At 45.6% G+C, this 62,917-nt stretch overlaps 1 protein-coding gene across 1 annotated transcript; it reads right to left on the reverse strand.

Annotated features, from left to right (window-relative positions):
* Positions 1-13,058: 13,058 nt before the first annotated feature.
* Positions 13,059-60,020, reverse strand: dapp1 (dual adaptor of phosphotyrosine and 3-phosphoinositides). The gene is made up of 9 exons (XM_079262007.1): positions 59,955-60,020; positions 50,399-50,521; positions 45,900-46,033; positions 28,302-28,432; positions 19,075-19,122; positions 18,911-18,973; positions 15,745-15,830; positions 13,980-14,067; positions 13,059-13,187 (listed from the first exon to the last, which is right to left on the reverse strand). The coding sequence occupies exons 1-9, from the start codon at positions 60,011-60,013 to the stop codon at positions 13,164-13,166; spliced, it is 756 nt and encodes a 251-aa protein (XP_079118133.1). The 5' UTR covers positions 60,014-60,020; the 3' UTR covers positions 13,059-13,163.
* Between the last annotated feature and the right edge of the window lie 2,897 nt (positions 60,021-62,917).

Raw genomic sequence — 62,917 nt, forward strand, 5'->3', positions numbered from 1 at the left:
CAGTGTATCTGATGGACTCGGCTGGTTGTTAATCAGTGTATCTGATGGTCTCGGCTGGTTGTTAATCAGTGTATCTGATGGACTCGGCTGGTTGTTAATCAGTGTATCTGATGGTCTCGGCTGGTTGTTAATCAGTGTATCTGATGGTCTAAGCTGGTTGTTAATCAGTGTATCTGATGGTCTAAGCTGGTTGTTAATCAGTTTATCTGATGGACTCGGCTGGTTGTTAATCAGTGTATCTGATGGTCTCGGCTGGTTGTTAATCAGTGTATCTGATGGTCTCGGTTGGTTGTTAATCAGTGTATCTGATGGTCTAAGCTGGTTGTTAATCAGTGTATCTGATGGTCTAAGCTGGTTGTTAATCAGTGTATCTGATGGTCTCGGCTGGTTGTTAATCAGTTTATCTGATGGACTCGGCTGGTTGTTAATCAGTTTATCTGATGGACTCGGCTGGTTGTTAATCAGTTTATCTTATGGACTCGGCTGGTTGTTAATCAGTTTATCTGATGGACTCGGCTGGTTGTTAATCAGTTTATCTGATGGACTCGGCTGGTTGTTAATCAGTGTATCTGATGGTCTCGGCTGGTTGTTAATCAGTGTATCTGATGGTCTAAGCTGGTTGTTAATCAGTGTATCTGATGGTCTAAGCTGGTTGTTAATCAGTGTATCTGATGGTCTAAGCTGGTTGTTAATCAGTGTATCTGATGGTCTAAGCTGGTTGTTAATCAGTGTATCTGATGGTCTCGGCTGGTTGTTAATCAGTTTATCTGATGGACTCGGCTGGTTGTTAATCAGTTTATCTGATGGACTCGGCTGGTTGTTAATCAGTGTATCTGATGGTCTCGGCTGGTTTTTAATCAGTGTATCTGATGGTCTCGGCTGGTTGTTAACCAGTGTATCTGATGCTCTCGGTTGGTTGTTAATCAGTGTATCTGATGGTCTCGGTTGGTTGTTAATCAGTGTATTTGATTGTCTAAGCTGGTTGTTAATCAGTGTATCTGATGGTCTAAGCTGGTTGTTAATCAGTGTATCTGATGGACTTGGCTGGTTATTAATCAGTGTATCTTATGGTTTCGGCTGGTTGTTAATCAGTGTATCTGATGGTCTCGGCTGGTTGTTAATCAGTGTATCTGATGGTCTCGGTTGGTTGTTAATCAGTGTATCTGATGGTCTAAGCTGGTTGTTAATCAGTGTATCTGATGGTCTAAGCTGGTTGTTAATCAGTGTATCTGATGGACTCGGCTGGTTGTTAATCAGTGTATCTGATGGTCTCGGTTGGTTGTTAATCAGTGTATCTGATGGTCTAAGCTGGTTGTTAATCAGTGTATCTGATGGTCTAAGCTGGTTATTAATCAGTGTATCTGATGGTCTAAGCTGGTTGTTAATCAGTGTATCTGATGGTCTCGGCTGGTTGTTAATCAGTGTATCTGATGGTCTAAGCTGGTTGTTAATCAGTGTATCTGATGGTCTCGGCTGGTTGTTAATCAGTGTATCTGATGGTCTAAGCTGGTTGTTAATCAGTGTATCTGATGGTCTAAGCTGGTTGTTAATCAGTGTATCTGATGGTCTCGGCTGGTTGTTAATCAGTGTATCTGATGGTCTCGGCTGGTTGTTAATCAGTTTATCTGATGGACTCGGCTGGTTGTTAATCAGTGTATCTGATGGTCTAAGCTGGTTGTTAATCAGTGTATCTGATGGTCTCGGTTGGTTGTTAATCAGTTTATCTAATGGACTTGGCTGGTTGTTAATCAGTGTATCTGATGGACTCGGTTGGTTTTCAATCAGTTTATCTGATGTTCTCAGTTGGTTATTAATCAGTGTATCTGATGGTCTTGGTTGGTTGTTAATCAGTGTATCTGATGGTCTCGGCTGGTTGTTAATCAGTGTATCTGATGGTCTAAGCTGGTTGTTAATCAGTGTATCTGATGGTCTAAGCTGGTTGTTAATCAGTGTATCTGATGGTCTAAGCTGGTTATTAATCAGTGTATCTGATGGTCTAAGCTGGTTGTTAATCAGTGTATCTGATGGTCTCGGCTGGTTGTTAATCAGTGTATCTGATGGTCTAAGCTGGTTGTTAATCAGTGTATCTGATGGTCTCGGCTGGTTGTTAATCAGTGTATCTGATGGTCTAAGCTGGTTGTTAATCAGTGTATCTGATGGTCTAAGCTGGTTGTTAATCAGTGTATCTGATGGTCTCGGCTGGTTGTTAATCAGTGTATCTGATGGTCTCGGCTGGTTGTTAATCAGTTTATCTGATGGACTCGGCTGGTTGTTAATCAGTGTATCTGATGGTCTAAGCTGGTTGTTAATCAGTGTATCTGATGGTCTCGGTTGGTTGTTAATCAGTTTATCTAATGGACTTGGCTGGTTGTTAATCAGTGTATCTGATGGACTCGGTGGGTTGTTAATCAGTGTATCTGATGGTCTAAGCTGGTTGTTAATCAGTGTATCTGATGGTCTCGGCTGGTTGTTAATCAGTGTATCTGATGGTCTCGGTTGGTTGTTAATCAGTGTTTCTGATGGTCTAAGCTGGTTGTTAATCAGTGTATCTGATGGTCTCGGCTGGTTGTTAACCAGTGTATCTGATGGTCTCGGCTGGTTGTTAACCAGTGTATCTGATGGACTCGGTGGGTTGTTAATCAGTGTATCTGATGGTCTAAGCTGGTTGTTAATCAGTGTATCTGATGGTCTCGGCTGGTTGTTAACCAGTGTATCTGATGGTCTCGATTGGTTGTTAACCAGTGTATCTGATGGACTCGGCTGGTTGTTAATCAGTGTATCTGATGGACTCGGCTGGTTGTTAATCAGTGTATCTGATGGTCTCGGCTGGTTGTTAATCAGTGTATCTGATGGTCTAAGCTGGTTGTTAATCAGTGTATCTGATGGTCTCAGCTGGTTGTTAATCAGTGTATCTGATGGTCTAGGCTGGTTGTTAATCAATGTATTTGATTGTCTAAGCTGGTAGTTAATCAGTTTATCTGATGGACTCGGCTGGTTGTTAATCAGTGTATCTGATGGTCTAAGCTGGTTGTTAATCAGTGTATCTGATGGTCTCGGTTGGTTGTTAATCAGTTTATCTGATGGTCTTAGCTGGTTGTTAATCAGTTTATCTAATGGACTTGGCTGGTTGTTAATCAGTGTATCTGATGGACTCGGTGGGTTGTTAATCAGTGTATCTGATGGTCTAAGCTGGTTGTTAATCAGTGTATCTGATGGACTCGGTGGGTTGTTAATCAGTGTATCTGATGGTCTTAGCTGGTTGTTAATCAGTTTATCTAATGGACTTGGCTGGTTGTTAATCAGTGTATCTGATGGACTCGGTGGGTTGTTAATCAGTGTATCTGATGGTCTCGGCTGGTTGTTAACCAGTGTATCTGATGGACTCGGTGGGTTGTTAATCAGTGTATCTGATGGTCTAAGCTGGTTGTTAATCAGTGTATCTGATGGACTCGTTTGGTTGTTAATCAGTGTATCTGATGGTCTAAGCTGGTTGTTAATCAGTTTATCTAATGGACTTGGCTGGTTGTTAATCAGTGTATCTGATGGACTCGGTGGGTTGTTAATCAGTGTATCTGATGGTCTAAGCTGGTTGTTAATCAGTGTATCTGATGGACTCGGTGGGTTGTTAATCAGTTTATCTGATGGTCTTAGCTGGTTGTTAATCAGTGTATCTGATGGACTCGGTGGGTTGTTAATCAGTGTATCTGATGGTCTCGGCTGGTTGTTAACCAGTGTATCTGATGGACTCGGTGGGTTGTTAATCAGTGTATCTGATGGTCTAAGCTGGTTGTTAATCAGTGTATCTGATGGTCTAAGCTGGTTGTTAATCAGTGTATCTGATGGACTCGTTTGGTTGTTAATCAGTGTATCTGATGGACTCGGTGGGTTGTTAATCAGTGTATCTGATGGTCTAAGCTGGTTGTTAATCAGTGTATCTGATGGACTCGTTTGGTTGTTAACCAGTGTATCTGATGGACTCGGTGGGTTGTTAATCAGTGTATCTGATGGTCTAAGCTGGTTGTTAATCAGTGTATCTGATGGACTCGTTTGGTTGTTAACCAGTGTATCTGATGGACTCGGTGGGTTGTTAATCAGTGTATCTGATGGTCTAAGCTGGTTGTTAATCAGTGTATCTGATGGTCTAAGCTGGTTGTTAATCAGTGTATCTGATGGTCTAAGCTGGTTGTTAATCAGTGTATCTGATGGTCTCGATTGGTTGTTAATCAGTGTATCTGACGGTCTAAGCTGGTTGTTAATCACTGTATCTGACGGTCTAAGCTGGTTGTTAATCAGTGTATCTGACGGTCTAAGCTGGTTGTTAATCAGTTTATCTGATGGTTTCGGCTGGTTGTTAATCAGTGTATCTGATGGTCTAAGCTGGTTGTTAATCAGTGTATCTGATGGTCTAAGCTGGTTGTTAATCAGTTTATCTGATGGTCTCGGCTGGTTGTTAATCAGTGTATCTGATGGTCTAAGCTGGTTGTTAATCAGTGTATCTGATGGTCTAAGCTGGTTGTTAATCAGTGTATCTGATGGTCTCGGCTGGTTGTTAACCAGTGTATCTGATGGTCTAAGCTGGTTGTTAATCAGTGTATCTGATGGTCTCAACTGGTTGTTAATCAGTTTATCTGATGGTCTCGGCTGGTTGTTAATCAGTGTATCTGATGGTCTAAGCTGGTTGTTAATCAGTGTATCTGATGGTCTAAGCTGGTTGTTAATCAGTGTATCTGATGGTCTCGATTGGTTGTTAATCAGTGTATCTGATGGTCTAAGCTGGTTGTTAATCAGTGTATCTGATGGTCTCAACTGGTAATCAGTTTATCTGATGGTCTCGGCTGGTTGTTAATCAGTGTATCTGATGGTCTAAGCTGGTTGTTAATCAGTGTATCTGATGGTCTCAACTGGTTGTTAATCAGTGTATCTTATGGTCTCAACTGGTTGTTAATCAGTGTATCTTATGGTCTCAACTGGTTGTTAATCAGTGTATCTGATGGACTCGGCTGGTTGTTAATCAGTGTATCTGATGGTCTCGGCTGGTTGTTAATCAGTTTATCTGATGGTCTTAGCTGGTTGTTAATCAGTGTATCTGATGGACTCGTTTGGTTGTTAATCAGTGTATCTGATGGTCTCGGCTGGTTGTTAATCAGTTTATCTGATGGACTCGGCTGGTTGTTAATCAGTGTATCTGATGGTCTCGGCTGGTTGTTAACCAGTGTATCTGATGGTCTAAGCTGGTTGTTAATCAGTGTATCTGATGGTCTCGGCTGGTTGTTAATCAATGTATTTGATTGTCTAAGCTGGTTGTTAATCAGTTTATCTGATGGACTCGGCTGGTTGTTAATCAATGTATTTGATTGTGTAAGCTGGTTGTTAATCAGTTTATCTGATGGACTCGGCTGGTTGTTAATCAGTTTATCTGATGGTCTAAGCTGGTTGTTAATCAGTGTATCTGATGGTCTCGGTTGGTCGTTAATCAGTTTATCTGCTGGACTTGGCTGGTTGTTAATCAGTGTATCTAATGGACTCGGCTGGTTGTTAATCAGTGTATCTGATGGTCTCGGCTGGTTGTTAATCAGTGTATCTGATGGTCTAAGCTGGTTGTTAATCAGTGTATCTGATGGACTCGGCTGGTTGTTAATCAGTGTATCTGATGGTCTCGGCTGGTTGTTAATCAGTGTATCTGATGGACTCGGCTGGTTGTTAATCAGTGTATCTGATGGTCTCGGCTGGTTGTTAATCAGTGTATCTGATGGTCTCGGTTGGTTGTTAATCAGTGTATCTGATGGTCTAAGCTGGTTGTTAATCAGTGTATGTGATGGTCTCGGCTGGTTGTTAATCAGTGTATCTGATGGACTCAGCTGGTTTTTCACCAGTGTATCTGATGGTCTAAGCTGGTTGTTAATCAGTGTATCTGATGGTCTAAGCTGGTTGTTAACCAGTTTATCTGATGGTCTCGGCTGGTTGTTAACCAGTGTATCTGATGGTCTAAGCTGGTTGTCAACCAGTGTATCTGATGGTCTAAGCTGGTTGTTAATCAGTGTATCTGATGGTCTCGGCTGGTTGTTAACCAGTGTATCTGATGGTCTAAGCTGGTTGTTAATCAGCCTATCTGATGGTCTCAGCTGGTTGTTAATCAGCCTATCTGATGGTCTCAGCTGGTTGTTAATCAGTGTATCTGATGGTCTAAGCTGGTTGTTAATCAGTTTATCTGATGGTCTAAGCTGGTTGTTAACCAGTGTATCTGATGGTCTCAGCTGGTTGTTAATCAGCCTATCTGATGGTCTCAGCTGGTTGTTGTTTGGGTTTCATTTATCTGTGAGAGTCAGAAAGTCCTCGGCTGCTTGGTTTCCGTCAGTGTGCTGCAGGACAGTTGTGGCTACACATGTTGCTTACGGTCACCAAGTATGAATGAGTGATGGATTAAAAGTGAAGCACTCTAATGTAAGGCGCCATATAAATCTAATGATTTATCATGATTATAATGCGATTTTTGCGTTAGCATTCAATTAGCATGCTAGCTTGCTAGCCACTATGTCAACAGATGCTCTTCCAGTATCTTCGGGTTATTTGATTGAAATCGGAACAAAATAAGAACAAATTAATCGAATTACACAAAACAGTCACGCTTACCGTAATGAAATTGTCGGGAGCAGACTTTCATAGATGTGGGGGTGTTAGTAAAACTTAAGTCGGTGTGTCTAATAGCAGATATCCATCCGTCTCCTCCGGGTTACATCAGATAATAGACTCCCTTGGTTCTTCTTCCATGTAGGAAACGAGTGAAAAGACAAGCCGGTATCTATTTTTTCCCGATCAATCGTGCTCTCGGACATTGCAGCCGACTACACAGCAAGTTCTTCCCATATTTACTGCAATCCTTCTCTATGGCCTCAAACAATGGCAGCTTTTCCCATCAGCCACTGCGGGGCCAGCATCGTGACGTCACGTTGCCAAGCCCTATAGGGAAGACAGTTCTTGAAATTATAAACAGTAGTTTGTAGGGCTGTGACAATATGCTTTTGTCCCGATTCGATTCAATTCTGATTTTTTTTGGGTGCCGATTCGATTTAAATTGCGATTCTCAAAATTCTTTGATTTTGCTGATTTTTGTGGCTTAAAAACAAACAAAAAACATGATAAAACTATTTTTTGTTAGTAATTTTTCTAAATTTCAGTTAGAAAAACACAACACAGTAGCCAGATCATCATTCTGCAGCCATAATACCCAAGAAGACAAGTAAAAATATCAATAAAACCAATAAAAATGACACAACTACTATAGTGAATTATGTTTATGTAATTGAATAAAAAAAAAATCGATTTTAAAATTGTGAAACAAAAAATCCCGATTTTCGATTTTTCAATTCGATTTTCCCACCCCTAGTAGTTTGTCATCCGGAGTTATTCCATTAAGTTTTAAAGATGCTGTGGTCCAACCACTACATAAAAAGTCTGGCCTGGACAGCAGCGTGCTGGCCAACTTCCGACCCATCTCAAGGCTTCCTTTATTTCTAAAATGTTTAAAAAAAAAAAAAAAGTTGTCTATACTCAACTCAAGCTGTTCTAAGAGGAACATGATATTCTGGAAGTGTTTCAGTCCGGTTTTAAAACACGACAGAGCACTTAGGCTGCCTTGATAAAAGTATTTAATGACATTCTCTTAGCAAAGCGCCTCTTGTGATTGTACAATTCTTATTTTATTGGACTTGAAAGCTGCATCGGCCCCCAGCTTGGTGCCTGCACGTTGGGGTTTACCCCGGTGGATGAAAGGGTAGTTTCCCTCCGCCTCCGGGTGGGGGGACGGGTCCTGACTGTTGTCTGTGCTTATGCACCGAACAGCAGTTCAGAGTACCCACCCTTTCTGGAGTCCTTGGAGGGAGTGCTGGAGGGTGCTCCTTCTGGGGACTCCATTGTTCTGCTGGGGGACTTCAATGCTCACGTGGGCAATGACAGTGAGACCTGGAGGGGAGTGATTGGGAGGCATGGTCCCCCCCCCCCCCTCTGAACCCAAATGGTGTTTTGTTATTGGACTTCTGTGCTCGTCATGGATTGTCCATAACGAACACCATGTTCCAGCATAAGAGTGTCCATATGTACACCTGGCATCAGGATTCCCTGGGCCGCAGTTCCATGATGGATTTTGTAGTCGTATCGTCGGACCTGCGGCCACATGCCTTGGACACTCGGGTGAAGAGGGGAGCGGAGCTTCAACTGATCACCACCTGGTGGTGAGTTGGCTCAGATGGTGGGGGAGGAAGCCGGTCAGAGCTGGCAGACCCAAACGTGTTGTGAGGGTCTGCTGGGAACGCCTGGCTGAGTCCCCCGTCAGAGCGAGCTTCAACTCCCACCTTCAGCAGAGCTTCGACCATGTCCCGAGTGAGGCGGGGGACATTGAGTCCGAATGGGCTGTGTTCCGTGCCTCTATTGCTGAGGCGGCCAGCCGGAGCTGTGGCTGCAAGGTCGTTGGTGCCTGTCGTGGCGGTAATCCCAGGACTCGTTGGTGGACACCAGCAGTGAGGGATGCTGTCAAGCTGAAGAAGGAGTCCTATCGGACCTTCTTGGCCTGTGGGACTCTGGAGGCAGCTGATGGGTACCGACGGGCTAAGCGGCATGCGGCTTCGACTGTTGCCGAAGCAAAAACTCGGGCATGGGAGGAGTTCGGCGAGGCCATGGAGAAAGACTTCCGGACGGCTTCGAGGAGATTCTGGTCCACCATCTGGCGGCTCAGGAGGGGGAAGCAGTGCTCCATCAATACTGTGTACAGTGGAGATGGGGAGCTGCTGACCTCAACTCGGGACGTTGTGGGTCGGTGGAAGGAATACTTCGAAGACCTCCTCAATCCTACCAACACGTCTTCCGATGAGGAAGCAGAGCTGGTGGACTCAGGGGTGGACTCTCCTATCTCTGGGGCTGAAGTCGCTGAGGTGGTCAAAAAGCTCCTTGGCGGCAAGGCCCCGGGGGTGGATGAGATCCGCCCGGAGTTCCTTAAGGCTCTGGATGCTGTGGGGCTGTCCTGGCTGACACGCCTCTGCAGCAACGCGTGGACATCGGGGGCAGTACCGCTGGATTGGCAGACTGGGGTGGTGGTCCTCCTTTTTAAGAAGGGGGACCGGAGGGTGTGTTCCAATTACAGGGGAATCACACTCCTCAGCCTCCCTGGTAAGGTCTATTCAGGGGTCCTGGAGAGGAGGGTCCGCCGGATAGTCGAATCCCGGATTGAGGAGGAGCAGTGTGGTTTTCGTCCTGGTCGCGGAACAGTGGACCAGTTCTATACCCTCTTTGGGGTCCTGGGGGGGGGCATGGGAGTTTGCCCAACCAGTCTACATGTGCTTTGTGGACCTGGAGAAGGCATTCGACCGTGTCCCCCGGGGGCTCCTGTGGGGGGTACTCCGGGAGTATGGGGTTCCGGACCCCCTTGTACGAGCTGTCTGGTCCCTGTACGACAGGTGTCAGAGCTTGGTCCACATTGCCGGTAGTAAGTCGGATTCGTTTCCGGTGAGGGTTGGACTCCGCCAAGGCTGCCCTTTATCACCGATTCTGTTCATAACTTATATGGACAGAATTTCTAGGTGCAGCCGAGGTGTTGAGGGGATCCGACTTGGTGGCCTCAGGATTGGGTCCCTGCTTTTTGCAGATGACGTGGTCCTGTTGGCTTCATCTGGTCGTGATCTCCAGCTCTCGCTTGAGCGATTCGCGGCTGAGTGTGAAGCGGCTGGGATGAGAATCAGCACCTCCAAATCTGAGACCATGGTCCTCAGCCGGAATAGGGTGGATTGTCCTCTCCGGGTCGGGAGTCAGGTCCTGCCTCAAGTGGAGGAGTTTAAATATCTCGGGGTCTTGTTCACGAGTGAGGGAAGGATGGAGCGTGAGATCGGGTTTAAAATCACTGTCCAATATGAAACCTACGTCAGTGATGGCAGGTTTTAAAAAGCTGGACAAGGGACCCAGATCAACTGGGGAGGGGCCACTAGAGCCATTTGGCCCAAACACCACAACTTCTGTCTTATTCTCATTCAGACTTTAGAAGCTAAATTCCATCCAGTCCTTGATGTCATGGAGGCATGAAAGTAGCGGTGTGAGAGAGAAGACATCCTTCTTCTTAAGAGGTAAATATATCTGGCTGTCATCAGCATATGGGTGGTAAGAGATGTCATGTCGTCGCAGGATGGACCCTAATGGTAACAAATACAGCGAAAACAGGAGAGGCCCTATAACTGATCCTTGTGGAACCTCGTAGGACACCAGAGCAGTTACAGATTCAAAGCCACCGATGCTCACATACATGGTTCTACCTGTCAAGTAAGACCTGAACCAGTCTAATGCCGTACCCTGAATCCCTACCAGGTTCTGGAGCTGATGCAAGAGGATCCCGTGGTCTACTGTGTCAAAAGCAGCCATTAAGTCAAACAGAACCAGGACCACATAATCTCCAGCATCAGTAGCCAGAAGAATATCATTAACAGCCCTCAATAAGGCTGATTCTGTGCTGTGCAGGGGTCTAAAGTCAGGCTGGAAGACCTCAGCAATGTTGTACTGGTCCAGGAATGATCTTAACTGCAAGTGAACTACTTTCTCCAAGATTTTTTAAACAAAAGACAACTTAGTGATGGGTCTGAAATTAGCCAGTACGGTGCAGTCCAGACCAGGTTTATTGAGCAGGGGTTTCAAAAATGTATGTTTAAAAGATGAGATGATTCCAGCCACTAGACTGCTGTTAGTAATGGCACAGAACATCTGACCTATGGTGGGAAAAATCTTCTTGAAAAGATGGGTATGAACAACATCAAGAGGGGAACCAGATGGCTTAATCTGCTGGACAACCTCCTCTAGGGATGACGGAGCCACAGGCCCAAACTTCCCAAAGACGGCTGAGTGGTACGACAGTTGTGGGATCAGAAGAGGGAGGAACTATAGCTGCTCTTATGTTTGTTACCTTCTTAATGAAAAAGTTCAGAAATGCATTGCACACCTCTGAGGAGGCTTCCAAAGATGTAGCCTGTTGAGCATTTAAATACAATACTATATTTTTGACACATAAAATTCTAAGATGTTTTAGACATACAAGACTTACATTTTTCGACTTATGCAGTACGATGTGATGACACGTAACATAATGACACCTTGTTGACACATACAATATTATTTTGTAACACAAGACTATGACATTTTTGATGTACAATACTCAGTTATGACACATACAGTACTATAACATTTTTTTTGACCCATACAATTCTGTTGTGACATACAATACTATGATATTTTCTTTCTTTTTTCGTGTGTGTCTTGTCCAGCATTTAAGCAGCAGAATGATGGTCTAGATGTTGTGTTCTGCTGAGCAAATTTACTTTGCCAAGGGGAGCATATCTGGTATGATGATCCCTTTCATTTTCTGGATTGTTATTTTATTTCTTTCTTTATTTTGCACAATTGTAATACATCAGGTTAAATATACATGAGAGGCAAAGAAAACTAGCTGCTGTTAGTAAATAAACCTGCAGGCGACTCAGTGACTGTGTCACATGCAGAACATACAGAGTGGAACGTGTTCAGAGAAGAGTAATCATGCCAATGTGACCCCGCCCACACAAAGGCAAGAGGCCAGGAGAACCCCGAGACCCATGTAGCCGGCAGCCATCCCCAAGCACAGGATTCAACCACGCCACTCCGGAGCCAGCCATGGACCCACCCAGGTGGTGGCTGAGGGAAGCCCCAACCGGAGTCCCCAACAGTCAGGTTCTGGGCCCCAGCAGGCCCAGACTGACAAGAACCAGCCCCGCCGGGCACCGGCCGCCCAGGGCAGACAGAGCACGGGCCTCAGGGCCCCAAGAGCCCACAGGCAACACCCCACCCGTGCAGGCAGAGGGCCCAGTCCACGCCGATGGAGAACTAGGATCCCCAGACCACTACAGAGTGGCAGTCAGGCCGCCCCCCAGTGCACCAGCCATGCTCCCCAGGCTCAAGAACCCCCACCCCTCCCATGTATCCCCCCACCCACCACCACCCTGATAGAAAGCTGCAAGTTTATGAGATTCAGGTTATACTTTTTGCCTATTATAGATCTAAGTTGTTGATATTCTAGAAATTTGTTGCTACTGATTACAATTATATCCTCCAAGTGCTTTATTCCTTGGTTGCTCCATTGAGAGAAGTTCAGCATTTTTTTACCCTATTCACTTAGGGGATGGTTTAAAGGGTATCATAGAGAAGAGGTAGTTGATTTTTGGTAAAACCATCATTTTAATCGTGGCAACTCTGCCCATGAGAGAAACGGGTAGAGGGCTCCAGCGTGTGAGATCATCCTCTATGGTTTTTAAAAGCTGAACATTATTCAGTTTTGTTAACTCTGAAAGCCTGGAAGAAATGTTTATACCCAAGTATTTTAAATTTCCTGGCTGTAATGTAATAGTGGGTATATTCTGGAAATAACAGTTAATAGAATAATCTGAGATTAAAGAGAAATCATTAATTAGTGAGATGGTCTTTGACAGAGAGGTTTGTGAATTCTGAAGAAAAAGTAATATATCATCAGCATAAAGACTTATTTTGGGTTCTATGTTTTTTCCCTGGATGCCTTTGATATCCTTATTCTGCCTGATAGCGGCTGCTAAGGGTTCAATAAAGATTGCAAATAGTGAGGGTGGAAGTGGACAGCCTTGTCTGGTGCCTCTCTGCACATAGGACTAAAGGGTGCTGGACCTGTTCAGACCAGGACTACCGGGTTTTTGACCTGGTTCAGACTAGGACTCCATCGTTCCAGGCTTGCATCAGACCAGAACTATTTAGTTCAGAACCTGCTTCAGACCAGGAATCCTTGGTTCTGGAGCTGCTTCAGACCAAGACTACCGGGTTCTTGACCTGGTTCAGACCAGAACTCTTTAATTCCGGACATGCATCGGACCAGGACTCTTTGGTTCTGAACCTGGTTCTGTGGAGCTTCTGCTTGTGATGTTCTGGATGTTGCGGTCTATGTTGTTGTTTCAGGAGTGACGATTCAGTAAAATCATTTCTCAGAGTTTTATTTACAGTTTTAAATCATGAACTTCTTGTTTTTTTGTTTTGTTTTTGTTTCAGTCTTCAACTTTGCGGGACCTCCACCTTCATCATCACACGTCCAGGTCCAGAGGTCCCAGCATGTCGGCTGCTGGGGAGGCATCTGCACCACGTCATCGGCCTTTCCTGATCTGAGACTGCAAACACAGAAACATCAAAGCTTTAATATGAAGGGAACAGTCATCATACGAGCTTCTGATTGGTCAGAAACCTTATCACCGAGTCGGGCGACACAAACGTCTTCCAACATGTTGCGGTGAGAAATGTCACTCGCTGGCACATCCCTCTCGATGCCCACCTTGATGGCAGCCGGGTTGATGTTTTATGAGGAACAACCTCCCGGTTCCACCACAGTTCTATCCCAGTTCTTTCCCAGTTCCATCTTGGTTCCACCCCAGTTCCATCACAGTTCTATCCCAGTTCTTTCCTAGTTCCATCTTGGTTCCACCACAGTTCCATCTTGGTTTCACCCCAGTTCCACCACAGTTCTAAACCAGTTCCACCCCAGTTCCATCCCAGTTGTACCCAAGTTTCAATGTAGTTCCATCTCGAGTTCTGTCCCAGTTTCAGTTCTTTCCCAGTTCAATTCCAGTTTTTTTCCAGTGCGATCCCAGTACCATCCCAGTTCTACCCCAGTTTTTCCCAGTTCCATTCCAGTTTTAACCCTGTACCATCCCAGTTCTTTCCCTGTACTTTCCCAGTTCCATTCCAGTTTCACCCAAGTTCCACCCCAGTTCCTACCCAGTTTCTCCTCAGTTCCATGCCAATTACATTCCAGTTCCCTCCCAGTTTTTTCCCAGTGCATTTTACCAGTTCCACCCTAGTGACATAATTGTTTTTTCCCAACTCTTTCCCAGTTCCACCCCAGTTCTTTCCAGGTTCCACCCAAGTTCCACTCCATTCCTATACCAGTTCCCTGGTCCACTCACCAGTTTCCAGCGGAGAATTTTGATCCACTCGTCCACCTCGACTGCCGTCTTTGAGCAGAGATAAAAGGTTCGTTCAGGAAATACCAGACTGTAAACAAGAGACAATGAATTATTTCTGTCCCTAAACAGGACCAGGGCTGGACTAGACCCAGACATAAACCCTGGACCAGCACAAGATCAGATAGAGAAATAAACCCTGAACCAGATCCATCATCAGACTTAGAAAAAGACCCTGGACCATGACCATCATCAGACCAAGAAAAAGACCATGGACCAGGACCAGACCAGACCCATAAAAAGACATTTGACCAGGACCAGAACCAGAAATAGGCCAGAACCCAGACCACACCAAGAAAGACACCCTGGACAAGGACCAGATTTGGACCAGAACCATGACCAGACAAAAATATACTCTGGACCCGACCATACCAGACCAGACCCAGAAAGAGACCCTGGATCAGGACCACAGCAGGACCAGGACCAGATCAGACCCAGAAAAATGGACCATGGACCACCACAAGACCAGAACGAGAAACAAACCCTAGACCAGGACAAGATCATGACTACAACCAGACCAGACCCAGAAATAGTCCCTGAACCAGACCAGACTAGGACCAGGACCAGACTCAGAAAGAAAACCTGGATTAGGACAAGGAGCAGGACCATAACTAGACCAGACCCAGATACAGAACTTGGACCAGACCAGACAAGTAGCAGAAAAATACCCTGGACAAGGACCAGATTTACACCAGAACCAGGACCAGACACAGAAACGGCCCTGGACCATGTCCAGACCTGGAACAGACCAGACCATACACAGAAATATACCTTGAACACGGACCAGACCAGACCCATTAATAGTCCCTGGACCAGGACTAGTCAGAGACCAGGAGCAAAACAGACCCAGACACCTGCTCCTTGTCCTGGTATTTCCTGAAGGCCTTGGACCATGTCCAGATCAGGACGAGACCAGACCTAGAAATAGACCTTCTACCACAACCAGACTAGGACCAAACCAGACCCAGAAATACACACCAGACCATGACCAGGACCACAACCAGAGAAAGACCCTGGACCAGATCAGGACCAGACTAGACCCTCCACAAGCTTCCTCTTACAGACATGCTCCTGTGATCGGGCTTGTTTCACATTTTTACCACATGACTGGGTTCAGTCTCACCCGTCGGACACCTGGAACCCTGGACCAGCAGGACTTCAAACCCAGCCTCTGCTGCAGGACGTGGCCGTTTCTGAAACTTCCTTTTTGGTGTCATGTTTCTGTAACTTTAGCAGAACCACATCCGGCTTTCAGTTTCCGTCTTTCATTTACAAACTTCCCTTTTTCAGACATGAAGGTGGAACATTGAAGTTTAGCTGAACTTGGTCCTGAACCCACGTCTGATCATCACTTCCTCAGGGTTCTGTATTTGGACCGCTGCAGATCCACAGCTTGTAGGTTCATCAGTCAAAGTTATCAAAGTGAAAACTGCTGGAATATAGTTTGATCCCCTTAAATCAGACCACGTGACACTTTCTCATGCCAGACACACAACAATGAATATAAAACAAACTTTGCTTCTTAAATTATTTCTGTTTTGTTCTATTTTTGCTGTTAAGATTTTATGTTTTATTTGACTTTTACTTTATCTTTTAACATTGTTTCAGCAGCAACAGTTTCCACACATCAGATTTCTCTTCATACTCCCTCTATCTGCGACGCATTCACTGAACATCCGACATGAAACCCATGTGCACGGTTACGAACCAGAAGCAGTTGACTCTGTCCTGAGAATAGTCAAACTGGACCGCAGAGCAGGACCTCAGATCCAGGGTTCGAATGGGCTCCTCACACTGCAAAATGAAAACATGCCATGTACACGTAAACACACACACGCTGCAGTTTACATGTAAACAAACACGCTGCAGTTTACATGTAAACAAACACGCTGCAGTTTACATGTAAACAAACACACGCTGCAGTTTACACCTAAATACACGCTGCAGTTTACATCTAAACAAACACATGCTGCAGTTTACACGTGAACAAACACGCTGCAGTTTACATGTAAACAAACACACGCTACAGTTTACATGTAAACAAACACGCTGCAGTTTACATGTAAACAAACACACGCTGCAGTTTACATGTAAACATACACGCTGCAGTTTACATGTAAACATACACGCTGCAGTTTACATGTAAACATACACGCTGCAGTTTACATGTAAACATACACGCTGCAGTTTACATGTAAACAAACACGCTGCAGTTTACATGTAAACAAACACCCGCTGCAGTTTACATGTAAACAAACACGCTGCAGTTTACATGTAAACAAACACGCTGCAGTTTACATGTAAACAAACACGCTGCAGTTTACATGTAAACAAACACGCTGCAGTTTACATGTAAACAAACACGCTGCAGTTTACATGTAAACAAACACACGCTGCAGTTTACATGTAAACAAACACACGCTGCAGTTTACATGTCAACAAACACACGCTGCAGTTTACATGTCAACAAACACGCTGCAGTTTACATGTCAACAAACACACGCTACAGTTTACATGTCAACATACACGCTGCAGTTTACATGTAAACAAACACACGCTACAGTTTACATGTAAACAAACACACGCTACAGTTTACATGTAAACAAACACACGCTGCAGTTTACATGTAAACAAACACACGCTACAGTTTACATGTAAACAAACACACGCTGCAGTTTACATGTAAACATACACGCTGCAGTTTACCCGTAAACAAACACGCTGCAGTTTACATGTAAACATACACGCTGCAGTTTACATGTAAACATACACGCTGCAGTTTACATGTAAACATACACGCTGCAGTTTACATGTAAACAAACACGCTGCAGTTTACATGTAAACATACACGCTGCAGTTTACCCGTAAACATACACGCTGCAGTTTACATGTAAACATACACGCTGCAGTTTACATGTAAACAAACACGCTGCAGTTTACATGTAAACAAACACACGCTGCAGTTTACATGTAAACAAACACACGCTGCAGTTTACATGTAAACAAACACACGCTGCAGTTTACATGTAAACAAACACACGCTGCAGTTTACATGTAAACAAACACACGCTGCAGTTTACATGTAAACAAACACACGCTGCAGTTTACATGTAAACAAACACACGCTGCAGTTTACATGTAAACAAACACACGCTGCAGTTTACATGTAAACAAACACACGCTGCAGTTTACATGTAAACAAACACACGCTGCAGTTTACATGTAAACAAACACACGCTGCAGTTTACATGTAAACAAACACACGCTGCAGTTTACATGTAAACAAACACACGCTGCAGTTTACATGTAAACAAACACACGCTGCAGTTTACATGTAAACAAACACACGCTGCAGTTTACATGTAAACAAACACACGCTGCAGTTTACATGTAAACAAACACACGCTGCAGTTTACATGTAAACAAACACACGCTGCAGTTTACATGTAAACAAACACGCTGCAGTTTACATGTAAACATACACGCTGCAGTTTACATGTAAACATACACGCTGCAGTTTACATGTAAACATACACGCTGCAGTTTACATGTAAACATACACGCTGCAGTTTACATGTAAACATACACGCTGCAGTTTACATGTAAACATACACGCTGCAGTTTACATGTAAACATACACGCTGCAGTTTACATGTAAACATACACGCTGCAGTTTACATGTAAACAAACACGCTGCAGTTTACCCGTAAACAAACACACGCTGCAGTTTACATGTAAACAAACACACGCTGCAGTTTACATCTAAACAAACACGCTGCAGTTTACATCTAAACAAACACGCTGCAGTTTACATGTAAACATACACGCTGCAGTTTACATGTAAACAAACACACGCTGCAGTTTACATCTAAACAAACACACGCTGCAGTTTACATCTAAACAAACACGCTGCAGTTTACATCTAAACAAACACACGCTGCAGTTTACATGTAAACATACACGCTGCAGTTTACATGTAAACATACACGCTGCAGTTTACATGTAAACATACACGCTGCAGTTTACATGTAAACATACACGCTGCAGTTTACATGTAAACATACACGCTGCAGTTTACATGTAAACAAACACGCTGCAGTTTACATGTAAACAAACACGCTGCAGTTTACATCTAAACAAACACACGCTGCAGTTTACATCTAAACATACACGCTGCAGTTTACATCTAAACAAACACGCTGCAGTTTACATCTAAACAAACACACGCTGCAGTTTACATCTAAACATACACGCTGCAGTTTACATCTAAACATACACGCTGCAGTTTACATCTAAACAAACACACGCTGCAGTTTACATCTAAACAAACACACGCTGCAGTTTACATCTAAACATACACACGCTGCAGTTTACATCTAAACAAACACACGCTGCAGTTTACATCTAAACATACACGCTGCAGTTTACATCTAAACAAACACACGCTGCAGTTTACATCTAAACATACACACGCTGCAGTTTACATCTAAACATACACACGCTGCAGTTTACATCTAAACATACACACGCTGCAGTTTACATCTAAACAAACACACGCTGCAGTTTACATGTAAACATACACGCTGCAGTTTACATGTAAACATACACGCTGCAGTTTACATGTAAACAAACACACGCTGCAGTTTACATGTAAACATACACGCTGCAGTTTACATGTAAACATACACGCTGCAGTTTACATGTAAACAAACACGCTGCAGTTTACATGTAAACAAACACACGCTGCAGTTTACATGTAAACATACACGCTGCAGTTTACATGTAAACACACACGCGCGGCAGTTTACATGTATGTGTGTTTACATTAAAGCAGCACTCATGTCCAGCTGCTTTTTTAGTTTTAGCAGACTCACCGTTTTGTCCTTAAAGTATCTGAGTTCATATCGGTTCAGTATGAACCACCTTTGTTTCCAGTTCTGCAGAGAAAACAGAGGACGAGTCCTGAATGAGTCCACATCAATAATAGGTGGTCTCTACCGATGAAGACATGATTTCCAGGAGGAATCGCTGCTCTTACCTTCACAAATGCTCCTTGTTTCACCAAATAACCTTCCTTAGTTCCCAGCTGCAGGATAGAAAGCAAATGTTTACTTTCAACAACAAGATGTGTTGGAGCAGGGATACTCCCAAGACCTGCAGGACTGCAACCTTCGAGGCCTGGAGCCGCCCACCCCTGCCCTGCTCACACCATGCCATTAGCTGTTAGCAGTAGCCTGGTATCAAATACATGGAGGACATGTTTGTTCTGAACCACGTCAGACTGAGGTTTCTGTCTTCGAACCTGAAAAACTCCGGACATTTGATTGATTGATTTGACGGGGGGGGTGTCCAGCCAGAGTCCCGTACAGTAAGGAGGAACAGGCCCCAGGGGGCCCAGACCGGTCAGGGCATCCTTGCCCACCACTCCCAGTGTACCCTCACCAGCCCAAAGATGAAGCCGACCCAGCATCCCCCCATGGCCAGCAGCACCACCCCCAGCCAAGCCAGCCCAGACCCAGGTCTACTCTCCTCCTGCCTGAACCCTCCCCAGCAAACAAGGCTGTAAGAGGATCCCATCGTCCCTCTGTCTTCCCCCTGCTAATGAGTGATAGTGAAGTGTACTTTGCCAAGAGCATGTCGGACTCCGTAGTTTTCTCTGGTCCCTTGCCAAATTTAATCAGCGATGACATGTTTAGCCGCATGTCATCCTTCAACCGCTGGTTGTCTAGGTGGTGTCCCGATAACAACGTGGGTTTTATAGATAACTGGAGCGCTTTTTGGGGAAAGCCTGGTCTTATTAGGAGAGATGGCATCCATCCCACGTTGGATGGAGCCGCTCTCTTATCTAGCAATATGGACTCTTTTATTAGTCAGCTAAATTGACAACTCAGGGTTGGGACCAGGAGGCAGAATTGTAGTCCTACACACTTTTCTGCAGCTTCCCACCTGCCGCCGCCCACCCAAAACCCCATTCCGACCTTATACAACTTCCCAGCAGTAAGAATTAAACAACACAAAAACACTTCTGGGGTTAATCGTGAAAACCTCATAAAAATAAAAACAATGGATCTAATAAAATCTGAAAATAAGACAATAAAGTGTGGCCTACTGAATATTAGATCCCTCCCAAATAAGTCTTTATTAGTCAATGACTTGATAGGTGATCACCACATTGATTTATTCTGTCTTACGGAAACCTGGTTACAGCAAGAGGATTATGTTAGTATTAATGGAGCTACGCCAGCTAACTATTTAAACTTTCACATTCCTAGAACTACAGGCAGAGGAGGAGGTGTTGCAGCTATTTTTCAGTCAGAATTATTAATTAATCCTAAGCACAAAACTAACTATAAATCCTTTGAATTCCTGACATTAAATTTATCTCATCCAAAATGGAATTGAGAGAAACCGCTCCTTTTAGCATTAGTGTATCGCCCACCTGGACCTTACTCCGAGTTTCTGACCCAATTCTCTGATCTCTTGTCTGAGTTAGTGCTGACTACTGATAAGGTCATTGTACTAGGTGATTTTAATATTCATGTTGACCATGAAAATGATAGTTTAAACATTTCCTTTAGCTCTATTCTAAACTCAACTGGGTTTTCACAAAATGTCAATGGAGCCACTCACTCTCATGGTCACACTCTTGATCTGGTTCTAACATCTGGTATTGAGACTGATAAGCTCAAAGTATTTCCTCAAAACCCTGTCTTGTCCGATCACTTCTTATTAACCTTTGAATTCACTTTATTTGATTACTCACTGACCAAAAATAAATTCTACTATAGTAGATGTTTATCAGACAATAATATTACAAAATTTAAACAATCAATTGAATCATTTTTTTCCCCTCTACCATGTGTTAGCATGACTGAGAGTCCCCCTTTAAGCCTTACTCCTGCTCAGATTGATCAACATGCTGATACTATAACAGCTTCAATGCGTACAACCTTGGATAATGTTGCTCCCCTAAAGAAGAAGAAATTATTTTACTATTCCTCCAAAACTCACAACATCATTATCTGAAACAATCTCACTAATTAATAAATTCTCATCACTATCTGACTTACTCTATTAATTGGTAAAAGAGCACAGTCCTACCAAGTAACTGCAGGTTTCAAAATCCATCCAACATTAATTTACAATCAGGTAACATTAGATACTTAGGCATAAATATTCCCCCCAGGCTCTCAGAACTGATAAAATGTAATTACACTAACCTTCTGAAGACAATAGAAGATGATCTCACTTGCTGGAAGTCACTCCCCATTTCACTTTTGGGGAGAGTTGCTACGATAAAAATGATGGTTCTACCCAAAAGCAACTACCTGTTCTCCATGATTCCTATGAAACCTCCCTCCACCTGGTTCAAATCACTAGAATCATACACTTCCCAATTTCTCTGGAAGAATAAACCACCCCGGATTAGTTTAAAAACATTACAAAAACCTAAAGATCAGGGAGGCTTAGACTTGCCTAACTTTCAACATTATTTCTTAGCCAATAGGCTGCAATATATCTTAAAATGGCTTAAACCGAGTCCATTAGATGAACCATGGATAGACTTAGAACAAACATTCTGTGACAATGTGGAAATCTCTAATCTTCCATTCTTCAGCTTCAGTGTAAAAAAGTTAAAGTGCTTCAAAAGCGTCAACATTAGCACCTCTCTGACAGCTTGGTGGGAATTTCTTAAAAAAAACAATTCATCAATAATCCCATGTAAACTCACACCTATCTGGAACAACCCTGACATTCTTCTAAACAAAAATATGATCAACTTTAAACAATGGATTAATAAAGGAATTAATTATTTAGAGCATATTATCATAACAGAAGAATTTTATCTTTTGACACTCTATCATCACAATATGGAATTAATAGTAGCAAATTTCTAGAATATCAGCAACTCAAATCCATTATACTTACGAAATTCCCCCTTCATCAAATAGACTTGGAACTTCCTCCCACAGTAGCAGAATTTATGGAACTTCGTAGCCCAAAGTTACTTTAAAAAGTATACAGGTCGATGTCAAAAATAGATGATTCAAATTCCTTGCCAACTTCCAAATGGGAGGCAGACCTATCTATCAGTCGCAGTCAACCTTCTTGGCTGCAAATATGTCTAAATGCTTTTAATATGACAGACAGTTCAAATCTACAACTCATCCAATACAAAATCCTTCATAGAACACATTACACAGGACAAAGAATGTTCAAGATGGGTCTAAATCACTCAGAGATCTGCACACAGTGCACATGTAACGCAGTAGATAATTATTTACATGCTCTATGGCTCTGTCCACCTGTTCAAAATGTCTGGAATAAGGTTTGTGGGGAATTATCAACATGGCTCAGATGCAGCATTCCTGCATGCCCCAAGCTGGCGGAGGGGATCCTCCCTCTGTCTCCTCCCGTCGGCGGCAGTCTTGGTGTTGCTGGTGGCGCCGGGCCCCGGACCTGGATGGATGTCTGGGTGGGAGCCGGGGACTCTCCGGCCCCTGGAGTGTTGGCGCTGGGCCGCCGGGGATGGGGGGACAACTGGGGTGCTGCCTCCTGCTCCACTTGGCGGGCCGGAGCTTGCCCTTCTGCCCTGGGGCTGTCCCGGTGAGGTGGGGGCACCTACTGCGGCCAGCTGAGGAGTTGGTCGTCCAGGGGAGGAGTCCTTCTCCCCTGGTTGTGCCCCTCCCCATGCCCCCCTCCTCTTCCGCCACCCGACATCATACATACAGCATATAGGGCACGGTGGGGGGGTGAAGTCGGTGGTCCCGGGAACCCTAAGGGGCATTTTCCGATGGACCCCGGCGACCACCTGCCCCACTAAATTTTAATTGCAACATAGACACCAATATACATTTAGGGTTTGGAGGGGACAGGCGCCTTGGCCATGGGGGGGGGACAGGAGCTACAGCGATGGACAGGACCCCTCCCCTCCCATCGGGGTCTTTCTCCCCCCGATTTTACTCACAACTTAGACACTATTACATTTACACAAGAGCACACACACTTAACACACACACACACACACTTAAACAAGGGAATGCTGGGGAGGGGGGGTCTGGCTGTCTGGCAGCAGCTGGCCCCACCCCCCCACGGCCACCCCTTTTTTTTACTTGCACTACAACCACAACCCACCCATGCACACACCACAGAGGCGGGCGGGTGGGGGGGGCAGGGGTCTTCCTATGTCCTAGGAGTGTTGGGGACAGTAGGGCTTGGGAGGGAGAGGGATGGGGAGGGTGCTGGAGAGGGGGGATAGGAAGCAGCGGGAGGGTTGTGGGGAGGGGTTGTTGGGGGGAGGGTCTACGGACGTGTCCTTGTCCTTGGGGATCCCGCCCCTGGTATCGTGGTGGCGCCGGCCCGCGATGGTTTTGCTTTGGGTGGGCCCACAAAGCGCTCATCTTCCCATCTGCTTCCTACTAAATGTTGCTGATGACTCTCTGTAGGTATGTTTAATAACGGTTGCTATTGGAATTGTTATTTTATTCATTCATTTACTTTTTTTTACTTTTATTTTTCATTTTTTTGTCTCTTTTTGAATATTGTCACTATCCTACTGATGTCTTGTTGTATTTTTTCAGTACTTTATATTGTTTTGCAAATACTGTAACTTTAGCAGCTTAGACACGCCTTTCTTTTCTCTCTCTCTTTTTCCTCCTTTCATTTCCTCTTTTTTCCTCGTTCCCTGCCAGGTCCAGCTCGGCCATATCAAGACTGACGATGATTGCAAAATGATGAAAGGAAAAAAAAATAAAATAAAAATATATAAAATAAAATAACTATCATAATAAAAAAAATATTCAGATTATCAAGGGAAGCTATTTACATGAGATGTCTCCCTTGACAGAGCAAATCTGTCTGGCTAAAATACGGCACGCAGATTGTTCTGTATGCTGAGATGCTGGACACGACAGGTAAAAAAGAAAGAGAAAAAAAAAACAAAAAACATATACATATATATACATATATGTATATGTATACATATGTATATGTATACATATATATACATATATACATATATACATATACACATATACTTATACATATATATATACATATGCATATATATATATACATATGCATATATATATATACATATATATATACATATACATATACTTACATATATATACATATACATACATGTATATGTATATATATATATATATACATACATATATATATATATATATATATATATATATATACATACATATATATATATATATATATATATACATACATATATATATATATATATATACACATACATATATATATATATATATATACACATACATATATATATATATATATATATATATATACATACATATATATATATATATATATATATATATACATACATATATATATATATATATATATATATACATACATATATATATATATATATACATACATATATATATATATATATATATATATACATACATATATATATATATATATACATACATATATATATATATATATATATACATACATATATATATATATATATATATACATACATATATATATATATATATATATATATATACATACATATACATATATATATATATATATATACATACATATACATATATATATATATATATATATATATATATATATATGTGTGTATGTATATATATATATATATATATATATATATATATATATATATATATATATATATATATATATATATATAGGGTGTGTCCCGTGGGCTCACCATCTGCGGGAGGAGCCGTAGGGGTCGGGTGCAATGTGAGCTGGGCGGCTGCAAGAGGCGGGGACCCTGGCGGTCCGATCCCCGGCTGCAGAAGCTGGCTCTAGGGACGTGGAACGTCACCTCTCTGGTGGGGAAGGAGCCTGAGCTTGTGCGCAAGGTTGAGCGGTTCCGACTAGATATAGTTGGACTCACCTCGATGCATGGCTTGGGCTCTGGAACCAGAACCCTCGAGAGGGGCTGGACCTTCTTCCACTCTGGAGTTGCTCATGGTGAGAGGCGCCGAGCAGGTGTGGGCATTCTCATCAGCCCCCAGCTTGGTGCCTGCACGTTGGGGTTTACCCCGGTGGATGAAAGGGTAGTTTCCCTCCGCCTCCGGGTGGGGGGACGGGTCCTGACTGTTGTCTGTGCTTATGCACCGAACAGCAGTTCAGAGTACCCACCCTTTCTGGAGTCCTTGGAGGGAGTGCTGGAGGGTGCTCCTTCTGGGGACTCCATTGTTCTGCTGGGGGACTTCAATGCTCACGTGGGCAATGACAGTGAGACCTGGAGGGGAGTGATTGGGAGGCATGGTCCCCCCCCTCTGAACCCAAATGGTGTTTTGTTATTGGACTTCTGTGCTCGTCATGGATTGTCTATAACGAACACCATGTTCCAACATAAGAGTGTCCATATGTACACCTGGCAACAGGATTCCCTGGGCCGCAGTTCCATGATGGATTTTGTAGTTGTATCGTCGGACCTGCGGCCACATGCCTTGGACACTCGGGTGAAGAGGGGGGCGGAGCTTCAACTGATCACCACCTGGTGGTGAGTTGGCTCAGATGGTGGGGGAGGAAGCCGGTCAGATCTGGCAGACCCAAACGTGTTGTGAGGGTCTGCTGGGAACGTCTGGCTGAGTCCCCCGTCAGAGCGAGCTTCAACTCCCACCTTCAGCAGAGCTTCAACCATGTCCCGGGTGAGGCGGGGGACATTGAGTCCGAATGGGCTGTGTTCCGTGCCTCTATTGCTGAGGCGGCCGGCCGGAGCTGTGGCTGCAAGGTTGTTGGTGCCTGTCGTGGCGGTAATCCCAGGACTCGTTGGTGGGCACCAGCAGTGAGGGATGCCGTCAAGCTGAAGAAGGAGTCCTATCGGGCCTTCTTGGCCTGTGGGACTCTGGAGGCAGCTGATGGGTACCGGCGGGCTAAGCGGCATGCGGCTTCGACTGTTGCCGAGGCAAAAACTCGGGCATGGGAGGAGTTCGGCGAGGCCATGGAGAAAGACTTCCGGACGGCTTCGAGGAGATTCTGGTCCACCATCCGGCGGCTCAGGGGGGGGAAGCAGTGCTCCGTCAATACTGTGTACAGTGGAGATGGGGAGCTGCTGACCTCAACTCGGGACGTTGTGGGTCGGTGGAGGGAATACTTCGAAGACCTCCTCAATCCTACCAACACGGCTTCCCATGAGGGAGCAGAGCTGGTGGACTCAGGGGTGGACTCTCCTATCTCTGGGGCTGTAGTCGCTGAGGTGGTCAAAAAGCTCCTTGGCGGCAAGGCCCCGGGGGTGGATGAGATCCGCCCGGAGTTCCTTAAGGCTCTGGATGCTATGGGGCTGTCCTGGCTGACACGCCTCTGCAGCATCGCATGGACATTGGGGGCAGTGCCGCTGGATTAGCAGACTGGGGTGGTGGTCCCCCTTTTTAAGAAGGGGGACCGGAGGGTGTGTTCCAATTACAGGGGAATCACACTCCTCAGCCTCCCTGGTAAGGTCTATTCAGGGGTCCTGGAGAGGAGGGTCCGCCGGATAGTCGAATCCCGGATTGAGGAGGAGCAGTGTGGTTTTCGTCCTGGTCGCGGAACAGTGGACCAGCTCTATACCCTCTCTGGGGTCCTGGGGGGGGGCATGGGAGTTTGCCCAACCAGTCTACATGTGCTTTGTGGACCTGGAGAAGGCATTCGACCGTGTCCCCCGGGGACTCCTGTGGGGGGTACTCCGGGAGTATGGGGTACCGGATCCCCTTGTGCGAGCTGTCCGGTCCCTGTATGACAGGTGTCAGAGCTTGGTCCGCATTGCCGGTAGTAAGTCGGATTCGTTTCCGGTGAGGGTTGGACTCCGCCAAGGCTGCCCTTTATCACCGATTCTGTTCATAACTTATATGGACAGAATTTCTAGGTGCAGCCGAGGTGTTGAGGGGATCCGACTTGGTGGCCTCAGGATTGGGTCCCTGCTTTTTGCGGATGACGTGGTCCTGTTGGCTTCATCTGGTCGTGATCTCCAGCTCTCGCTTGAGCGATTCGCGGCCGAGTGTGAAGCGGCTGGGATGAGAATCAGCACCTCCAAATCTGAGACCATGGTCCTCAGCTGGAATAGGGTGGATTGCCCTCTCCGGGTCGGGAGTCAGGTCCTGCCTCAAGTGGAGGAGTTTAAATATCTCGGGGTCTTGTTCACGAGTGAGGGAAGGATGGAGCGTGAGATCGACAGACGGATCGGTGCGGCGTCTGCAGTAATGCGGGCTCTGCGCCGGTCTGTCGTGGTGAAGAAGGAGCTGAGCCAGAAGGCGAAGCTCTCGATTTACCAGTCGATCTACGTTCCTACCCTCACCTATGGTCATGAGCTGTGGGTCGTGACCGAAAGGAGATCTCGTATACAGGCGGCTGAAATGAGTTTCCTCCGCAGGGTGGCCGGGCTCTCCCTTAGAGATAGGGTGAGGAGCTCGGTCATCCGGGAGGGGCTCAGAGTAGAGCCGCTGCTCCTTCGCATCGAGAGGAACCAGTTGAGGTGGCTCGGGCATCTGGTCAGGATGCCTCCTGGACCTCCCTGGTGAGGTGTTCCAGGCACGTCCCTCTGGGAGGAGACCCCGGGGAAGACCCAGGACACGCTGGAGGGATTATATCTCTCGGCTGGCCTGGGAACGCCTCGGGATCCCCCTGCAGAGTTGGCAAATGTGGCTGGGGAGAGGGAAGTCTGGGCTTCCCTGCTTAGGCTGCTGCCCCCGCAACCCGACCCCGGATAAGCGGCACTCACACACACACACACACACACACACACACACACACACACACACACACACACACACACACAGATCTATGCACACACATACATACATACATACATATACGCACTCGCCAGTATCAACACATATACATACAAGCCAACTTTCGATCATAGTAACTAAACTATTAATCTAAGAAGTTAAATATAAATGAGAAACAAACAGAAATTAGAAAATTGTTATGATTATTATTTCTTAAACCTTCTTAAACCTCCAGTGTTTTGAAGCAAGTTCCAGTTCTGATAAAGAGTTTGCTGATCATTTGCGAAAAGGTTTCACAAGGAACCTTGGAGTTCTCCTGGACCTGGGTTTGTCCTTCAGATCACATTTAAAACAGCTTTCTAGAAGCTTCTTCCAGCTGCGTAATATTACAAACATGAGTGACATCCTGTCTCAGAGAGATGCAGAGAAAGATGAATAAAATACTATTCTTGTCTCTTTTGTCATTACAAAGTGAAAAAACTTGAGTCAGTTGATTTGTGATTGACAGACGTACTGAAGGTGCGTTTGCCACCAGGTCGTTCTCTGTGCGGCCCGTCTGGATGGCTGTGTGGACTCGGACAGACTCATAGATGGAAGGCTCTTCCACCCTCCAGGGGTACGGACTCCGTAGCACAATGAGGGTTCCTGGTGGAAAAAAAGGAAAGGTCACCATGTGGGAATGTGCTGGTACACATGGAATAAGTACAGTAATCCTGGGAATGACTGAAGTAATCCTAAAAAGACGTAAAGTAATCCTGGGAATGAGTAAGGTAATCCTGGGAATAAGTAAAGTAATAATAGGAATAAGTAAAGTAATCCTGGGAATGAGTAAAGTAATCCTGGGAATAAGTAAAGTAATCCTGGGAATAAGTAAAGTAATCCTGGGAGTGAGTAAAGTAATCCTGGGAATGAGTAAAGTAATCCTGGAAAAGAGTAGAGTCATCCTGGGAATGAGTAAAGTAATCCTAAGAATGAGTAAAGTAATCCTAGGAATAAGTAAAGTAATCCTGGGAATAAGTAAAGCAATCCTGGGAATGAGTAAAGTAATCCTGGGAACGAGTAAAGTAATCCTGGGAATAAATAAAGTAATCCTGGGAATAAGTAAGGTAATCCTGGGAATGAGAAAGTGATCCTGGGAATGAGTAAAGTAATCCTGAGAACGAGTAAAGTAAACCAGGGAATGATTAAAGTAATCCTCGGGAATGAGTGAAATAATCTTAGGAATAAGTAAAGTAATCCTGGGAATGAGTAAATTAATCCTGGGAATGAGGAAAGTAATCTTGGGAATGAGTAAAATAAACCTGGGAATGAATAAAGTAATCCTGGGAATGAGTACAGTAATCCTGGGAATAAATAAAGTAATCCTGGGACTAAGTAAGGTAATCCTGGGAATGAGTAAAGTAATCTTGGGAATGAGAAAGTAATCCCGGGAATCAGTAAAGTAAACCAGGGAATGATTAAAGTAATCCTGGGAATGAGTAAAATAATCCTAGGAATTAGTGAAGTAATCCTGGGAATGAGTAAATTAATCCAGGGAATGATTAAAGTAATCCTGGGAATGAGTAAAGGAATCCTGGTAATAAATAAAGTAATCCTGGTAATAAGTAAATTCATCCTGGGAATGAGTGAAATAATCATAGGAATGAGTAAAGGAATCCTAGTAATAAGTAAAGTAATCCTGGGAATGAGAGAATTAATCCTGGGAATGAGGAAAGTAATCCTGGCAAGAAGTAAAGTAATCCTGGGAATGAGTACAGTAATCCTGGAAATGAGAAAAGTAAACATGGGGATAAGTCAAGTAATCTTAGGAATGAGTAAAGTAATCCAAGGAATGAGTGAAGTAATCCTGGTAATAAGTAAAGTAATACTGGGAATGAGTGAAGTAATCCTAGGAATAAGTAAAGTAATTCCAGGAATGAGTGAAGTCATCCTGGGAATGAGTAAGGTAATCTTGGGAATGAGTAAAGTAATCCTGGAAATGAGTAAAGTAATCCTGGGAATGAGTAAAGTAATCCTGGGAATGAGTAAAGTGATCCTGAGAACGAGTAAACTAAACCAGGGAATGATGAAAGTAATCCTCGGAATGAGTAAAATAATCTTAGGAATAAGTAAAGTAATCCTGGGAATGAGTAAATTAATCCTGGGAATGAGGAAAGTAATCTTGGGAATGAGTAAAATAAACCTGGGAATGAGTAAAGTAATCCTGGGAATGAGTAAAGTAATCCTGGGAATAAATAAAGTAATCCTGTGACTAAGTAAGGTAATCCTGGGAATGAGTAAAGTAATCCTAGAAATGAGTAAAGTAATCCTGGGAATGAGTAAAGTAATCACTGGAATAAGTAAAGTAATCCGGGGAATGAGTAAAGTAATCCTGGGAATGACTGAAGTAATCCTGAGAACGAGTAAAGTAAACCAGGGAATGATTAATGTAATCCTTGGAATGAGAAAAATAATCTGAGGAATAAGTGAAGTAATCCTGGGAATGAGTAAATTAATCCTGGGAATGAGGAAAGTAATCTTGGGAATGAGTAAAATAAACCTGGGAATGAGTAAAGTAATCCTGGAAATGAGTAAAGTAATCCTGGGACTAAGTAAGGTAATCCTGGGAATGAGTAAAGTAGTCCTGGGAATGAGTAAAGTAATCCTGGGAATGAGTAAAGTAATCCTGGGAATAAATAAAGTAATCCTTTGACTAAGTAAGGTAATCCTGGGAATGAGTAAAGTAAACCAGGGAATGATTAAAGTAATCCTGGGAATAAGTAAAATAATCCTAGGAATAAGTAAGGTAATCCTGGGAATGAGTAAAGTAATCCTGGGAATGAGTAAAGTAATCCTGGAAATGAGAAAAGTAATCATGGGGATAAGTAAAGTAATCTTAGGAATGAGTAAAGTAATCCAAGGAATGAGTAAAGTAATCCTGGTAATAAATAAAGTAATCCTGGTAATAAGTAAATTCATCCTGGGAATGAGTGAAATAATCATAGGAATGAGTAAAGGAATCCTGGGAGTGAGTAAAGTAATCCTGGGAGTGAGTAAAGTAATCCTGGGAATGACTAAAGTAGTCCTGGGAATGAGTAAAGTAATCCTGGAAATGAGTAAAGTAATCCTGGGAATGAGTAAAGTAATCACTGGAATAAGTAAAGTAATCCGGGGAATGAGTAAAGTAATCCTGGGAATGAGAAAGTAATCCCGGGAATCAGTAAAGTAAACCAGGGAATGATTAAAGTAATCCTGAAAATGAGTAAAATATTCCTGGAAATGAGAAAAGTAATCATGGGGATAAGTAAAGTAATCTTAGGAATGAGTAAAGTAATCCAAGGAATGAGTAAAGTAATCCTGGTAATAAATAAAGTAATCCTGGCAATAAGTAAATTCATCCTGGGAATGAGTGAAATAATCATAGGAATGAGTAAAGGAATCCTGGGAGTGAGTAAAGTAATCCTGGGAGTGAGTGAAGTAATCCTGGGAATGACTAAAGTAGTCCTGGGAATGAGTGAAGTAATCCTGGGAATAAGTAATGTAATCCTAGGAATGAGTAAAATAATTATAGAAATGAGTAAAGTAATCCTGGGAATGAGTAAAGTAATCCTGGGAATAAGTAAAGTAATCCTGGGAATAAGTAAAGCAATCCTGGGAATGAGTAAAGTAATCCTGGGAATGAGTAAAGTAATCCTGGGAACAAGTAAGGTAATCCTGGGAATGAGAAAGTGATCCTGGGAATCAGTAAAGTAATCCTGGGAATGAGTAAAGTAATCCTGGGAATGAGTAAAGTAATCACTGGAATAAGTAAAGTAATCCGGGGAATGAGTAAAGTAATCCTGGGAATGAGTAAAGTAATCCTGAGAACGAGTAAAGTAAACCAGGGAATGATTAAAGTAATCCTCGGAATGAGTAAAATAATTTTAGGAATAAGTAAAGTAATCCTGGGAATGAGTAAATTAATCCTGGGAATGAGGAAAGTAATCTTGGGAATGAGTAAAGTAATCCTGGGAATAAATAAAGTAATCCTGGGACTAAGTAAGGTAATCCTGGGAATGAGTAAAGTAATCCTGGAAATGAGTAAAGTAATCCTGGGAATGAGTAAAGTAATCACTAGAATAAGTAAAGTAATCTGGGGAATGAGTAAAGTAATCCTGGAAATGAGTAGAGTAATCCTGGGAATGAGTAAAGTAATCACTAGAATAAGTAAAGTAATCCGGAGAATGATTAAAGTAATCCTGGGAATAAGTAAAATAATCCTAGGAATAAGTAAAGTAATCCTGGGAATGAGTAAATTAATCCTGGGAATGAGTAAAGTAATCCTGGAAATGAGAAAAGTAATCCTGCGAATGAGTGAAATAATCATAGGAATGAGTAAAGGAATCCTGGGAGTGAGTAAAGTAATCCTGGGAGTGAGTAAAGTAATCCTGGGAATGACTAAAGTAGTCCTGGGAATGAGTAAAGCAATCCTGGGAATAAGTGATGTAATCCTAGGAATGAGTAAAGTAATCTGAGGAATAAGTAAAGTAATCCTGCAATGAGTAAAATAATCCTGGGAATGAGTAAAGTAATCCCGGGAATGAGTAAAGTAATCCTAGAAATCAGTAAAGTAATCCTGAGAATCAGTAAAGTAATCCTGGGAATGAGTAAAGTCATCCTAGGAATGAGTAAAATTATTATAGGAATGAGTAAAGTAATCCTGGGAATGAGTAAAGTAATCCTGGGAATAAGTATAGTAATCCTGGGAATAAGTAAAGCAATCCTGGGAATGAGTAAAGTAATCCTGGGAATGAGTAAAGTAATCCTGGGAACAAGTAAGGTAATCCTGGGAATGAGAAAGTGATCCTGGGAATCAGTAAAGTAATCCTGGGAATGAGTAAAGTAATCACTGGAATAAGTAAAGTAATCCTGGGAATGAGTAAAGTAATCCTGGGAATGAGTAAAGTAATCCTGAGAACGAGTAAAGTAAACCAGGGAATGATTAAAGTAATCCTCGGAATGAGTAAAATAATTTTAGGAATAAGTAAAGTAATCCAGGGAATGAGTAAATTAATCCTGGGAATGAGGAAAGTAATCTTGGGAATGAGTAAAATAAACCTGGGAATGAGTAAAGTAATCCTGGGAATAAATAAAGTAATCCTGGGACTAAGTAAAGTAATCATGGGAATGAGTAAAGTAATCCTGGAAATGAGTAAAGTAATCCTGGGAATGAGTAAAGTAATCACTAGAATAAGTAAAGTAATCCGGGGAATGAGTAAAGTAATCCTGGAAATGAGTAAAGTAATCCTGGGAATGAGTAAAGTAATCACTAGAATAAGTAAAGTAATCCGGGGAATGATTAAAGTAATCCTGGGAATAAGTAAAATAATCCTAGGAATAAGTAAAGTAATCCTGGGAATGAGTAAATTAATCCTGGGAATGAGTAAAGTAATCCTGGAAATGAGAAAAGTAATCCTGCGAATGAGTGAAATAATCATAGGAATGAGTAAAGGAATCCTGGGAGTGAGTAAAGTAATCCTGGGAGTGAGTAAAGTAATCCTGGGAATGACTAAAGTAGTCCTGGGAATGAGTAAAGCAATCCTGGGAATAAGTGATGTAATCCTAGGAATGAGTAAAGTAATCTGAGGAATAAGTAAAGTAATCCTGCAATGAGTAAAACAATCCTGGGAATGAGTAAAGTAATCCTGGGAATGAGTAAAGTAATCCCAGGAATGAGTAAAGTAATCCCAGGAATGAGTAAAGTCATCCTGGGAATGACTAAAGTAATCCCGGGAATGAGTAAAGTAATCCTGGGAATGAGTAAAGTAATCCCAGGAATGAGTAAAGTCATCCTGAGAATGACTAAAGTAATCCCGGGAATGAGTAAAGTAATCCTGGAAATCAGTTAAGTAATCCTGGGAATCAGTAAAGTAATCTTGGGAATGAGTAAAGTCATCCTAGGAATGAGTAAAATAATTATAGGAATGAGTAAAGTAATCCTGGGAGTGAGTAAAGTTATACTGGGAATGAGTAAAGTAATCCAGTGAATTAGTAAATTAATCCTAGGAATGAGTAAAGTAATCCTGGGAATAAGTAATTCTGGGAATGGCTAAAGTAATCCTGGGAATGAGTAAATTAATCCTGGGAATGAGGAAAGTAATCTTGGGAATGAGTAAAATAAACCTGGGAATGAGTGAAGTAATCCTGGGAATAAGTAAAATAATCCTGGGAATGAGCAAATCAATCCTGCGAATCAGTAATGTAATCATGGGAATGAATAAAGTAATCCTGGGAATGAGTAAAAAAAATCCAGGGAATGAGTGAAGTAATCCCAGGAATGGTTAAATAATCCTGGAAATGACTAAAGTAATCCTGGGACTGAGTATAGTCATTCTAGGAATGAGTAAATTAATCCTTTGAATAAGTAAAGTAATCCTGGGAGTGAGTAAAGTAATCCTAGGAATGAGAAAAGTAATCCTAGGAATAAGTAAAGTAATCCTGGGAATGAGTAAATTATTCTTACGAATGAGGAAAGTAATCCTGGGCATGAGTAAAGTAATCCTTGGAATGCGTAAAATAATCCGAGGACTAAGTAAAGTAATCTTGGGAATGAGTAAAGTAATTCTGGGAATAAGCAAAGTAATCCTGGGAATGAGTAAAGTAATCCTGGGAGTGAGTAAAGTAATCCTGGGAATAAGTAAAATAATCCTGGGAATGAGCAAATCAATCCTGCGAATCAGTAATGTAATCATGGGAATGAGTAAAGTAATCCTGGGAATGAGTAAAGTAATCTTGGGAATGAGTAAAGTCATCCTAGGAATGAGTAAAATAATTATAGGAATGAGTAAAGTAATCCTGGGAGTGAGTAAAGTTATACTGGGAATGAGTAAAGTAATCCAGTGAATTAGTAAATTAATCCTAGGACTGAGTAAAGTAATCCTGGGAATAAGTAATTCTGGGAATGGCTAAAGTAATCCTGGGAATGAGTAAATTAATCCTGGGAATGAGGAAAGTAATCTTGGGAATGAGTAAAATAAACCTGGGAATGAGTGAAGTAATCCTGGGAATAAGTAAAATAATCCTGGGAATGAGCAAATCAATCCTGCGAATCAGTAATGTAATCATGGGAATGAATAAAGTAATCCTGGGAATGAGTAAAAAAAATCCAGGGAATGAGTGAAGTAATCCCAGGAATGGTTAAATAATCCTGGAAATGACTAAAGTAATCCTGGGACTGAGTATAGTAATTCTAGGAATGAGTAAATTAATCCTTTGAATAAGTAAAGTAATCCTGGGAGTGAGTAAAGTAATCCTAGGAATGAGAAAAGTAATCCTAGGAATAAGTAAAGTAATCCTTGGAATGAGTAAATTATTCTTACGAATGAGGAAAGTAATCCTGGGCATGAGTAAAGTAATCCTTGGAATGCGTAAAATAATCCGAGGACTAAGTAAAGTAATCTTGGGAATGAGTAAAGTAATTCTGGGAATAAGCAAAGTAATCCTGGGAATGAGTAAAGTAATCCTGGGAGTGAGTAAAGTAATCCTGGGAATAAGTAAAATAATCCTGGGAATGAGCAAATCAATCCTGCGAATCAGTAATGTAATCATGGGAATGAGTAAAGTAATCCTGGGAATGAGTAAAAAAAATCCAGAGAATGAGTGAAGTAATCCAAGGAATGGTTAAATAATCCTGGAAATGACTAAAGTAATCCTGGGAATGAGTATAGTAATTCTAGGAATGAGTAAATTAATCCTTTGAATAAGTAAAGTAATCCTGGGAGTGAGTAAAGAAATCCTAGGAATGAGAAAAGTAATCCTAGGAATAAGTAAAGTAATCCTGGGAATGAGTAAATTATTCTTACGAATGAGGAAAGTAATCCTGGGCATGAGTAAAGTAATCCTGGGAATGCGTAAAATAATCCGAGGACTAAGTAAAGTAATCCTGGGAATGAGTAAAGTAATTCTGGGAATAAGTAAAGTAATCCTGGGAATGAGTAAAGTAATCCTGGGAATGAGTAAAGTAATCCTGGGAATAAGTAAAATAATCCTGGGAATGAGTAAAATAATATGAGGAATAAGTAAAGTAATCTTGGGAATGAGTAAAGTAATCCTGGGAATGTCTAAAGTAATCCTGAGAATGAGTATAGTAATCCTAGGAATGAGTAAAGTTATCCTGGGAATGAGTAAAGTAATCCTGGAAATAAGTGAAGTAATCCTGGGAATAAGTAAAGTAATCTTAGGAATGAGTAAGGTAATCCTGGGAATAAGTTAAGTAACCTTAGGAATGAGTAAAGCAATCCTGGGAATGAGTAAAGTAATCCCGGGAATAAATAAAGTAATCCTGGGAATAAGTAAGGTAATCCTGGGAATGAGTAAAGTTATCCTGGGAATGAGAAAGTAATCCTGGGAATTAGTAAAGTAAACCAGGGAATGATCAACGTAATCCTGGGAATGAGTAAAATAATCCTAGGAATAAGTATAGTAATCCTGGGAATGAGTAAAGTAATCCTGGGAGTGAGTAAAGCAATCCTGGGAAGAAGTTAAGTAATCCTGGGAATGAGTAAAGTAATCGTGGGAATGAGTAAAGTAATCCTGGGAATAAATAAAGTAATCCTGGGACTAAGTAAGGTAATCCTGGGAATGAGTAAAGTAATCCTGGAAATGAGTAAAGTAATCCTGGGAATGAGTAAAGTAATCCTTTGAATAAGTAAAGTAATCTTAGCAATGAGCAAAGTAATCCTGGGAAGCAATTCAGTAATCCTGGGAATAAGTATAATAATCCTGAGGATGAGTATAGTAATCCTAGGAATGAGTAAAGTAATCCTGGGGATGAGTAAAGTCTTCCTGGAAATGAGTAAGGTAATCTTGGGAATGAGTGAAGTAATCCTGGGAATAAGTAAAGTCATCCTGGGAATGAGCAAATCAATCCTGCGAATCAGTAATGTAATCATGGGAATGAGTAAAGTAATCCTGGGAATGAGTAAAAGAAAAAAATCCAGGGAATGAGTGAAGTAATCCCAGGAATGGTTAAATAATCCTGGAAATGACTAAAGTAATCCTGGGAATGAGTATAGTAATTCTAGGAATGAGTAAATTAATCCTTTGAATAAGTAAAGTAATCCTGGGAGTGAGTAAAGTAATCCTAGGAATGAGAAAAGTAATCCTAGGAATAAGTAAAGTAATCCTGGGAATGAGTAAATTATTCTTACGAATGAGGAAAGTAATCCTGTTAATCAGTAAAGTAATCCTGGGAATGAGTAAAGTCATCCTGGGAATTAGTAAAGTAATCCTAGGAATGAGTAAAGAAATGTTAGTAATAAGTAAAGTAATCCTGGGAATGACTAAAGTATTCTTACGAATGAGTTAGGAATGTTAGGAATGACCAAAGTAATCCTAGGAATGAGAAAAGTAATCCTGGGAATAAGTAAAGTAATCCTGGGAATGAGAAAAGTCATCCTAGGAATGAATAAAGTAATCCTAGGATTGAGAAAAGTAATCCTGGGAATGGGTAAAATAATCCGATGAATGAGTAAAGTAATCCTCTGAATGAGAAAAGTAATCCTGGGAATGGGTAAAATAATCCGAGGAATAAGTAAAGTAATCCTGGGAATGGGTGAAGTAATCCTGGGAATGAGTAAAGTAATCCTGGGGATTAGTAAATTAATGTTAGGAATGACTAAAATAATCCTGGGAGTGAGTAAAGTAATGTTAGGAATAAGTAAAGTAATCCTGGAAATTAGTAAAATAATCCGAGGAATGAGCAGAGCAATCCTGTGAATGAGTAAAGTAATCCCAGGAATGAGTACAGTAATCCTGTGAATAAGTAATGTAATCATGGGAATGAGTAAAGTAATCTTGGGAAAGAGTAAAGTAATCCTGGGAATGAGTAAAGTAATCCTAGGAATCAGTAAAGTAATCCTGGGAATGAGTAAAGTCATCCTGGGAATGAGTATAGTAATCCTGGGAATAAGTAAAGTAATCCTGGCAATAAGTAAATTCATCCTGGGAATGAGTGAAATAATCATAGGAATGAGTAAAGGAATCCTGGGAGTGAGTAAAGTAATCCTGGGAGTGAGTGAAGTAATCCTGGGAATGACTAAAGTAGTCCTGGGAATGAGTAAAGTAATCCTGGGAATAAGTAATGTAATCCTAGGAATGAGTAAAATAATTATAGAAATGAGTAAAGTAATCCTGGGAATGAGTAAAGTAATCCTGGGAATAAGTAAAGTAATCCTGGGAATAAGTAAAGCAATCCTGGGAATGAGTAAAGTAATCCTGGGAATGAGTAAAGTAATCCTGGGAACAAGTAAGGTAATCCTGGGAATGAGAAAGTGATCCTGGGAATCAGTAAAGTAATCCTGGGAATGAGTAAAGTAATCCTGGGAATGAGTAAAGTAATCACTGGAATAAGTAAAGTAATCCGGGGAATGAGTAAAGTAATCCTGGGAATGAGTAAAGTAATCCTGAGAACGAGTAAAGTAAACCAGGGAATGATTAAAGTAATCCTCGGAATGAGTAAAATAATTTTAGGAATAAGTAAAGTAATCCTGGGAATGAGTAAATTAATCCTGGGAATGAGGAAAGTAATCTTGGGAATGAGTAAAATAAACCTGGGAATGAGTAAAGTAATCCTGGGAATAAATAAAGTAATCCTGGGACTAAGTGAGGTAATCCTGGGAATGAGTAAAGTAATCCTGGAAATGAGTAAAGTAATCCTGGGAATGAGTAAAGTAATCACTAGAATAAGTAAAGTAATCCGGGGAATGAGTAAAGTAATCCTGGAAATGAGTAGAGTAATCCTGGGAATGAGTAAAGTAATCACTAGAATAAGTAAAGTAATCCGGGGAATGATTAAAGTAATCCTGGGAATAAGTAAAATAATCCTAGGAATAAGTAAAGTAATCCTGGGAATGAGTAAATTAATCCTGGGAATGAGTAAAGTAATCCTGGAAATGAGAAAAGTAATCCTGCGAATGAGTGAAATAATCATAGGAATGAGTAAAGGAATCCTGGGAGTGAGTAAAGTAATCCTGGGAGTGAGTAAAGTAATCCTGGGAATGACTAAAGTAGTCCTGGGAATGAGTAAAGCAATCCTGGGAATAAGTGATGTAATCCTAGGAATGAGTAAAGTAATCTGAGGAATAAGTAAAGTAATCCTGCAATGAGTAAAATAATCCTGGGAATGAGTAAAGTAATCCCGGGAATGAGTAAAGTAATCCTAGAAATCAGTAAAGTAATCCTGAGAATCAGTAAAGTAATCCTGGGAATGAGTAAAGTCATCCTAGGAATGAGTAAAATTATTATAGGAATGAGTAAAGTAATCCTGGGAATGAGTAAAGTAATCCTGGGAATAAGTATAGTAATCCTGGGAATAAGTAAAGCAATCCTGGGAATGAGTAAAGTAATCCTGGGAATGAGTAAAGTAATCCTGGGAACAAGTAAGGTAATCCTGGGAATGAGAAAGTGATCCTGGGAATCAGTAAAGTAATCCTGGGAATGAGTAAAGTAATCACTGGAATAAGTAAAGTAATCCTGGGAATGAGTAAAGTAATCCTGGGAATGAGTAAAGTAATCCTGAGAACGAGTAAAGTAAACCAGGGAATGATTAAAGTAATCCTCGGAATGAGTAAAATAATTTTAGGAATAAGTAAAGTAATCCTGGGAATGAGTAAATTAATCCTGGGAATGAGGAAAGTAATCTTGGGAATGAGTAAAATAAACCTGGGAATGAGTAAAGTAATCCTGGGAATAAATAAAGTAATCCTGGGACTAAGTAAAGTAATCCTGGGAATGAGTAAAGTAATCCTGGAAATGAGTAAAATAATCCTGGGAATGAGTAAAGTAATCACAAGAATAAGTAAAGTAATCCGGGGAATGAGTAAAGTAATCCTGGAAATGAGTAAAGTAATCCTGGGAATGAGTAAAGTAATCACTAGAATAAGTAAAGTAATCCGGGGAATGATTAAAGTAATCCTGGGAATAAGTAAAATAATCCTAGGAATAAGTAAAGTAATCCTGGGAATGAGTAAATTAATCCTGGGAATGAGTAAAGTAATCCTGGAAATGAGAAAAGTAATCCTGCGAATGAGTGAAATAATCATAGGAATGAGTAAAGGAATCCTGGGAGTGAGTAAAGTAATCCTGGGAGTGAGTAAAGTAATCCTGGGAATGACTAAAGTAGTCCTGGGAATGAGTAAAGCAATCCTGGGAATAAGTGATGTAATCCTAGGAATGAGTAAAGTAATCTGAGGAATAAGTAAAGTAATCCTGCAATGAGTAAAACAATCCTGGGAATGAGTAAAGTAATCCTGGGAATGAGTAAAGTAATCCCAGGAATGAGTAAAGTCATCCTGGGAATGACTAAAGTAATCCCGGGAATGAGTAAAGTAATCCTGGGAATGAGTAAAGTAATCCCAGGAATGAGTAAAGTCATCCTGAGAATGACTAAAGTAATCCCGGGAATGAGTAAAGTAATCCTGGAAATCAGTAAAGTAATCCTGGGAATCAGTAAAGTAATCTTGGGAATGAGTAAAGTCATCCTAGGAATGAGTAAAATAATTATAGGAATGAGTAAAGTAATCCTGGGAGTGAGTAAAGTTATACTGGGAATGAGTAAAGTAATCCAGTGAATTAGTAAATTAATCCTAGGAATGAGTAAAGTAATCCTGGGAATAAGTAATTCTGGGAATGGCTAAAGTAATCCTGGGAATGAGTAAATTACTCCTGGGAATGAGGAAAGTAATCTTGGGAATGAGTAAAATAAACCTGGGAATGAGTGAAGTAATCCTGGGAATAAGTAAAATAATCCTGGGAATGAGCAAATCAATCCTGCGAATCAGTAATGTAATCATGGGAATGAATAAAGTAATCCTGGGAATGAGTAAAAAAAATCCAGGGAATGAGTGAAGTAATCCCAGGAATGGTTAAATAATCCTGGAAATGACTAAAGTAATCCTGGGACTGAGTATAGTAATTCTAGGAATGAGTAAATTAATCCTTTGAATAAGTAAAGTAATCCTGGGAGTGAGTAAAGTAATCCTAGGAATGAGAAAAGTAATCCTAGGAATAAGTAAAGTAATCCTGGGAATGAGTAAATTATTCTTACGAATGAGGAAAGTAATCCTGGGCATGAGTAAAGTAATCCTTGGAATGCGTAAAATAATCCGAGGACTAAGTAAAGTAATCTTGGGAATGAGTAAAGTAATTCTGGGAATAAGCAAAGTAATCCTGGGAATGAGTAAAGTAATCCTGGGAGTGAGTAAAGTAATCCTGGGAATAAGTAAAATAATCCTGGGAATGAGCAAATCAATCCTGCGAATCAGTAATGTAATCATGGGAATGAGTAAAGTAATCCTGGGAATGAGTAAAAAAAATCCAGAGAATGAGTGAAGTAATCCAAGGAATGGTTAAATAATCCTGGAAATGACTAAAGTAATCCTGGGAATGAGTATAGTAATTCTAGGAATGAGTAAATTAATCCTTTGAATAAGTAAAGTAATCCTGGGAGTGAGTAAAGAAATCCTAGGAATGAGAAAAGTAATCCTAGGAATAAGTAAAGTAATCCTGGGAATGAGTAAATTATTCTTACGAATGAGGAAAGTAATCCTGGGCATGAGTAAAGTAATCCTGGGAATGCGTAAAATAATCCGAGGACTAAGTAAAGTAATCCTGGGAATGAGTAAAGTAATTCTGGGAATAAGTAAAGTAATCCTGGGAATGAGTAAAGTAATCCTGGGAATGAGTAAAGTAATCCTGGGAATAAGTAAAGTAATCCTGGGAATGAGTAAAATAATATGAGGAATAAGTAAAGTAATCTTGGGAATGAGTAAAGTAATCCTGGGAATGTCTAAAGTAATCCTGAGAATGAGTATAGTAATCCTAGGAATGAGTAAAGTTATCCTGGCAATGAGTAAAGTAATCCTGGAAATAAGTGAAGTAATCCTGGGAATAAGTAAAGTAATCTTAGGAATGAGTAAGGTAATCCTGGGAATAAGTTAAGTAACCTTAGGAATGAGTAAAGCAATCCTGGGAATGAGTAAAGTAATCCCGGGAATAAATAAAGTAATCCTGGGAATAAGTAAGGTAATCCTGGGAATGAGTAAAGTTATCCTGGGAATGAGAAAGTAATCCTGGGAATTAGTAAAGTAAACCAGGGAATGATCAACGTAATCCTGGGAATGAGTAAAATAATCCTAGGAATAAGTATAGTAATCCTGGGAATGAGTAAAGTAATCCTGGGAGTGAGTAAAGCAATCCTGGGAAGAAGTTAAGTAATCCTGGGAATGAGTAAAGTAATCGTGGGAATGAGTAAAGTAATCCTGGGAATAAATAAAGTAATCCTGGGACTAAGTAAGGTAATCCTGGGAATGAGTAAAGTAATCCTGGAAATGAGTAAAGTAATCCTGGGAATGAGTAAAGTAATCCTTTGAATAAGTAAAGTAATCTTAGCAATGAGCAAAGTAATCCTGGGAAGCAATTCAGTAATCCTGGGAATAAGTATAATAATCCTGAGGATGAGTATAGTAATCCTAGGAATGAGTAAAGTAATCCTGGGGATGAGTAAAGTCTTCCTGGAAATGAGTAAGGTAATCTTGGGAATGAGTGAAGTAATCCTGGGAATAAGTAAAGTCATCCTGGGAATGAGCAAATCAATCCTGCGAATCAGTAATGTAATCATGGGAATGAGTAAAGTAATCCTGGGAATGAGTAAAAGAAAAAAATCCAGGGAATGAGTGAAGTAATCCCAGGAATGGTTAAATAATCCTGGAAATGACTAAAGTAATCCTGGGAATGAGTATAGTAATTCTAGGAATGAGTAAATTAATCCTTTGAATAAGTAAAGTAATCCTGGGAGTGAGTAAAGTAATCCTAGGAATGAGAAAAGTAATCCTAGGAATAAGTAAAGTAATCCTGGGAATGAGTAAATTATTCTTACGAATGAGGAAAGTAATCCTGTTAATCAGTAAAGTAATCCTGGGAATGAGTAAAGTCATCCTGGGAATTAGTAAAGTAATCCTAGGAATGAGTAAAGAAATGTTAGTAATAAGTAAAGTAATCCTGGGAATGACTAAAGTATTCTTACGAATGAGTTAGGAATGTTAGGAATGACCAAAGTAATCCTAGGAATGAGAAAAGTAATCCTGGGAATAAGTAAAGTAATCCTGGGAATGAGAAAAGTCATCCTAGGAATGAATAAAGTAATCCTAGGATTGAGAAAAGTAATCCTGGGAATGGGTAAAATAATCCGATGAATAAGTAAAGTAATCCTCGGAATGAGAAAAGTAATCCTGGGAATGGGTAAAATAATCCGAGGAATAAGTAAAGTAATCCTGGGAATGGGTGAAGTAATCCTGGGAATGAGTAAAGTAATCCTGGGGATTAGTAAATTAATGTTAGGAATGACTAAAATAATCCTGGGAGTGAGTAAAGTAATGTTAGGAATAAGTAAAGTAATCCTGGAAATTAGTAAAATAATCCGAGGAATGAGCAGAGCAATCCTGTGAATGAGTAAAGTAATCCCAGGAATGAGTACAGTAATCCTGTGAATAAGTAATGTAATCATGGGAATGAGTAAAGTAATCTTGGGAAAGAGTAAAGTAATCCTGGGAATGAGTAAAGTAATCCTAGGAATCAGTAAAGTAATCCTGGGAATGAGTAAAGTCATCCTGGGAATGAGTATAGTAATCCTGGGAATAAGTAAAGTAATCCTGGAAATGAGTAAAATAATCCGAGGAAAAAGTAAAGTAATCTTGGCAATGAGGAAAGTAATCCTGGGAATGAGTAAAGTAATCCTAGGAATGAGCAGAGCTATCCTGGGAATGAGTAAAGTAATCCCTGGAATGAGTAAAGTTATCCTGGGAATAAGTAAAGTAATCTTGGGAATGAGTAAAGTAGTGCTAGGAATGAGTAAAGTAATCCTGGGAATGAGTAAAGTTATCCTGGGAATAAGTAAAGTAATCCCTGGAATGAGTAAAGTATTCTTACGAATGAGTAAAGTAATCCTGGCAGTGAGTAAAGTAATCCTAGGAATGAGTAAAAAAATCCCAGGAATAAGTGAAGTAATCCTGGGAATGAATTCGGTAATGACAGGAATGAGTAAAGAAATCCTGGGAATGAGTAAAGTAATCCTGGGAATAAGAAAAGTCATCCTAGGAATGAGTAAAGTAATCCTCGGAATGAGAAAAGTAATCCTGGGAGTGGGTAAAATAATCCGAGGAATAAGTAAAGTAATCCTGGGAATGGGTGAAGTAATCCTGGGAATGAGTAAAGTAATCCTGGGAATTAGTAAATTAATCCTGGAAATGAGTAAAAGAATCCGAGGAATGAGCAGAGCAATCCTGTGAATGGGTAAAGTAATCCTAGGAATGAGTACAGTATTCCTGTGAATAAGTAATGTAATCATGGGAATGAGTAAAGTAATCTTGGGAATGAGTAAAGTAATCCTGGGAATGAGTAAAGTAATCCTAGGAATCAGTAAAGTAATCCTGGGAATGAGTAAAGTCATCCTGGGAATTAGTATAGTAATCCTGGGAATAAGTAAAGTAATCCTGGAAATGAGAAAAATAATCCGAGGAAAAAGTAAAGTAATCTTGGGAATGAGGAAAGTAATCATGGGAATGAGTAAAGTAATCCTAGGAATCAGTAAAGTAATCTTGGGAATGAGTAAAGTAGTGCTAGGAATGAGTAAAGTAATCCTGGGAATGAGTAAAGTTATCCTGGGAATAAGTAAAGTAATCCCTGGAATGAGTAAAGTATTCTTACGAATGAGTAAAGTAATCCTGGCAGTGAGTAAAGTAATCCTAGGAATGAGTATAGTAATCCCAGGAATGAGTAAAGTAATCTTAGGAATGAGTAAAGCAATCCTGGGAATGAGTATAGTAATCCCAGGAATGAGTAAAGTAATCTTAGGAATCAGTAAAGTAATCCTGGGAATGAGTGAAGTAATCCTGGGAATGAGTAAAGTACTTCTGGGAATAAGTAATTCTGGGAATGGGTAAAGTAATCCTGGGAATAAGTAAGGTAATCCTAGGAATGAGTAAAGTAATCACAGGAATGATTAAAGAAATCCAGGGAATATGTAAAGTAATCCTAAAAATAAGTAAAGTAATCCTGGGAATAAGTAAAGTAATATTAGGAATGAGCAAGGTAATCCTGGGAATAAGTATAATAATCCTAGGAATGACTAAAGTAATCCTGGGAATAGGTAAAGTAATCCTGTGAATGAGTATAGTAATCCTGGGAATGAGTAACGTAATCCTTCGAATAAGTAAAGTAATCCTGGGAATCAGTTCAGTAATCCTGGTAATCAGTAAAGTAATCCTGGGAATAAGTAAAGTAATCCTGGGAGTGAGTAAAGTAATCCTAGTAATGAGTAAAGTAATCCTGGGAATGAGTAAAGTAATCCTGGGAATAAGTAAAGTAATCCTGGGAGTGAGAAAAGTAACTTTAGGAATGATTAAAGTAGGGAATAAGTAAAGTAATCCTGGGAATGAGTAAAGTAATCTTAGGAATGAGCAAAGCAATCCTGTTAATAAGTAAAGTAATCCTGGGAATGAAAAAAGTAATCCTGTGAATGAGTATAGTAATCCTGGGAATGAGTAACGTAATCCTTCGAATAAGTAAAGTAATCCTGGGAATCAGTTCAGTAATCCTGGTAATCAGTAAAGTAATCCTGGGAATAAGTAAAGTAATCCTGGGAGTGAGTAAAGTAATCCTAGTAATGAGTAAAGTAATCCTGGGAATGAGTAAAGTAATCCTGGGAATAAGTAAAGTAATCCTGGGAGTGAGAAAAGTAACTTTAGGAATGATTAAAGTAGGGAATAAGTAAAGTAATCCTGGGAATAAGTAAAGTAATCCTGGGAATGAGTAAATTAATCTTAGGAATGAGCAAAGCAATCCTGTTAATAAGTAAAGTAATCCTGGGAATGAAAAAAGTAATCCTGTGAATAAGTAAAGTAATTCTGGGAATGAGTAAAATAATCCTAGGAATAAGTAAAGTAATCCTGGGAATGAGTAAAGTAATAATGGTAATAATAATAAAGTCATCGTAGCCATGAACATATTGCAGCAGTTTTACCAGCAGCAGCTGCTGCAACATGCAGGAACCAGAACCAGAACCAGAACCAGAACCCAGGGTGAGCTGCAGAGGGAGTACCTGTGTCACTGCCCAGAAGAGGCTGGTTTGCAAAGTGATTCACAAAGTCCTGGAAGGATGTAAACATGTTGAACCCGAAGACGTAGACATTGTCTCTGCGTGACACGTGGAAATGCTTCACCGAGTCCTTCGCTCTGCGCGTCGCATTCCGACAAGAACAGTTAGAAAACACACAAACAAAAGCAGACTTAAAAAACTTTAAGTGAGACCGAAGACATTCTGACAATTCATTCGTAAATTCATGTTTATCGGTTTATCTGTTGATCCATGAATGCTGCAGGAGGACAGGTTTAAAACCAGACAATGATCCGGTTGTTTATTCATATCAGAGTTTAGATGAAGCAGGAATTAGTAGCTTGTTTCTTGTTTTTTTGCTTTCATTACTTAAACCAGTTATTACATGAAATAAGAATTAATAATCTAATTTCACCCTTTAACATTCATACTAATAAAAAGGCCAGAAACGTTTTTAGTAAATGGTTGAGATGTTAAAAAGAAGAAGTTAATAATAGTTTTACAACAGTGAAACAGTAGTCTTATAACAATCAGTTTGGGTTTTACATTCCCAATGAATGCTCAATTTACTTCTACTAAATGGTAGATCAGGACCTGAAGACTCGTCCACATCAGCCGTTCTGATCCGAATCAGAGTCCATTTGCTCAGAAAGTCGCTTCGTTTGGGGAAATGTGAAACGGATTCTGATTCGGATCAAAGAACCGGACCCGGTCCGCCTACAAACACAGGTCTCTGTCCGTTCCAAGCGGACCAGATACAGGAAATGGACTACAAACCAAGTCCCTTCCTGCATGTGGCGTAGCGTTGCATTGTGGGTAAATCCATAGCGATGGCGTTAAGGGTCCTCTGCCTCGTCTGGTGTTCATACTGCGTCCATTGTTGCAGTGGATTTCTGCAGTATACTTGCATAAGACACAATAAAAACCCAAAACAGCCATAGTTTGGTCTCCATGTTTAACTGGCAGGTGGAGGAAACAGAGTTTTCTTCTTCACACCGGTCTGGTCCTCTCTTCTGCTAAATACTAGTGCAGCGCCACCTCTGGTGGGAATGGGGAGATATTATTCTAATGGTTTGGCTGGTCCCGGTTTGTGCATCCCAAAGATCCTAGTAGCTATGTTGTCGGGGGCTTTATGCCCCTGGTAGGGTCACCCATGGCAAACAGGTGTCTAGGGGAGGGACCAGAACAAGCACGGCTCATCGACCTCAATGATGACGACGAACCTGGGCAGAAATGTTCCCTTGCCTGGACGCGGGTTACCGGGACCCCCCTCTGGAGCCAGGCCTGGGGGTGGGGTATGAGAGAGAGCATCTGGTGGCCGGGCCTTCGCCTATGGGGCCCGTTCGGGCTCAGCCCGAAAGGGTTACATGGGCCCCACCTCCCGTGAGCTCACCATCTGCGGGAGGAGCCGTAGGAGTCGGGTGCAGTGTGAGCTGGGCGGCAGCAAGGGGCGGGGACCCTGGCGGTCCGATCCCCGGCTGCAGAAGCTGGCTCTAGGGACGTGGAACGTCACCTCTCTGGTGGGGAAGGAGCCTGAGCTTGTGCGCGAGGTTGAGCGGTTCCGGCTAGATATAGTTGGACTCACCTCGACGCATGGCTTGGGCTCTGGAACCAGAACCCTCGAGAGGGGCTGGACTTTCTTCCACTCTGGAGTTGCTCATGGTGAGAGGCGCCGAGCAGGTGTGGGCATTCTCATCAGCCCCCAGCTTGGTGCCTGCACGTTGGGGTTTACCCCGGTGGATGAAAGGATAGTTTCCCTCCGCCTCCGGGTGGGGGGACGGGTCCTGACTGTTGTCTGTGCTGATGCACCGAACAGCAGTTCAGAGTACCCACCCTTTCTGGAGTCCTTGGAGGGAGTGCTGGAGGGTGCTCCTTCTGAGGACTCCATTGTTCTGCTGGGGGACTTCAATGCTCACGTGGGCAATGACAGTGAGACCTGGAGGGGAGTGATTGGCAGGCATGGTCCCCCCCCTCTGAACCCAAATGGTGTTTTGTTATTGGACTTCTGTGCTCGTCATGGATTGTCCATAACGAACACCATGTTCCAACATAAGAGTGTCCATATGTACACCTGGCATCAGGACTCCCTGGGCCGCAGTTCCATGATCGATTTTGTAGTCGTATCGTCGGACCTGCGGCCACATGCCTTGGACACTCAGGTGAAGAGGGGGGCGGAGCTTCAACTGATCACCACCTGGTGGTGAGTTGGCTCAGATGGTGGGGGAGGAAGCCGGTCAGATCTGGCAGGCCCAAACGTGTTGTGAGGGTCTGCTGGGAACGTCTGGCTGAGTCCCCCGTCAGAGCGAGCTTCAACTCCCACCTTCAGCAGAGCTTCAACCATGTCCCGAGTGAGGCGGGGGACATTGAGTCTGAATGGGCTGTGTTCCGTGCCTCTATTGCTGAGGCGGCCAGCCGGAGCTGTGGCTGCAAGGTCGTTGGTGCCTGTCGTGGCGGTAATCCCAGGACTCGTTGGTGGACACCAGCAGTGAGGGATGCTGTCAAGCTGAAGAAGGAGTCCTATCGGGCCTTCTTGGCCTGTGGGACTCTGGAGGCAGCTGATGGGTACCGACAGGCTAAGCGGCATGCGGCTTCGGCTGTCGCCGAGGCAAAAACTCGGGCATGGGAGGAGTTTGGCGAGGCCATGGAGAAAGACTTCCGGACGGCTTCGAGGAGATTCTGGTCCACCATCCGGCGGCTCAGGAGGGGGAAGCAGTGCTCCATCAATACTGTGTACAGTGGAGGTGGGGAGCTGCTGACCTCAACTCAGGACGTTGTGGGTCGGTGGAAGGAATACTTCGAAGACCTCCTCAATCCTACCAACATGTCTTCCCATGAGGGAGCAGAGCTGGTGGACTCAGGGGTGGACTCTCCTATCTCTGGGGCTGAAGTCGCTGAGGTGGTCAAAAAGCTCCTTGGTGGCAAGGCCCCGGGGGTGGATGAGATCCGCCCGGAGTTCCTTAAGGCTCTGGATGCTGTGGGGCTGTCCTGGCTGACACGCCTCTGCAGCAACGCGTGGACATCGGGGGCAGTACCACTGGACTGGCTGACTGGGGTGGTGGTCCCCCTTTTTAAGAAGGGGGACCGGAGGGTGTGTTCCAATTACAGGGGAATCACACTCCTCAGCCTCCCTGGTAAGGCCTATTCAGGGGTCCTGGAGAGGAGGGTCCACCGGATAGTCGAATACCGGATTGAGGAGGAGCAGTGTGGTTTTCGTCCTGGTCGCGGAACAGTGGACCAGCTCTATACCCTCTTTGGGGTCCTGGAGGGGGCATGGGAGTTTGCCCAACCAGTCTACATGTGTTTTGTGGACCTGGAGAAGGCATTTGACCGTGTCCCCCGGGGGCTCCTGTGGGGGGTACTCCAGGGGTATGGGGTACCGGACCCCCTTGTACGAGCTGTCCGGTCCCTGTACGACAGGTGTCAGAGCTTGGTCTGCATTGCCGGTAGTAAGTCGGATCCGTTTCCGGTGAGGGTTGGACTCCGCCAAGGCTGCCCTTTATCACCGATTCTGTTCATAACTTATATGGACAGAATTTCTAGGTGCAGCCGAGGGGTTGAGGGGATCCGGCTTGGTGGCCTCAGGACTGGGTCCCTGCTTTTTGCAGAGGACGTGGTCCTGTTGGCTTCATCTGGTCGTGATCTCCAGCTCTCGCTTGAGCGATTCGCGGCCGAGTGTGAAGCGGCTGGGATGAGAATCAGCACCTCAAAATCTGAGACCATGGTCCTCAGCCGGAATAGGGTGGATTGCCCTCTCCGGGTCGGGAGTCAGGTCCTGCCTCAAGTGGAGGAGTTTAAATATCTCGGGGTCTTGTTCACGAGAGAGGGAAGGATGGAGCATGAGATCGACAGACGGATCGGTGCGGCGTCTGCAGTAATGCGGACTCTGCGCCGGTCTGTCGTGGTGAAGAAGGAGCTGAGCCAGAAGGCGAAGCTCTCGATTTACCAGTCGATCTATGTTCCTACCCTCACCTATGGTCATGAGCTGTGGGTCGTGACCGAAAGAACCAGATCTCGTATACAGGCGGCTGAAATGAGTTTCCTCCGCAGGGTGGCCGGGCTCTCCCTTAGAGATAGGGTGAGGAGCTCGGTCATCCGGGAGGAGATCAGAGTAGAGCCGCTGCTCCTCCGCATCGAGAGGAACCAGTTGAGGTGGCTCGGGCATCTGGTCAGGATGCCTCCTGGACCTCCCTGGTGAGGTGTTCCAGACACGTCCCAAAGTGCTGGACCGAGTCCCCATCCGGGCCGAGTCCCAGACTGGACCGAGTCCCCAACCGGACCAGGTCCCCAACCAGGCCGAGTCCCCAACCGGACTGAGTCCTAGACTGGACCAAGTCCCCAACCGGGCCAGGTCCCCAACCAGGCCAGATCCCCAACCAGGTTGAGTCCCCGACCGGATCGAGTCCCCAACCAGACTGAGTCTAGCAGACTATCCTGTTGGGAATGCACCCTTGAAAGGTTTTCAGTAAATTCTTAATGAGACTAACCTGACCGACAGGGCGAAATGACCTGGACCCTCGTTGCTGTTCCTGAGGAGGTAACTTCCATCCGTCCCGTTGGACAGCAGCAGAGCCTCTGCAGCATGGCGAGACAGGTCGTGGTGGTACCACCTTTAACACAATCAGACCGTCTGAGAGGACAGTGGAAACAAACTTCATTACGGCACATGCAGAATAAATCTGGAATGATCCTCCTGGTCAGTTGAACCACCTCAGCGTTCACCTCACCTAACCCCAACCCACCAAGACTCTCCTAACTCTGTTCTTTCTGATCATCAGACCAGACCATACCCCTCTGAAATCAGACCTCAGATTCCAACAAAGTGCAGTCTGACCCTGACTCTCGGTACCCCCTTTTCTCTCCCTCTATGGCCCCCCATATCTCTGTTTGTACACCTCATGTGTCGGACTGTCTGACCAGGGTGACTTCCAGGGGAATGATCTGGGACACTGTGAAGATTTTCTATACTCCTTTTGGGGTTGGGAATTTCTCACACCTTTGTTTGGCTTTGTTTTACCTCCCAAACAATCATCTTCATCACTTCCTCCTTCTTCTTCTTCAGGCTTCAACCCACAAGCTCCACTTTCAGGTGGACCAAAGTCCATTTCTGTGGGCCATATCAGTGTGGTTGGTGTTCATACTGCGCAATACAGACCATATGATCCTTAGAGGCGGACCACAGTCCAGTTAAAGAGGACAAACCAGCCACAGTATGAATGTGCCTTTAAGGCCCATGTATGCTCCCTTAAATATATAAATGTGGACATTGGCTTGTTTTCACACGTCCACGCATCTTTCATGCTGCCATGCTGTTCCTCCACCAGAGGGCAGTACCGAGTTCACTGCTGCGGTTGGTAGTGGTAATTTACAGCTTTTAGGTTGAACATAAAAAACCTGTAGTCACTTCTTCATCGTCTCAGTATTTAGCAAAACGTGAATAAAGATCAATGACATCAGAAGTAACATTTGTTTCCAATAATGAAGTGGAACAACAGACCTCACCGGGGATTCGTTTCAGCTCATAAACAAACAGCTGCAAAGGAAGCCAGAATGAGGATGTGAAAGTTCTGTATTTACATTTAGTTTGTGTGTGTGTGTGTGTGTGTGTCTGTGTGTGTGTGTTGTGGAGGGTAATACTGACAAATGACAATATTCAGATATGGATTTGGACAAGATACATCATAGCATGTATATAGAACAACCTAAAAAGAAGGTCCCGATGAAGAGGACGAGGCGGGACCAGCAGGTCCCGATGAAGAGGACGAGACGGTACCAGGAGGTCCCGATGAAGAGGACGAGGCGGGACCAGTAGGTCCCGATGAAGAGGACGAGGCGGTACCAGCAGGTCCCGATGAAGAGGACGAGACGGTACCAGCAGGTTCCGATGAAGAGGACGAGGCGGTACCAGGAGGTCCCGATGAAGAGGACGAGGCGGTACCAGGAGGTCCCGATGAAGAGGACGAGGCGGTACCAGCAGGTCCCGATGAAGAGGACGAGACGGTACCAGGAGGTCCCGATGAAGAGGACGAGGCGGTACCAGGAGGTCCCGATGAAGAGGACGAGGCGGTACCAGCAGGTCCCGATGAAGAGGACGAGGCGGGTACCAGCAGGTTCCGATGAAGAGGACGAGGCGGGTACCAGCAGGTTCCGATGAAGAGGACGAGGCGGTACCAGGAGGTCCCGATGAAGAGGACGAGGCGGGACCAGCAGGTCCCGATGAAGAGGACGAGGCGGTACCAGGAGGTCCCGATGAAGAGGACGAGGCGGGTACCAACAGGTCCCGATGAAGAGGACGAGGCGGTACCAACAGGTCCCGATGAAGAGGACGAGGCGGTACCAGGAGGTCCCGATGAAGAGGACGAGGCGGTACCAGGAGGTCCCGATGAAGAGGACGAGGCGGTACCAACAGGTCCCGATGAAGAGGACGAGGCGGGACCAGCAGGTCCCGATGAAGAGGACGAGGCGGGTACCAGGAGGTCCCGATGAAGAGGACGAGGCGGGACCAGGAGGTCCCGATGAAGAGGACGAGGCGGTACCAACAGGTCCCGATGAAGAGGACGAGGCGGGACCAGCAGGTCCCGATGAAGAGGACGAGGCGGGTACCAGGAGGTCCCGATGAAGAGGACGAGGCGGTACCAGGAGGTCCCGATGAAGAGGACGAGGCGGGACCAGCAGGTCCCGATGAAGAGGACGAGGCGGTACCAGCAGGTCCCGATGAAGAGGACGAGGCGGTACCAGGAGGTCCCGATGAAGAGGACGAGGCGGGACCAGCAGGTCCCGATGAAGAGGACGAGGCGGGACCAGCAGGTCCCGATGAAGAGGACGAGGCGGTACCAGCAGGTCCCGATGAAGAGGACGAGACGGTACCAGCAGGTCCCGATGAAGAGGACGAGGCGGTACCAGGAGGTCCCGATGAAGAGGACGAGGCGGTACCAGGAGGTCCCGATGAAGAGGACGAGGCGGGACCAGCAGGTCCCGATGAAGAGGACGAGGCGGTACCAGGAGGTCCCGATGAAGAGGACGAGGCGGTACCAGGAGGTCCCGATGAAGAGGACGAGGCGGTACCAGCAGGTCCCGATGAAGAGGACGAGGCGGTACCAGCAGGTCCCGATGAAGAGGACGAGGCGGGACCAGCAGGTCCCGATGAAGAGGACGAGGCGGTACCAGCAGGTCCCGATGAAGAGGACGAGGCGGTACCAGCAGGTCCCGATGAAGAGGACGAGGCGGTACCAGCAGGTCCCGATGAAGAGGACGAGGCGGGACCAACAGGTCCCGATGAAGAGGACGAGGCGGGACCAGGAGGTCCCGATGAAGAGGACGAGGCGGGACCAACAGGTCCCGATGAAGAGGACGAGGCGGTACCAGCAGGTCCCGATGAAGAGGACGAGGCGGTACCAGGAGGTCCCGATGAAGAGGACGAGGCGGTACCAGCAGGTCCCGATGAAGAGGACGAGGCGGTACCAGCAGGTCCCGATGAAGAGGACGAGGCGGGACCAGCAGGTCCCGATGAAGAGGACGAGGCGGTACCAGCAGGTCCCGATGAAGAGGACGAGGCGGTACCAGCAGGTCCCGATGAAGAGGACGAGGCGGTACCAGCAGGTCCCGATGAAGAGGACGAGGCGGTACCAGCAGGTCCCGATGAAGAGGACGAGGCGGTACCAGCAGGTCCCGATGAAGAGGACGAGGCGGTACCAGCAGGTCCCGATGAAGAGGACGAGGCGGGACCAGCAGGTCCCGATGAAGAGGACGAGGCGGTACCAGCAGGTCCCGATGAAGAGGACGAGGCGGGACCAGGAGGTCCCGATGAAGAGGACGAGGCGGTACCAGCAGGTCCCGATGAAGAGGACGAGGCGGGACCAGCAGGTCCCGATGAAGAGGACGAGGCGGGACCAGCAGGTCCCGATGAAGAGGACGAGGCGGTACCAGCAGGTCCCGATGAAGAGGACGAGGCGGGACCAGCAGGTCCCGATGAAGAGGACGAGGCGGTACCAGCAGGTCCCGATGAAGAGGACGAGGCGGTACCAGGAGGTCCCGATGAAGAGGACGAGGCGGTACCAGCAGGTCCCGATGAAGAGGACGAGGCGGTACCAGGAGGTCCCGATGAAGAGGACGAGGCGGTACCAGCAGGTCCCGATGAAGAGGACGAGGCGGTACCAGGAGGTCCCGATGAAGAGGACGAGGCGGTACCAGGAGGTCCCGATGAAGAGGACGAGGCGGTACCAGCAGGTCCCGATGAAGAGGACGAGGCGGTACCAGCAGGTCCCGATGAAGAGGACGAGGCGGTACCAGCAGGTCCCGATGAAGAGGACGAGGCGGTACCAGCAGGTCCCGATGAAGAGGACGAGGCGGTACCAGCAGGTCCCGATGAAGAGGACGAGGCGGGACCAGGAGGTCCCGATGAAGAGGACGAGGCGGTACCAGCAGGTCCCGATGAAGAGGACGAGGCGGTACCAGCAGGTCCCGATGAAGAGGACGAGGCGGGACCAGCAGGTCCCGATGAAGAGGACGAGGCGGTACCAGCAGGTCCCGATGAAGAGGACGAGGCGGGACCAGCAGGTCCCGATGAAGAGGACGAGGCGGTACCAGCAGGTCCCGATGAAGAGGACGAGGCGGTACCAGCAGGTCCCGATGAAGAGGACGAGGCGGGACCAGCAGGTCCCGATGAAGAGGACGAGGCGGTACCAGCAGGTCCCGATGAAGAGGACGAGGCGGTACCAGGAGGTCCCGATGAAGAGGACGAGGCGGTACCAGCAGGTCCCGATGAAGAGGACGAGGCGGTACCAGGAGGTCCCGATGAAGAGGACGAGGCGGTACCAGCAGGTCCCGATGAAGAGGACGAGGCGGTACCAGCAGGTCCCGATGAAGAGGACGAGGCGGTACCAGCAGGTCCCGATGAAGAGGACGAGGCGGTACCAGCAGGTCCCGATGAAGAGGACGAGGCGGGACCAGCAGGTCCCGATGAAGAGGACGAGACGGTACCAGGAGGTCCCGATGAAGAGGACGAGGCGGGACCAGCAGGTCCCGATGAAGAGGACGAGGCGGTACCAGCAGGTCCCGATGAAGAGGACGAGGCGGTACCAGCAGGTCCCGATGAAGAGGACGAGGCGGGACCAGCAGGTCCCGATGAAGAGGACGAGACGGTACCAGGAGGTCCCGATGAAGAGGACGAGGCGGGACCAGCAGGTCCCGATGAAGAGGACGAGGCGGTACCAGGAGGTCCCGATGAAGAGGACGAGGCGGTACCAGCAGGTCCCGATGAAGAGGACGAGGCGGTACCAGGAGGTCCCGATGAAGAGGACGAGGCGGTACCAGGAGGTCCCGATGAAGAGGACGAGGCGGTACCAGCAGGTCCCGATGAAGAGGACGAGGCGGTACCAGGAGGTCCCGATGAAGAGGACGAGGCGGTACCAGCAGGTCCCGATGAAGAGGACGAGGCGGTACCAGCAGGTCCCGATGAAGAGGACGAGGCGGTACCAGCAGGTCCCGATGAAGAGGACGAGGCGGGACCAGGAGGTCCCGATGAAGAGGACGAGGCGGTACCAGCAGGTCCCGATGAAGAGGACGAGGCGGGACCAGCAGGTCCCGATGAAGAGGACGAGGCGGTACCAGCAGGTCCCGATGAAGAGGACGAGGCGGTACCAGCAGGTCCCGATGAAGAGGACGAGGCGGTACCAGCAGGTCCCGATGAAGAGGACGAGGCGGTACCAGCAGGTCCCGATGAAGAGGACGAGGCGGTACCAGCAGGTCCCGATGAAGAGGACGAGGCGGTACCAGCAGGTCCCGATGAAGAGGACGAGGCGGGACCAGGAGGTCCCGATGAAGAGGACGAGGCGGTACCAGCAGGTCCCGATGAAGAGGACGAGGCGGGACCAGCAGGTCCCGATGAAGAGGACGAGGCGGTACCAGCAGGTCCCGATGAAGAGGACGAGGCGGTACCAGGAGGTCCCGATGAAGAGGACGAGGCGGTACCAGCAGGTCCCGATGAAGAGGACGAGGCGGTACCAGGAGGTCCCGATGAAGAGGACGAGGCGGTACCAGCAGGTCCCGATGAAGAGGACGAGGCGGTACCAGCAGGTCCCGATGAAGAGGACGAGGCGGTACCAGCAGGTCCCGATGAAGAGGACGAGGCGGGTACCAGCAGGTCCCGATGAAGAGGACGAGGCGGGACCAGCAGGTCCCGATGAAGAGGACGAGACGGTACCAGGAGGTCCCGATGAAGAGGACGAGGCGGGACCAGCAGGTCCCGATGAAGAGGACGAGGCGGTACCAGCAGGTCCCGATGAAGAGGACGAGGCGGGTACCAGCAGGTCCCGATGAAGAGGACGAGGCGGGACCAGCAGGTCCCGATGAAGAGGACGAGGCGGTACCAGCAGGTCCCGATGAAGAGGACGAGACGGTACCAGGAGGTCCCGATGAAGAGGACGAGGCGGGACCAGCAGGTCCCGATGAAGAGGACGAGGCGGTACCAGGAGGTCCCGATGAAGAGGACGAGGCGGTACCAGCAGGTCCCGATGAAGAGGACGAGGCGGTACCAGGAGGTCCCGATGAAGAGGACGAGGCGGTACCAGGAGGTCCCGATGAAGAGGACGAGGCGGTACCAGCAGGTCCCGATGAAGAGGACGAGGCGGTACCAGCAGGTCCCGATGAAGAGGACGAGGCGGTACCAGCAGGTCCCGATGAAGAGGACGAGGCGGGTACCAGCAGGTCCCGATGAAGAGGACGAGGCGGTACCAGCAGGTCCCGATGAAGAGGACGAGGCGGGACCAGGAGGTCCCGATGAAGAGGACGAGGCGGTACCAGCAGGTCCCGATGAAGAGGACGAGGCGGTACCAGCAGGTCCCGATGAAGAGGACGAGGCGGGACCAGCAGGTCCCGATGAAGAGGACGAGGCGGGTACCAGCAGGTCCCGATGAAGAGGACGAGGCGGGACCAGCAGGTCCCGATGAAGAGGACGAGGCGGTACCAGCAGGTCCCGATGAAGAGGACGAGGCGGGTACCAGCAGGTCCCGATGAAGAGGACGAGGCGGGACCAGCAGGTCCCGATGAAGAGGACGAGGGCGGTACCAGCAGGTCCCGATGAAGAGGACGAGGCGGGACCAGGAGGTCCCGATGAAGAGGACGAGGCGGGTACCAGCAGGTCCCGATGAAGAGGACGAGGCGGGTACCAGGAGGTCCCGATGAAGAAGACGAGACGGTACCAGCAGGTCCCGATGAAGAGGACGAGGCGGTACCAGCAGGTCCCGATGAAGAGGACGAGGCGGTACCAGCAGGTCCCGATGAAGAGGACGAGGCGGTACCAGCAGGTCCCGATGAAGAGGACGAGACGGGACCAGCAGGTCCCGATGAAGAGGACGAGGCGGTACCAGCAGGTCCCGATGAAGAGGACGAGACGGTACCAGGAGGTCCCGATGAAGAGGACGAGGCGGTACCAGGAGGTCCCGATGAAGAGGACGAGACGGGACCAGCAGGTCCCGATGAAGAGGACGAGGCGGGACCAGCAGGTCCCGATGAAGAGGACGAGGCGGGACCAGCAGGTCCCGATGAAGAGGACGAGACGGTACCAGCAGGTCCCGATGAAGAGGACGAGACGGGACCAGCAGGTCCCGATGAAGAGGACGAGGCGGGACCAGCAGGTCCCGATGAAGAGGACGAGACGGTACCAGGAGGTCCCGATGAAGAGGACGAGGCGGGACCAGCAGGTCCCGATGAAGAGGACGAGGCGGGTACCAGCAGGTCCCGATGAAGAGGACGAGGCGGGTACCAGCAGGTCCCGATGAAGAGGACGAGGCGGGACCAGCAGGTCCCGATGAAGAGGACGAGGCGGTACCAGCAGGTCCCGATGAAGAGGACGAGACGGTACCAGGAGGTCCCGATGAAGAGGACGAGGCGGGACCAGCAGGTCCCGATGAAGAGGACGAGGCGGGACCAGCAGGTCCCGATGAAGAGGACGAGACGGTACCAGGAGGTCCCGATGAAGAGGACGAGGCGGGACCAGCAGGTCCCGATGAAGAGGACGAGACGGTACCAGGAGGTCCCGATGAAGAGGACGAGGCGGGACCAGGAGGTCCCGATGAAGAGGACGAGGCGGGACCAGCAGGTCCCGATGAAGAGGACGAGGCGGTACCAGGAGGTCCCGATGAAGAGGACGAGGCGGGTACCAGGAGGTCCCGATGAAGAGGACGAGGCGGTACCAGCAGGTCCCGATGAAGAGGACGAGGCGGTACCAGCAGGTCCCGATGAAGAGGACGAGACGGTACCAGGAGGTCCCGATGAAGAGGACGAGGCGGGACCAGCAGGTCCCGATGAAGAGGACGAGGCGGTACCAGCAGGTCCCGATGAAGAGGACGAGACGGTACCAGCAGGTCCCGATGAAGAGGACGAGGCGGGTACCAGCAGGTCCCGATGAAGAGGACGAGGCGGTACCAGGAGGTCCCGATGAAGAGGACGAGGCGGTACCAGGAGGTCCCGATGAAGAGGACGAGGCGGTACCAGCAGGTCCCGATGAAGAGGACGAGGCGGGACCAACAGGTCCCGATGAAGAGGACGAGGCGGGTACCAGCAGGTCCCGATGAAGAGGACGAGGCGGTACCAGCAGGTCCCGATGAAGAGGACGAGGCGGTACCAGCAGGTCCCGATGAAGAGGACGAGGCGGTACCAACAGGTCCCGATGAAGAGGACGAGGCGGGACCAGGAGGTCCCGATGAAGAGGACGAGGCGGGACCAACAGGTCCCGATGAAGAGGACGAGGCGGTACCAGCAGGTCCCGATGAAGAGGACGAGGCGGGTACCAGCAGGTCCCGATGAAGAGGACGAGGCGGGTACCAGGAGGTCCCGATGAAGAGGACGAGACGGGACCAGCAGGTCCCGATGAAGAGGACGAGACGGTACCAGGAGGTCCCGATGAAGAGGACGAGGCGGGTACCAGCAGGTCCCGATGAAGAGGACGAGGCGGTACCAGGAGGTCCCGATGAAGAGGACGAGGCGGTACCAGGAGGTCCCGATGAAGAGGACGAGGCGGTACCAGCAGGTCCCGATGAAGAGGACGAGGCGGGTACCAGCAGGTCCCGATGAAGAGGACGAGGCGGTACCAGGAGGTCCCGATGAAGAGGACGAGGCGGTACCAGCAGGTCCCGATGAAGAGGACGAGGCGGGTACCAGCAGGTCCCGATGAAGAGGACGAGGCGGTACCAGGAGGTCCCGATGAAGAGGACGAGGCGGTACCAGCAGGTCCCGATGAAGAGGACGAGGCGGTACCAGGAGGTCCCGATGAAGAGGACGAGGCGGTACCAGGAGGTCCCGATGAAGAGGACGAGGCGGTACCAGCAGGTCCCGATGAAGAGGACGAGGCGGTACCAGCAGGTCCCGATGAAGAGGACGAGGCGGTACCAGGAGGTCCCGATGAAGAGGACGAGGCGGGTACCAGCAGGTCCCGATGAAGAGGACGAGGCGGGACCAGGAGGTCCCGATGAAGAGGACGAGGCGGTACCAGGAGGTCCCGATGAAGAGGACGAGGCGGTACCAGCAGGTCCCGATGAAGAGGACGAGGCGGGACCAGGAGGTCCCGATGAAGAGGACGAGGCGGTACCAACAGGTCCCGATGAAGAGGACGAGGCGGGACCAGGAGGTCCCGATGAAGAGGACGAGGCGGGACCAGCAGGTCCCGATGAAGAGGACGAGGCGGTACCAGGAGGTCCCGATGAAGAGGACGAGGCGGTACCAGCAGGTCCCGATGAAGAGGACGAGGCGGTACCAGCAGGTCCCGATGAAGAGGACGAGGCGGTACCAGCAGGTCCCGATGAAGAGGACGTAACAAACCATCCAACCATGAAGACTGGACCATCAGGAGGACGTTACGGGACATCTGGTCTCCTGCGATCCAGTTTTAACGTTTCGGGAGGAAGCAGCCCAGAATCTTTCCAACATTCAGATTCAACTGACAAAACTTTATTGATCCAAACAGAGCGGTTTGTCCAGAGAAAATGAAAGCGGTGACGTATCACGTTGTTTGTCTGCTTTCCTGCAACATGATGAAGGCTACGTTACCCCAGCGTCTCCAGCTCCTCGCTCAGCTCCTCGGTGGAGGCATCGCTGTAGACGCTCATCTCCGCAGCAGCTTCTCCGTCTGACAGCCGGCTCTGCAGAGGAAGTGAAAGCTGCTGGCGGTTGGACACACCCACCAGGAAATGAGCCCAGACGTGACGTCATTGTGCCAAAGCAACTTTCCGGAGTTACTTCAGAATCTGAGATCAGGACAACTTTCAGTTTGTGAGCAGCAGAAAGTTCCAGAAGGTTTTCCCAGGTTTAATGTTCCTGTTAGCAAACACCTGATGGGAGGAAAACAACCTGCTTTTATTTCACCGAGCTTTAACTGCAGCCAGGAGATATACACCAGCATGCTCTGTGTAATTCCACACACACACCAGTAAAATCAGTGAGAAAAGAATTCTCTGACAGGAATTTTCCATCATATATTTGCTTTTGAAGCAGCTGAAGACGTTGGGCTCGGCTCGCCATCGGCCATTTTTTCTCCCGTCAAGAAAAACAAGTTGAACAAAACTTCAAGTCTTTTTCCAAGTTGTCCTCAAATGAAGAAAAATGTCCTTGTTTGCTTTGTGTTAGAAATGTCTTTCATTGTGTGAGCATAAAGAAGGGAGTGTGTGAATGGGGTCTTAGTAGGGGGGTGCATGTTGAGGTGTATATAGAGAGAGCTTGTGGGGGGGGCTGTGTTATGAGGTGTGTATGTGTGTATGGGGGGGGGGGGGGGGGGGGGTTGGTGCACTGGGGTGTGGCCTGGCTGGTGCTCGGTGGCGGTCTGGGGATCCCAGCCCTCCGTCGGTGTGGGCTGGGCCCTCTGCCTGGGGGGGCGGGGGGGTTGCTTCCGGGCTCTTGGGGCCGTGGGGCCCGCGCTCTGTCTCTGAAGGAACAGTTGATGGGTAGAACGGTGGTTTTAGACCAATTAATGGAATATTCAGAAATTAATGAGAATTTATTGATGAGTGTGATTGTCTGACAGATGGATGATTGTGAGTTTTGAAGGAAAAGTAATACATCATCAGCATAAAGACTGGTCTTATGCTCCATATTTCTACAGTTAATCCCTTTAATGTCTTTGCAGTGAGGTGTTGTGAGCGCCAGACATCACAGAGACCAAAATTCTCCATATATTGTTTAACAACTCTTGTTGACTGCCAGACCCTGTGTTTCCCTGCTCCGCCCCCCTTGTCCATCCCAGAGTTTAAGGTCATGTTGAGGTCGCCCCCAATGATAAGTGTATTATCAAGATGATCATATAGTAAAATTGTCCACAATTGAAGCAGGCCGAGTACACGTGAGGGAACTGTGCTGTAGAGAGTACGTTAGCTGTTGTTTTTAATAAATGAGTCTCCTGTAGCAGGACAATGTCTGCCTGTAGATCATTCAATCCGCTAAACACCTTCAACCTCTTCTCCCTGGAACCAGCTCCACGTATATTCCACGTAACAAACCTCAGGGTGGTCATGCTCAAGTTATTGAAGTGTTTCTATAAAAGTATGTGTGTGTTTGTGTGTGTGCAAGCCCACATTAATGCATGCATGCTGCGTGTAGATTGTGTGTGTATATAAGTTCATCTGTGTGTACAATGTTCCTAAATGTCTGTCCACATGCTTAGAGTGTGTGTGAGAGTTGGGGGTGAGTGTTGATGTGATTAAACGTGCTCTGTGTTGTAGGTATATTGTGTGCATGACATTTTGTGTCTGTGTCATGTGGATGTACGTGCGTACCCTACATATTATTGTTGGTTTGGCATAATAGAATGAAAGAGCAGCTAGAAAGGAAGCTGTTCCCGCTGAAGAACAGCTCCTGCTAAAGAACAGCTGGTTCCTGCTAAAGAACAGCTGGTTCCCGCCAAAGAACAACTGGTTCCCGCCAAAGAACAGCCGGTTCCCGCTAAAGAACAACCGGTTCCTGCTAAAGAACAGCTGGTTCCTGCTAAACAACAGCTGGTTCCTGCTAAACAACAGCTGGTTCCTGCTAAACAACAGCTGGTTCCTGCTAAAGAACAACCGGTTCCTGCTAAACAACAGCTGGTTCCTGCTAAACAACAGCTGGTTCCTGCTAAAGAAATGCCGGTTCCCGCTAAAAAACAGCCAGATCCTGCTAAAGAACAGCTGGTTACTGCTGAAGAACAGCCGGTTCCCGCTAAAGAACAGCTCCTGTTAAGGAACAGCCGGTTAACGCTAAAGAACAGCCAGTTCCCACTGAAGAACAGCCGGTTCCCGCTAAAGAACAGCTCCCGCTAAAGAACAGCTCCCGCTAAAGAACAGCCGGTTCCTCCTAAAGAACAGCTGGTTCCCGCGGAGGAACAGCTGGTTCCCGCTGAAGAACAGCCGGTTCCCGCTAAAGAAAAGCTGGTTTCCGCTGAAGAACACCCGGTTCCTGCTACAAAAACAGCCGGTTTCCGCTAAAGAAATGCCAGTTCCCGAGAAAGAACATATCCTGCTAAAAACAGCCGTTTCACGGCACATGGTGCCTGCTACAAAAACAACCAGTGCCTGCTAAAGAACAGCGGGTTCCTGTTGAAGAACAGCCGGTTCCTGCTAAAGAACAGCGGGTTCCTGTTAAAGAACAGCCGGTTCCCGCTAAAGAACAGCCAGTTCCCGCTAAAGAAAAGCTCCCGTTCAAGAACAGCCGGTTCCTGCAAATGAACAGCTGGTTCACACTGAAGAACAGCTCCTGCTAAACAACAGCTGGTTCCCGCTAAACAACAGCTCCTACTAAAGAACAGCCGGTTCCCGCTAAAGAAATGCCGGTTCCCGCTAAAGAACAGCCGGTTCCCGCTAAAGAACAGCTCCTGTTAAAGAACAACGGGTACATGCTAAAAACCAGCCAGTTCCTGCAACAGAATTTCCCTTGTGGATGAATGAAGTCTGTCTAAGTCTAAAGAAAAGCCGGTTCCCGCTGAAGAACAGCTCCTGCTAAAGAACAGCCGGTTCCCGCTGAAGAACAGCTCCTGCTAAAGAACAGCC

Source organism: Telmatherina bonti, assembly GCF_933228915.1.
Source record: "Telmatherina bonti genome assembly, chromosome: 22".
NCBI lineage: Eukaryota > Metazoa > Chordata > Actinopteri > Atheriniformes > Telmatherinidae > Telmatherina > Telmatherina bonti.

Excerpts from the sequence above, each read along its gene's own strand:
- dapp1 (XM_079262007.1), bottom strand. The coding sequence starts at position 60,013 with ATGAGCGTCTACAGCGATGCCTCCACCGAGGAGCTGAGCGAGGAGCTG. Across the intron at positions 50,522-59,954 it reads GAGGAGCTGGAGACGCTGGG|GTGGTACCACCACGACCTGT; the intron begins GTAACGTAGCCT and ends ATTGTGTTAAAG. Across the intron at positions 14,068-15,744 it reads GACAGAGTCAACTGCTTCTG|TCTGGTATTTCCTGAACGAA; the intron begins GTTCGTAACCGT and ends TCTTGTTTACAG.